The following is a 72,089-nucleotide window of genomic DNA, read 5'->3' as shown; positions in this document are numbered from 1 at the left end:
TAGGAGAACTCCATGAAGCCCTTCAACATATGCCTAGTATCAAAGCCCCGGGACCAGATGGTTTTCCAGCAGAGTTCTACAAAGAATTTTGGACTGTTTTGGCACCTGCATTTCACAAAATGGTATTACAAGTTAAGCAGAATGGCAGATTATCCCCACACATGAACTCTGCTAACATTATCTTGCTACAGAAACCAGGAAAAGACCCCATACTTCCATCCAGCTACCGCCCAATATCTCTAATAAATGCAGACCTCAAAATAATTTGTAAAGCCCTCGCCAAAAGAATGGAAAAAATAACTCCACTTATAATACATCCTGACTAGACAGGTTTTATAAAGGGTAGACACCCCTCCTGTAGAGAGAATTCCCCTTTGTAGTCAGACTTTTGCCTCAGAAAACAGTGGTGGGTAACTAATCTTTCCCTACTTCTGAAGGTCGTGGTACAATGTTATGTTAAGTGAATCCAAGAAGTCCTTCAGCTGCTGTGGGTGATGTAAGTAGTACCTGAAATGGACCTCCCCCCCTTGGGCTGGACCAGTTCTTTTTCTTTATCACTTTAATGATGATGCAGTCCCCAGGTTTTACTGTCTTCACCGGTTCACCTTGAACAGACTAAACAGAAGAGATCTCTCTACTTTGTAGCAGCTAATTTGTATTCTGCTAAGGTGTCTTCTCCTTTTTTTTTTCTTCATCTGTGTTTTGACTGTGGGAGTACAAATGGTCTTCCATACCTTTTCTCAAATGGAGTTCATCTTGTGCAAGTTGGAGGATGCATTTTTAGGATGGTAAACAGTAAACCCAATATTTCCCATTTCTTCCATGATTTTTTTCAGTCTTGACTTAATTATTCCATTGTGTCTCTCCACGAAACCTGCTGATTGTGGATGATATGTGGTTTCTAAGGTCTATTTTAATTTCTTTGCCATCAGTGAGATGACATTGTTTACAAAGTGTGTCAAATTATCACTGAAGATCTTTTCAGGAATTTCAAATCTAGAAATGATTTATTTTACCCGTGCTTTTGCTACTGAGAGTGCATCTGCTTGTGCACATGGAAATATTTCAGTCCATCCATCCATCCAGCCATCATCTGCCGCTTATCCGGGGGTCGGGTCGCGGGGGCAGCAGCTTGAGTAGAGAAAGCCAGACGTCTCTGCCCCCGGCCACTTCCTCCAGCTCTTCCGGGGGGACCCCGAGGCGTTCCCAGGCCAGCCGAGAGACATAGTCTCTCCAGCGTGTCCTGGGTCTTCCCCGGGGTCTCCTCCCAGTGGGACGTCCCCGGAACACCTCCCCAGGAAGGCGTCCAGGGGGCATCCTAACCAGATGCCCGAGCCACCTCATCTGACTCCTCTCAATGCGGAGGAGCAGCGGTTCTACTCCGAGCCCCTCCCGGATAAGCTTCTCACCCTATCTCTAAGGGAGAGCCCAGACACCCTGCGGAGGAAACCCATTTCGGCCGCTTGTATTCGCGATCTTGTTCTTTTGGTCACTACCCACAACTCGTGACCATAGGTGAGGATGGGAACGTAGATTGACCAGTAAATAGAGAGCTTCGCCTTCTGGCTCAGCTCCTTCTTCACAACGACGGGTCGGTGCAGAGCCCACAACACTGCAGACGCCGCACCGATCCGCCCGTATATCTCCCGCTCCATTCGTCCCTCACTGTGAACAAGACCCCGAGATACTTGAACTCCTCCACTTGGGGAAGGATCTCATTCCAGACCCGGAGAGAGCATTCCACCCTTTTCCGTCCCTATTTCAGTCCATTTGGTAAAAACCTCTGTTGTCCCTGAGCAGAATCGTTTTCCTTAACATTAATTTAGTTCAATGAAATCTACATAATAATGAAATAATGAAATCCAAACAAATATGTTGAAAAATATATACTGGCTTAGGGAATCATCTTCGTTTTGGTCTTAGATTGTCCTGTGGATTGTATTTTGCACATATTTGACCTGCTAGACAAAACTTTATTCATTTATTTATTCTAAAAAAATATTTCAATAATTAGTAAAACCATATGCTGTAAAAACCTTGTTCATTATTGCTTCCATCCCTCCTGTTGAGACACGACATGGTCCATGGCTCAATACTGCAGCATATTTAAACAAATTCTTTGGCAGTATGGTTTTCCTTCCGGTCATTCATACGAGTCTATTGTAGATGACAATTGAATAACATCTAATAATGCTAAAATATTTGTAGTTTATACATTTAGCTGTGGATGTCAACATACCTGTTTTTCCAATGCTGTGTTAACACATGTACAGTTGAGATGGCATACTGACTGTCAGTGTAAACGTTAACAACCTTTTTGTTATTTAGTTTACAAGCTTCAGTTAAAGCTACCAATTCGACTGCTTGAACAGAGTAATTTTTTGGTATTGGTTGTTTTAAGAAAACTTCAGTTTCTGTTACTACTGCAAATCCTGTAGCATTTGTGCCATCAGGGTTTTTTGCTTGACCTGTCGAATAAATATAGTTATTTCTGCATTTTCATAACGTATATCAGTTAAGTCTGGCCTGGGTAAAACACTGATGGTTATTTCTGACATGCAATCATGAGGCTTTCCATCTGTGGGGTAGGTAGCAGTGTGGATGGATTAAGTGTAGCACATCTCTCTACAACAGGGTGTGGCTGTGAAAGAAGAACAGTTATGTAGGAGAGATGTCTGGTAAAGATATTTTGTTAAGTAACCATATCACAGCCACTGCATGAGGTACCTTAAGTGTTAATGGGTGAAATAACACCATAATTGCTGATGCCTGCACTGCCAATGGCTTCTGGCCATTGATTCAAAAATACGATCTCGTCACTTTTTCCCCCTTTCAGTGGACACTGGCCCCTAATTACCGCAATTCAGCAGGGGGTCTTTCATTAGGAGTACTGGACTCCCCCGTGCACGGTTTCAGCTCCGACCCTGGACGGCGGAAAAAACGTCGAGATCTGGTTTGAGGACCCAATTGTTGAGAAAATTCTCTCAATGAGACTCAGAGTTGCTGGAGTCAGTTAATGCAAAGGTTTAATCTTGCAGCAAGCTCAAGAATGTGTGTGTGTATGGGTGTATGTGTGCGAACGTGTGTGTGAGTTTGTGTGTGTGAGAGTTTAAAGAACCTGTTATCCACAGGCAGGTCTTAACTAGTATGGCAAGGGTCCAGCCTGTCTCATCTTTTTTGGAAGTTCCAGCGCTCGGCCGTAACCCTTCTGTCTACATTCGGTTAATCATAGAAAAACGAGAACAAAACTTTTTAGCCCCTTAAATTCATAAAACAGACATGGTGCAGTTATTTCCATTCTAGAAAATAAGAGTAATCACCACCATTCCTATAAATTCTGGATCTGAATCTTTTTTAAATGTTCGATGAAGCCCTTTGCTGTTCTGTTTAGAGACTCAGCTGATCATAAACTAAGTTTTGCTCTTGAACCAAGCTTCTAAACTCTTCACCTTTTTCATTTCTCAGTTAGTATTCACTTTAAAACTGATTAAAAGAAAAAATAAATGAATGCCTATCAACAAATGTGGGATCTAAACTCTAGTGCTTCCTCTAAAATAATTTCCTTTCTCAATTCAGAAATGTGTGTGTGTAAGTCACAACACCCGTGACACCAAAACGGCTTTCTTTTCTCTCTTTTCTCTACACTCTGCACTGTGAGCACAAACCAAATCAGAAAGGCTTTTTTCTCTCTTTTCTACATTATGGACTGTGGGGACACAAAACCGCTCTCTCTTTTTTTTTTTGATTGTGTGCCAGGGCGTTGTCTCACGTATTAGATTATGCTTAAGATATGAATGGGTTTATCAGTCACATCAGAATCCATATATACTGATCCTCCCGTAATAAAATGGTCGGATCTTATCAAACACACTTTGTTTCTTGTGACAATCAAGTCAGCGAAACAGCGTATACACGTCAAGACACTGAATCAAGTTTGCCACAAGAACTCATAAGTTTGGCAGTATTGCTCTGCCGTCAGCAATCATACACCCATTTTATTTTTGTGAGACATGTACAGGCACCTGTTCATCTACTGTTCTATCACTATGAATTAGTTTATCTATTATCAAAAAGGATACTTCTACAACTACTATCAAAGTATGTCCGGACTTCTTATGTTGTCAGTTGCTATATATGAATAAGTGTGTAGCTACTGACAAGCATTAAGCATGTCACACAGCCCAAACATATAACATTTCAGGACACACCACACAGTTAACAACCACAGTGAAGCGTGTCAAAGCCCAAACATGTGACATTCAACAGGACACTTACACAACACATTCAAATCAAACAGTCAGACAACATACAAGAACATATACCCCAGCTGGCATTGCTCCCTGCCTATTTTCCTACAGCTCACTATGTGTGCGCACACCTTTATTCACAAACTCTTCAACTTATACTCTTTTACCGAAGCTGCTACAGCTCGATTGCTGCTACAGCTTAGATCCTATTTCGGTGAATTTGACATCTGCCTTACATGTAACAGATTAGCAGTTTAGCAGTTTTAATTTAGTTTGAGTGAAGGAATTCATTTTATAGCAAAATCATGAAGAACTCATGAAAGTAAGCTTATTCTTGGATTCCTGAAACTTTAGATTTGCTCTTTCTTTTACTGCAAAGTACAACGTTGTTTTTTTTTGTTTAAATCTTTCTAGACATGGTAAATATGAAGGACAAAGCAGTTTTAACATAGTTTGAGTGAAGGAATTCATTTTATAGATAAAATCCCAAGAGTCTGATGAGAAAAGAGAGTGAATGCGAAGTAGACTTTAAAACGGCTCTGGGAGTGAGCCGAGTGCGGGCTAACCGGGAGAATTGCTTGAAAGAAATGCGACACCGAATGAGCGGTCAGAACAAAGCCTCAATATGTTGTTCCCGTGGTGTTTGTGGCTGCCTTGTCTTTTGCACAGAGCAAAAGACAAGGCAGCCATCGAATAGGGCCCGATTGTTCCTACTTGGTCAGCCGAGGAGCAAGGAGGGGGAGCAAGCGTCTCAACCAAGCAAAGCTCACCATGGGGAAGGTGGCTATGCCAACTAGCCTGATGCCCTGCTCCCGCAGTGACGGATAATCGTACTCTGGTTTCTCTACATAACGTACAAGTATTTCGCCTTTTACTAAAGACTTCCATGGAGAGCAGCACTAATGAGTTGTTTCTATTTTTGGCAGGCTTTACCTTTGCGGGTGAAGGCCTTTCTGTCTGTGCAAAAGAAATCTTGTGACTGTGCAGAGTGACTTCTCTGAGTAGAGTCGCCTTACTTGTTGCGACTGTGCCGATGTTCGAAGCTGGAGTGCAAAGTTGTTGTTTGAATGGTGCTCGCTGGAGAGTGCGGGAGTGCAAAGTTATACCATTTAAAAGGGCTGAAGAGTGGATTCCCCCCGTGGCTGTGATCCAGATGGCAGTAGCAACAGCCCAAGAGGCTGCAGCTGGAGGCGGCAGGCCAAGGACGCAGCCACAAAGCCACACACACATTTCTGAATTGAGAAAGGAAATTATTTTAGAGGAAGCACTAGAGTTTAGATCCCACATTTGTTGATAGGCATTCATTTATTTCTTCACTTCTGATGAAGTTTCAACAATAAACAACAAACTTTGTATTATGAGAAAGAACCAGACCAGAAAATAAGCTCTATTTTACGAGTTATGCACGAATTCGGTTTCTCCTATAAAACCAATTCTTTAACTCAAACCAAGTTAAGACTGCTTTGTCCTTCATATTTATTCATGTCTAATCAAGTTTCAACGATAAACAACGTTGTACTTTGTAGAATGAGAAAGAACTTATTCAGCAATAAGCATCTCTCGACATATGACGAAGTACAGATTTTGCTATAAAATTAATTCCTTCTATCAGCCTGACTTAAAATTGTTTGTCCTCCTTATTTATCCACTTCAAATCAAGTTTCAACCATTAAAAAAATGTTGTAGTTTGAGAAAGAACAACTTAATCTTCAGCAATCAGTATAAAAAGAGGGTAAGAAAAGGTGCAAATGCCAACCATACATCACTAAAAGGTGGAGCGGAAGTATTCGACTGCAAGTAGGTGTGAATGTCCGACCATAATTTGTAAAAAGCGGGTAAGAAAAGGTTCGAATGCCCGACTATATATTAACAAAAGCGGGAGGAGAGGTCTTCGGATGAGAGTGGGTGAGAATTTCCAACCATAATCTATAAAATGCGGTGAAAAAAAAGGTGTGAATGCCCCATAGAACACTAAAAGGTGGAGCGGAAGTGTTCGGCTGCAAGAAGGTGTGAATGTCCGACTATATTTGGTGAAAAGCAGGTGAAGCAAGGTCTGAATGCCCAACCTTACATCATCAAAAGCGAGATCAGAGGTGTTTGGCTGCAAGAAGGCCATAGTTTGCCAAAAGCGGGTAAGGTGCAAATGACCGACTAAATATCAACAAAAGTGGGGGCGGAGGTCTTCGGATGCAAGTGGGTGTGAATATCCCACCATACAAGTATGGTGGAGAGGAAGCTGTGAATGGTTGACCATAGTAAAAAGCGGGTGAGAAAAGGTGCGAATGTCAAACCATACATGATCAAAACAGGGAGCGGAGGTGTTTGGCTGCGACAAGGTGTGAATGTCCACCCATAATTAATGAAAAGCGGGCAACAAGTAGGTTTGAATGCCCAACCATACATCATCAAAAGCAGGAGTGGATGTGTTTGGCTACAAGAAGGTTTGAATATCCGACCATAGTTTGTAAAAAGCGGGTAAGAAAAGGTTCGAATGCCCGAACATACACCATCAAAAGAGGGAGCGGAGGTGTTCCGTTGTAAGAAGGTGTGAATGTCCGACCATAGTTGGTAAAAAACGAGTAAGAAAAGGTTAAAATACCCGACTGTACACAATCAATAGCGGGAGCGGAGTTGTTCGGCTACTAAAAGGTGTGAAAGTCCGACCATGGTTTGTAAAAAGCGGGTAAGAAAAAGTGTGAATGCCCGACAATGTATGATCAAAAGAGGGAGCGGAGGTTTTCGGCTGCAAGAAGGTCTGAATGTGCACCCATAATTCCTGAAAAATGGGTAAAAAAAGGGTGCAAATGCCCAACCATACATCATCAAAAGCAGGAGTGGATGTGTTCGGCTACAAGAAGGTTTGAATGTCCATCAATAATTGCTTTAAAACATGAAAGAAAATTTTCGAATATCAAACCGCACATGATCATAAGCAGGAGAGGAGGTGTTCAGCTGCAAGAAGGTGTGAATGTCCACCCATAATTACTGAAAAATGGGTAACAAAAGGTGCGAATGCCCAACCTTACATCATCAAAAGCAGGAGTGGATGTGTTTGGCAACAAGAAGGTTTGAATGTCCGACCATAGTTTGTAAAAAGTGGGTAAGAAAAGGTTCGAATGCCCGAACATACACCATCAAAAGCGGAAGCGGAGGTGTTCAGCTGCAAGAAGGTGTGAACGTCCGACCAAAGTTTGTAAAAAGCAGTTAAGAAAAGGTTCGAATATCCAACCAAACATAATCAAAAGCGGGAGCAGAGCTGTTCAACTGAGAGTAGGTGTGAATGTCAGATCATAATTTGCAAAAAACTGATGAGAAAGGGTGAGAATCCCCGACTATACACCATCAAATGCGGGAGCGGAAGTGTTCGGCTGTGAGTAGGTGTGAATGTCCGACCATAATTACTCACAAACGGGTAAGAAAAGGAAATTTAGCCAGACCATACATGATCAAAACAGGGAGCAGGAGGTGGTTCAGCTGCAAGGTGTGAATGTCTGACTAAAGTTTGTAAAAAGCGGGAAAGACAAGGTGCGAATGCCCGACAATGTATGATCAAAAGAGGGAGCGGAGGTGTTCGGCTGCAAGGTCTGAATGTCCAACCATAATTTATAAAAAACCGGGGAAGAAAAGGCTCGAAAGCCCGACTATACACCATCAAAAGCGGGAGCAGAGGGGTTCAGGTGCAAGAAGGTCTGAATGTCCACCAATAATTACTGAAAAATAGGTAAGAAAAGGTGCGAATGCCCAATCATACATCATCAAAAACAGGAGTGGATGTATTCAGCTACAAGGAGGTTTGAATGTCCGACCATAGTTTGTAAAAGGCGGGTAAGAAAAGGTTTGAATGCCCCAACATACACCATCAAAAGAGGGAGCGGAGTTGTTCGGCTTCAAGAAGACGTGAACGTCCGACCATGGTTTGTAAAAAGCAGTTAAGAAAAGATTTGAATATCCAACCAAACATAATCAAAAGTGGGAGCAGAGCTGTTCGACTGCAAGTAGGTGTGAATGTCCAGCCATAATTACTCACAAACGGGTAAGAAAAGGTAGTATTGCCAGACCATACATGATAAAAAACAGGGAGCAGGAGGTGGTTCAGCTGCAAGGTGTGAATGTCTGACTAAAGTTTGTAAAAAGCGGGAAAGACAAGGTGCGAATGCCCGACAATGTATGATCAAAAGAGGGAGCGGAGGTTTTCGGCTGCAAGAAGGTCTGAATATCCAACCATAATTTGTAAAAACCGGGGAAGAAAAGGCTCGAAAGCCCGACTATACACCATCAAAAGCGGGAGCAGAGGTGTTCAGGTGCAAGAAGGTCTGAATGTCCACCAATAATTACTGAAAAATGGGTAAGAAAAGGTGCGAATGCCCAACCATACATCATCAAAAACAGGAGTGGATGTGTTCAGCTACAAGAAGGTTTGAATGTCCGAGCATAGTTTGTATAAAATCGGGTAAGAAAAGGTTCGAATGCCCGAACATACACCATCAAAAGAGGGGCCGGAGGTGTTCCGCTGTAAGAAGGTGTGAATGTCCGACCATAGTTGGTAAAAAGCGAGTAAGAAAAGGTTAAAATACCCGACTGTACACAATCAATAGCGGGAGCGGATGTGTTCGGCTACAAGAAGGTGTGAAAGTCCAACCATGGTTTGTAAAAAGCGGGTAAGAAAAGGTGCGAATGCCCGACAATGTATGATCAAAAGAGGGAGCGGAGGTTTTCGGCTACAAGAAGGTTTGAATGTCCGAGCATAGTTTGTAAAAAGCGGGTAAGAAAAGGTTCGAATGCCCGACTATACACCATCAAAAGCGGGAGCGGAGGTGTTCCGCTGTAAGACGGTGTGAATGTCCGACCATAGTTGGTAAAAAGCGGGTAAGAAAAGGTTAATATACCCGACTGTATACAATTAATAGCAGGAGAGGAGTTGTTCGGCTACAAGAAGGTGTGAAAGTCCGACCATGGTTTGTAAAAAGCGGGTAAGGAAAGGTTTGAATGCCCGAATATATACCATCAAAAGCGGAAGCGGAGGTTTTCGGCTGCAAGATGGTGTGAACGTCTGACCCAAGTTTGGAAAAAGCAGTTAGGTAAAGGTTCGAATATCCAACCAAACATAATCAAAAGCGAGAGCGGAGGTGTTCAGCTGCAAGGTGTGAATGTTCGACTAAAGTTTGTAAAAAGCTGGTAAGACAAGGTGCGAATGCCCGACAATGTATGATCAAAAGCGGGAGCGGAGGTGTTCAGCTGCAAGAAGGTTTAAATGTCCATCAATAATTGCTAGGAAACATGAAAGAAAATTTTCGAAAATCAAACCGCACATGATCATAAGTGGGAGAGGAGGTGTTCAGCTGCAAGAAGGTGTGAATGTCCACCCATAATTCCTGAAAAATGGGTAAAAAAAAGGTGCGAATGCCCAACCATACATCATCAAAAGCAGGAATGGATGTGTTTGGCTACAAGAAGGTGTGAACGTCCAACCAAAGTTTTTAAAAAACAGTTAAGAAAAGTTTCGAATATCCAACCAGACATAATCAAAAGTGGGAGCAGAGCTGTTCGACTACAAGTAGGTGTGAATGTCAGATCATAATTTGCAAAAAGCTGATGAGAAAGGGTAAGAATGCCCGACTATACACCATCAAATGCGGGAGCGGAGTTGTTCGGCTGTGAGGAGGTGTGAATCTCCGACCATAATTGCTGAAAAATGTGTTAGAAAAGGTAAGAATACCGGTCCATACATCATCAAAAGCGGGAGAGGTGGTGTTCGGCTGCAAGTAGGTGTGAATGTCCAGCCATAATTACTCACAAACGGGTAAGAAAAGGTAGTATTGCCAGACCATACATGATCAAAACAGGGAGCGGAGGTGGTTCAGCTGCAAGAAGGTGTGAATGTCTGACTAAAGTTCAAATATATTAACAAAAGCGGGAGGAGAGGTCTTCGGATGAGAGTGGTTGAGAATTTCCAACCATAATCTATAAAATGCGGTGAAAAAAAAGGTGTGATAGAACACTAAAAGTTGGAGCGGAAGGGTTCGGCTGCAAGAAGGTATGAATGTCCGACTATATTTGGTGAAAAGCAGGTGAAGCAAGGTCTGAATGCCCAACCTTACATCATCAAAAGCGAGATCAGAGGTGTTTGGCTGCAAGAAGGCCATAGTTTGCCAAAAGCGGGTAAGCTACGAATGACCGACTAAATATCAACAAAAGTGGGGGCGGAGGTCTTCGGAAGCAAGTGGGTGTGAATATCCCACCATTCAAGTATGGTGGAGAGGAAGCTGTGAATGGCCGACCATAGTTTGCAAAAAGCGGGTGAGAAAAGGTGCGAATGTCCAACCACACATGATCAAAATAGGGAGCGGAGGTGTTTGGCTGCGACAAGGTGTGAATGTCCACCCATAATTAATGAAAAGCGGGTAACAAGTAGGTTCAAATGCCCAACCATACATCATCAAAAGCAGGAGTGGATGTGTTCGGCTACAAGAAGGTTTGAATGTCCGAGCATAGTTTGTAAAAAGTGGGTAAGAAAAGGTTCGAATGCCCGAACATACACCATCAAAAGAGGGAGTGGAGGTGTTCCGCTTTAAGACGGTGTGAATGTCCGACCATAGTTGGTAAAAAGCGGGTAAGAAAATGTTAAAATACCCGACTGTACACAATCAATAGCGGGAGCGGAGTTGTTCGGCTACAAGAAGGTGTGAAAGTCCGACCATGGTTTGTAAAAAGTGGGTAACAAAAGGTTCAAATGCCCGAATATATACCATGAAAAGCGGAAGCGGAGGTGTTCCGCTTTAAGACGGTGTGAATGTCCGACCATAGTTGGTAAAAAGCGGGTAAGAAAAGGTTAAAATACCCGACTGTACACAATCAATAGCGGGAGCGGAGGTGTTCGGCCGCAAGATATTGTGAACGTCCGACCAAAGTTTGTAAAAAGCAGTTAAGAAAAGGTTCGAATATCCAACCAAACATAATCAAAAGCGGGAGCAGAGCTGTTCGACTGCAAGTAGGTGTGAATGTCCGATCATAATTTGCAAAAAGCTGATGAGAAAGGGTGAGAATGCCCGACTATACACCATCAAATGCGGGAGCGGAAGTGTTCGGCTGTGAGTAGGTGTGAATGTCCGACCATAATTGCTGAAAAATGTGTTAGAAAAGGTAAGAATGCTGGACCATACATCATCAAAAGCGGGAGAGGAGGTGTTCGGCTGCAAGAAGGTGTGAAAGTCCGACCATGGTTTGTAAAAAGCAGGTAAGAAAAGGTTCAAATGCCCGAATATACACCATCAAAAGTGGAAGCGGAGGTGTTCGGCTGCAAGGTGTGAACGTCCGACCAAAGTTTGTAAAAAGCAGTGAAAAGCGAGAAAAAGCTTTTCGTGAGTTCTGCATGTTGTTCTCCGCCACCCCACAGAAGAAGAAGATGATGATGATGATGATTTTAGTGATGATTATGATAACTGTTCTTCACATGTGTACAGCATAAAGAAACTAAGAATGACCTCTACGTTGAAAATGTCCAAAACAAGTGATGTAGACTGATGTACTGTTTCTGCCTACCACAGTGAACCAAAAGAAACTTTGCTTGCTTCGCATAAAATGATTGCATATGTTTTTGTTTTTTTGTATCTCATTCGATAAACAGGAGGGAAATGTTAGGGTTTTTAACATTTATCTCATTTATCTCACCTTACTGTGCCTTTAATTGTATTGCTATGCTTTAACTGCATTTCCTACGCTTTACTATATATATCCTATATGACATATACTGCATTAGTTCCAGTCATGTGGCGAGGAAATGAGGGTGCTTGTGAACAAAGAGAGATGCCTCAGGACGGAGTCTTCCAGAGGTCAACCGAGTTCACCCGAGTTTACACTACAAACCAACAATGGCTGATTCACACTAGTTTATTGATGTATCTCTTTGTATGATTGTCGTCAAGGTCTCACACTCTAATTGGCAGATGTGCCTCCATACGTAAATGCATACATAAACGACCGACGTTCTGACTTTTCTATGAAACCCTTTGTTTTTGTAAAGCTCTTCTCCCTTTCTTATCTCTGAATAAAACCAGGCTGCTGCAATGAGGGAGTCGGAGATTGTTGTTGGTTGCTTAGACACATACACCTGTGGCTGAAGTAGCGACGGTTCTCCCCTTTTGCAAAAGCTGAACTTTATATTGATTTCTTGTGTGGTTCTTTCTGTTTAAGGTGGGACTTCGTTAGTAGGAACGAAAAACCCCATCATTTTCTTTCATGTTTTCTAGCAATTATTGATTGACATTTAGACCTTCTTGCAGCTGAACACCTCTGCTCCTGCTTTTGATCATACATTGTCAGGCATTCGCACCTTGTGTTACCCGCTTTTTACAAACTTTAGTCAAACATTCACACCTTTTTGCAGCCGAACACCACCTCTCCCGCTTTTGATGATGTATGGTCCGGCATTGTTACCTTTTCTAACACATTTTTCAGCAATTATGGTCGGACATTCACACCTACTCAGAGCCGAAAAACTCCGCTCCCGCATTTGATGGTGTATAGTCGGGCATTCTCACCCTTTCTCATCAGCTTTTTGCAAATTATGATCTGACATTCACACCTACTTTTGATGATGTATGTTTGGGCATTCGCACCTTTTTTTATCCATTTTTCAGGAATTATGGGTGGACATTCACACCTTCTTGCAGCTGAACACCTCCTCTCCCGCTTATGATCATGTGCGGTTTGATATTCGAAAATTTTCTTTCATGTTTTAAAGCAATTATTGATGGACATTCAGACGTTCTAGCAGCTGAACCCCTCTGCTCCCGCTTTTGATGGTGTATAGTCGGGCTTTCGAGCCTTTTCTTCCCGGTTTTTACAAATTATGGTTGGACATTCAGACCTTCTTGCAGCCGAAAACCTCCGCTCCCTCTTTTGATCATACATTGTCGGGCATTCGCACCTTGTCTTACCCGCTTTTTACAAACTTTAGTCGGACATTCACACCTTGCAGCTGAACCACCTCCGCTCCCTGTTTTGATCATGTATGGTCTCGCAATACTACCTTTTCTTACCCGTTTGTGAGTAATTATGGCTGGACATTCACACCTACTTGCAGCCGAACACCACCTCTCCCGCTTTTGATGATGTATGGACCGGCATTCTTACCTTTTCTAACACATTTTTCAGCAATTATGGTCGGACATTCACACCTACTCACAGCCGAAACACTCCGCTCCCGCATTTGATGGTGTATAGTCGGGCATTCTCACCCTTTCTCATCAGCTTTTTGCAAATTATGATCGGACATTCACACCTACTTGCAGTCGAACAGCTCTGCTCCCGCTTTTGATTATGTTTGGTTGGATATTCGAACCTTTTCTTAACTGCTTTTTACAAACTTTGGTCGGACGTTCACGTCTTCTTGAAGCCGAACAACTCCGCTCCCGCTTTTGATTGTGTACAGTCGGTATTTTAACCTTTTCTTACCCGCTTTTTACCAACTATGGTCGGACATTCACACCTTCTTACAGCGGAACACCTCCGCTCCCTCTTTTGATGGTGTATGTTCGGGCATTCGAACCTTTTCTTACCCGCCTTTTACAAACTATGCTCGGACATTCAAACCTTCTTGTAGCCGAACACCTCCGCTCCCGCTTTTGATGGTGTATAGTCGGGCTTTCGAGCCTTTTCTTCCCTGGTTTTTACAAATTTTGGTTGGATATTCAGACCTTCTTGCAGCCGAAAACCTCCGCTCCCTCTTTTGATCATACGTTTGTCAGGCATTCGCACCTTGTCTTACCCGCTTTTTACAAACTTTAGTCAGAAATTCACACCTTGCAGCTGAACCACCTCCACTCCCTGTTTTGATCATGTATGGTCTGGCAATACTACCTTTTCTTACCTGTTTGTGAGTAATTATTGCTGGACATTCACACCTACTTGCAGCCGAACACCACTTCTCCCGCTTTTGATGATGAAAGGTCCGGCATTGTTACCTTTTCTAACACATTTTTCAGCAATTATGGTCGGACATTCACACCTACTCACAGCCGAACAACTCCGCTCCCGCATTTGATGGTGTATAGTCGGTTACTCTCACCCTTTCTCAACAACTTTTTGCAATTTATGATCTGACATTCACACCTACTTGCAGTCAAACAGCTCTACTCCCGCTTTTGATTATGTTTGGTTGGATATTCGAACCTTTTCTTAACTGCTTTTTACAAATTTTGGTCGGACGTTCACGTCTTCTTGAAGCCGAACACCTCCGCTTCCGCTTTTGATGGTGTATATTCGGGCAAACGAACCTTTTCTTACTCGCTTTTTACAAACCATGGTCGGACTTTCACACCTTCTTGTAGCCGAACAACTCCGCTACCGCTATTGATGATGTATGGTTGGGCTTTCGCACCTTTTCTAAACCATTTTTCAGTAATTATTGGTGGACATTCAGACCTTCTTGCAGCTGAACACCTCCGCTCCCGCTTTTGATGGTGTATATTCGGGCATACGAACCTTTTCTTACCCGCTTTTTACAAACCATTCTCGGACTTTCACACCTTCTTTTAGCTGAACAACTCCGCTCCCTCTTTTGTTTGTTTACAGTCGGGTATTTTAACCTTTTCTTACCCGCTTTTTACCAACTATGGTCGGACATTCACACCTTCTTACAGCAGAACACCTCCGCTCCCTCTTTTGATGGTGTATGTTCGGGCATTCGAATCTTTTCTTACCCGCCTTTTACAAACTATGCTCGGACATTCAAACCTTCTTGTAGCCGAACACATCCACTCCTGCTTTTGATGATGTATGGTTGGGCATTCACACCTTTTCTTACCCATTTTTCAGTAATTATGGTTTGACATTCACAAAAAGATGAGACAGGCTGGACCCGTGCCATACTAGTTAAGACCTGCCTGTGGATAACAGGTTCTTTAAACTCTCACACACACAAACTCACACACACGTTCGCACACATACACCCATACACACACACATTCTTGAGCTTGCTGTAAGATTAAACCTTTGCATTAACTGACTCCAGCAACTCTGAGTTTCATTGAGAGAATTTTCTCAACAATTGGGTCCTCAAACCAGATATCAACGTTTTTTCCGCCGTCCAGGGTCGGAGCTGAAACTGTGCACGGGGGAGTCCAGTACTCCTAATGAAAGACCCCCTGCTGAATTGCGGTAATTAGGGGCCAGTGTCCACTGAAAGGGGGAAAAAGTGAGGGATCGTACTTTTGAATCAATGGCCAGAAGCCATTGGCAGTGCAGGCATCAACAATTATGGTGTTATTTCACCCATTAACACTTAAGGCACCTCATGCAGTGGCTGTGATATGGTTACTTAACAAAATATCTTTACCAGACATCTCTCCTACATAACTGTTCTTCTTTCACAGCCACACCTTGTTGTCGAGAGATGTGCTACACTTAATCCATCCACACTGCTACCTACCCCACAGATGGAAAGCCTCATGATTGCATGTCAGAAATAACCATCAGTGTTTTACCCAGGCCAGACTTAACTGATATACATTATGAAAATGCAGAAATAACTATATTTATTCGACAGGTCAAGTAAAAAACCCTGATGGCACAAATGCTACAGGATATGCAGTAGTAACAGAAACTGAAGTTTTCTTAAAACAACCACTACCAAAAAATTACTCTGTTCAAGCAGTCGAATTGGTAGCTTTAACTGAAGCTTGTAAATTAAATAACAAAAAGGTTGTTAACGTTTACACTGACAGTCAGTATGCCTTCTCAACTGTACATGTGTTAACACAGCATTGGAAAAACAGGTATGTTGACATCCACAGCTAAATGTATAAACTACAAATATTTTAGCATTATTAGATGTTATTCAATTGTCATCTACAATAGACTCGTATGAATGACTGGAAGGAAAACCATACTGCCAAAGAATTTGTTTAAATATGCCATGGACCATGTCATGTCTCAACAGGAGGGATGGAAGCAATAATGAACAAGGTTTTGACAGCATATGGTTTTACTAATTATTGAAATATATTTTTTAGAATAAATAAATTAATAAAGTTTTGTCTAACAGGTCAAATATGTGCAAAATACAATCCACAGGGCCATCTAAGACCAAAACGAAGATAATTCCCTAAGCCAGTGTATCTTTTTCAACATATTTGTTTGGATTTCATTATTTCATTATTGTGTAGATTTCATTGAACTAAATTAATGTTAAGGGAAACGATTCTGCTCAGTGACAACAGAGGTTTTTACCAAATGGACTGAAATATTTCCATGTGCACAAGCAGATGCACTCTCAGTAGCAAAAGCTCGGGTAAAATAAATCATTTCTAGATTTGAAATTCCTGAAAAGATCTTCAGTGATAATTTGACACACTTTGTAAACAATGTCATCTCACTGATGGCAAAGAACTTAAAATAGACCTTAGAAACAACTGTGCATATCATCCACAATCAGCAGGTTTCGTGGAGAGACACAATGGAATAATTAAGTCAAGACTGAAAAAAATCATGGAAGAAATGGGAAATATTGGGTTTACTGTTTACCATCCTAAAAATGCATCCTCCAACTAGCACAAGATGAACTCCATTTGAGAAAAGGTATGGAAGACCATTTGTACTCCCACAGTCAAAACACATCAACTGTCATCAACTGACATGATGAAGAAAAAAAGAAAAAGAGAAGAAACCTTAGCAGAATACAAATATTAACAAGTAGAGAGATCTCTTTTGTTTAGTCTGTTCCAGGTGAACCGGTGAAGGAATCTCTGAAGACAGTAAAACCCGGGGACTGGATCATCATCAAAGTGATAAAGAAAAAGAACTGGTCCAGCGCAAGGGGGGAAGGTCCATTTCAGGTACTACTTACATCACCCACAGCAGCTGAAGGACTTCTTGGATTCACTTATCACATTGTACCACGACCTTCAGAAGTAGGGAAAGATTAGTTACCCACCACTGTTTTCTGAGGCAAAAGTCTGACTACAAAGGGGAATTCTCTCTACAGGAGGGGGTTCGTCTCAACCTCAGTGAAGAAAACAACGGCTAACATGAGAACATAGGGTGTGACTAAAATAAGACAGGGAAAATGGATGGACAAAGGCCGTGGCATCCATTCAGATTACCACGATTTTGTGGGTTAAGAGGAACCAGCTGTGTATTATTAATCATTACTCTTATCATAGTATTCCCAATTTTATGGTATGAAGCATGGATTAGCAGAAATAAAGATGATGCAGGACAGAGTACCACCACTGTCCCCTTGACATAGAAAGTGCCACACTAGTAATAACATTTATTTAAACTTGGAGATAAATGGAGAAAATAATCTCATATACAATAGCTGAGACAGAAAAAACAGAAAACTTTTGAAGACACGATTAAAACAACATTTAGAACATACAATAAGCTTAAAAGGAGTTCAAATCTGCAACTGCGAAGGCATAGAAGTCTAATTAAAAACAGGAGCAGTAGGACAGACTTTTGTGAAATCTGATTAAGCTCTGGGAATCAAATTTAGATAATGATCAGACTTGGCTTTCTTATTTCTGCTGTACATTTATTTCTAAGCTTCATAAAAGCAAGGCAATGACCTAGGTCCCTCATATGCCCAGCTAGCATCCAAGGTTTATTTATTTTTTAAGCAAAGAAGACAGTTCTGCCGAAAGCCAGGGACTAGACCTGTTCTAAGTTCTATACTTTTTAAAAGGGGCGTGTTTATCAACTATGGAATTAGAAGATTTACAAAAATGGTCAAGTGTTAGATCTTCATCTGGGATTTTAACAGTGTCATGAGTATAACTATTCAACAGATCAGTTTAAAAAAAAGCCTGCTCATGGAGATGTTTCAGGATCTGGATACCAAGCGTGGACCTAATGTTTTCATTTTTGCAATTCTAATACAGGCTATTGAGCAGTGATAACTAACACCAAGTTCAGATACTGCGGATTTTCTACCTTTGATTTGTTAAGATTGAGCCAATCAGGAACAACCTTGAAGGATCTCTTAAGTTTGGTTTTGTAGGATCAGTAATTACCTGAGAAAGGTTGATATTGGTACACACCTTTCTTAAATGATCAGAAGCAGAGTTCAACTTGTTTAAATTAAAATTGCCACACAGAGATTGGGTTTAGGCCACATGCACACAGAATGACATCAACAAATATAAGAAATATTAAACATTTACACATAGATTTTTGAGTACATGTAGAGGAATGATACTTTGAAATGTGCTCATTGCGGAGTTATGATCAGTTGAGTAATGAAGGTTGAACTATTCTGGGAAAGAGGTTCTATTCCCAGCATCATGATGGACACTCCTGATATAGAAGGTTTCGCTAACGCATTGGAATTGTTTTACTATTTTCATATGCATGTGCAATGAAGAATTGCTTGCTGCTGATAAATGCAAAGAAGAACAGCTTACACATAGATGCTCACATATAGGCTGCTGAATGCAATGAAGACCTGCTTATCCAGTAAAGTTCAATGTCAATGTGTAATATTCAATTAGGATTTGCAAAACAGTGAAGTTAAACAATGAATGGGTCCATAGTCGGTATGAGAAGACTACAGGAATATTTACCTGGGTGTACGTTCAAACAGAGATGAGAAAATTGCGATAGATAATTGTTTGTTTGTTTGTTAGTATGTATATGAATGTTATGTGTATAAACTGTGTTGAGTTGTAGTTACTCAGTAGTGTCTCAGTGAAACAACCGACGGGGGAAGCCTTGCGGTGACAACAAAAGCAGTGTTTTACTGATCAGTCAAGTTGCTCCAGTGTACTCCATACAAACTGGTTGGCTACTGAAGGGATAGAAAATGGGGAATACTTGTTTTAAAGCAAACAAGGAATTAGATGGGAAAAATACATGTTTTAACGGGACCCAGACAATATTAAATACTGGAGAAGAAGTGTAGTTTTGTAGGAAATTACAAAATTATTACAAAAAATTAGTGAAATCAATTGAAGAATGCCTTTCTGAAGAGCTGTTTACCACAGATGAGCAGCTTTGCGACCAAGCACATTGTAGATCGCTTTACTGCCAAAATGATCTAATTTAATGGATTGGTTTAGACATGCATAACAGCATTTTAAGAACAAAGAGAGAAACAAAGAGAAAACAAGGGACAACGCTTCATGGTGGAAGGTGATGTATAAATAACTGTGTATATGATGAAGGAGAGACCATTTGAGCAGCACAGCCATTTCGCAGCACAGGGACAGCAGTCCAAGTTAAAGGATCTCCCACGTGGTATCACCTGTCACACTGTGTCAATTGTAAGAAAAAAGAAGAAAAAATCACCAAACTCAAGGACAAAGAACGAAGAGAAGGGCTGACAAACCAGAAATATCAAGATCCAGAAGAGGAGGCTAACAATGCCACGAACACTTATGATGCTGGGAATTATGCCAGCAATGAACAGAGAAGAAGATTCAGTGTCATCCATCTGCAACACGTGCCTCTAATGAGGGGGTGAATATATGGTAAATGGACTTGTATAGCGCTTTTCTAGTCTAACTGACCACTCAAAGCGCTTCACTACATGCCGCATTCACCCCACTCACACACATTCATACAGCACGTCTTAAGATTCTTAACTATCTTTTTTCTAATACACACATTCATACCCCAGTGATACACTGGGAGGCAACGTGGGGTTCAGTGTCTTGCCCAAGGACGCTTCGACATGTAGCCTGGGGAAGCCTGGGGAAGCCAGAGTCGAACCACCGATCTTCCGATTGGTGGGCGACTGCTCTTCCTCCTGAGCTACAGATATAGAATCCTCAACGATTACAACGTCTCTGGGAACTGTGACAACAACAAGGTTTAAACCATTTTGATATATATTGTAACCTATTGGCTAAGGAATAGTGCTGAAAATTAGGTAAATCTAATCCACCACTGTCCTTGGTCTTCTGTAGGGTTTTTAAACTAATACGTGGTGGTTTGTTTTTCCACAGAAATTTGGAGATGCATGAATCTAGTTACTTAAACCAAGTAGCAGATGGTTTTATGGGGATCATTGAGAACAAATAGTTAACTTTTGGTAGTATCATCATTTTAATGGTTGTAACTCCCCATAAGTGATATAGGTAAGGACTTCCAACGAGAGAGATCGTCCTCTACTCTCTTTAATAATTGCACATAATTTAGCTTTGTTAGCTCTGAGAGCCTGGAGGAAATGTTTATGCCTAAATATTTAATATTTCCTGACTGTAAAGTGATCGCAGGTATATTCTGGAACCTACAGTTAATGGGCAGAACTGTGGTCTTAGACCAGTTGATAGAGTAGTCAGAAAGTGCTGAGAATTTATTTATGAGTGTGATCGTGTGAGTGAGAGACGTCTGTGAGTTCTGAAGGAAAAGTAATACATCATCAGCATAAACACTTATTTTATGCTCAATATTTTGGGGTTGGATGCCTTTAATATTTCTATCTTGTCTGATAGCAGCTGCTAAAGGTTTGATGAAAATAGCAAAAAGTGAGGGAGAAAGTGGCAACCCTGTCTTGTACCTCTCTGCAGACTGAAGCTTGGAGAAGTTTGATCATTTGTCCTGACACTTGCATTTGGGGAGCTATATAATATCCTTATCCGGTTGATGAAGTGTGACCCAAACCCGAATTTGTTTAATGCTGCGAATAAAAATTTCCAGTTCACTCCATCAAATGCTTTTTCTGCATCTAGAGAGTCGATTGTGGTTTCCAAGTTGTTGATGGTAGAATAGTCTATGAGATTAATGATCCGGTTTGTGAATGAACTGTTGTGCCTACTGCTCTTCAGCCTGTCAAATGAAACGTAGAATTTGAAACGTGACAAATGAATCAATACTGTTTCCTGTGCGAGGACCCGTCAGCCGAGGAGTTGAGTCATGAACGAATCAATACTGTTTCCTGTGCGAGGACCCGTCAGCCGAGGAGTTGAGTCATGAACGAATCAATACTGTTTCCTGTGCGAGGACCCGTCAGCCGAGGAGTTGAGTCGTGAACGAATCAATACTGTTTCCTGTCCTGCTGACTGAGCTTATGAAGCTGCCGCCTGCCATGTGGTGAGGAAGGGTACTGCATGAAAATTAACGAATCACTCACTGAGACAACTCGTTACTCCCGAGTCATATAAAAAAGTAGTTCATATCGAACGAATCGCTCACGAACGACACATCACTATCTATTTGACGAGTTATGCATGAATTCGGATTTTGCAATAAAATTAATTCCTTCTCTCAAACCAAGTTCAAACTGCTTTGTCCTTCATATTTATCTACTTCTAATCTAGTTTCAACAATAAACAACACTGTATTTTGTAGTATGAAAAAGAACCAGACCTAATTTTCAGCAATAAGCTTCTCTCGAGGAGATATGAAGGAATACAGATTTTGCTATAAAATGAAATCCTTCTATCAAACTGCTTTGTTCTTCATATTTATTCATGTCTAATCAAGTTTAAACAAGGTTGTACTTTGTAGAATGAGAAAGAACTGCCCAACCATACATCATCAAAAGCAGGAATGGATGTGTTTGGTGACAAGAAGGTTTGAATGCCCGACCATAGTTTGTAAAAAGCGGGTAAGAAAAGGTTCGAATGCCCGAACATACACCAACAAAAGAGGGAGCGGAGGTTTTCCGGTGTAAGACGGTGTGAATGTCCGACCATAGTTGGCAAAAAGCGGGTAAGAAAAGGTTAAAATACCCAACTGTACACAATCAATAGCGGTAGCAGAGTTGTTCGGCTACAAGAAGGTGTGAAAGTCCGACCATGGTTAGTAAAAAGCGGGTAAGAAAACGTTCGAATGCCCGAATATATACCATCAAAAGCGGAAGCGGAGGTGTTCGGCTGCAAGAAGGTGTGAACGTCCGACCAAAGTTTGTAAAAAGCAGTTAAGAAAAGGTTCAAATATCGAATATTGCCAGACCATACATGATCAAAACAGGGAGCGGAGGTGGTTCAGGTTATCCTCCTCCTGACACAGACACAGACACTGAGGTGTCCTCTGACTGAACGTTTGCTTGATAGTGACTAATGAGTCTATGATCAACCCGTTTATATATATATATATATATATATATTTACTTCTGATCAGAGCTTATCGGGAGAGATAGAATCACAATTCCCTCTTACTCTCTCTGTGATATCAGAGTGAATGACCATCATTTCATTACGCGTTGTGATATCACAGGTCGGAAGTGTAGTCTAACAACGGTTTTCACATAAGTAAAATTTACCGGAATGTTTTGATCCGTTTTAATCTCTATGTGGATGTTTTCAATATGCCTCTTTGCTACAGGTAGATAGTTGACTGGGTTAAAAGTATGCGTAATTATATCGCCAAACTTACCCTCTACTCTAACTGTTCACAAGAGCGGGGCATAAGCATCGCCGACTATCTGAGGAGCAACCACATCGCTGTAACAGTAAAGCTGGTAGAAACCTGCTTTTAAATCCATCGGGTAAGGGGCACTCCTTTTATCAAATACGATCCATTTACCAGGTTCCACACCTAGCATGTAGCTAAGTCGTGGATAAAAATGCGGGTGGTACTGGGCACCTGCCTGATACATGAGTCTATTTTCCACCGTGTTCACGACTAAATAAATATCAGAACCTATTTTTCTAAGGTGACCCTCAATCTCGCCTTTGAGCTGATTCAAATCCTTGCAATGTCCGCATCCTATGTTCTGGCGGTAGAACTTTTCCAGCCCCGCTTTCCTCCATTCAAAAAAAGCCTGGTCCCTGGGGGCATTATGCCATGTGTACAGATAAGAAATCTCCGTCAAGGCAACCTGCCACGAACCTTCCAAATCGATATGCTGGGCTAAATCCACACGGAAACTGGAACTGGTATTATTCTTAAAGACATTGAGACTAGCGTTGGAGGGCAGGGTGATATAAAACCCCTCATCCTCTACTGTTCCGTTCATGGCATAATGTAGTGGGCTAGGAGTAGTGATGGCTCCTTTATACCCCATGAAGGTCACTGGCTCTGACCCAGCTGTTGAATTTCTCAGGCCAGTTTTTCCAACGGACAAAAACCTGTTTTACACCCCTGATGCTGCGTCGTTTTAATATCTTCTCCACTTAATACATCTTGTCTTTATTCAGTTTAACTTTTTGAAGCTCCTCCACGTAAAAGGAACCTTCAATAGCTTCTCCATCAAAATCTTTGAGTTTGTACACAGGGGGAGATCGTGCAAGCTGCTCGGTCACTGTAAACACTTCATCTGTAAAACTTTGTTCATATTTCTTGTCAAACATGCCTCGCAGTTTAGATATTCTTACTCCTTTTACTCCTCTATCTCCTTTTTTGAACTTTGTCCTTGAGTCCTTGCAGCGTCGATCGCGTGCAGAGCCGTACAGGTTCTGAAAAACTTTAAAGGTGTTTTCTAGAGTCACCTCTACAGGCTTCATTTTGATGCTTGTGTGGTAACTGTGGTTGTAACTTTCCACGAGATCCTGCAGGACGTCGAGGTATCGACGTGTGTTATTAGCAGTAAAATATCTCCACATCCTGGTTTTTAACGTGCGGTTAAACCTCTCAATCACAGACGCCTTTACCTCGCTCGGCGTAGCAAAATGCACAACTCTGTGGTTCTCTAATAATGCCTTAAATTTTTTGTTAAAAAATTCTTTCCCCACATCGGTTTGAAGTTTTTTAGGGGTTTCGCTTTCTCTAAAAACAGATTCAAAAGCCTTTACCACCTCTGCGGCTGTTTTTCTCTTCATAGTGCGAACGTAAGCCTTTTTTGAAAACACGTCAATGACGGTTAATAGATAATTATACCCGTCATTGTACTCAGCCAAGGCCTGCATGTCGCAGAGATCTGCATGGAATTGTTTTAAGGGGCTGGTGACAAAAACTCTGTTTCTCGGAAAATGTATTCTTGCAGGTTTATGTAGAGTATATGCATCTTGCTCTGATAAGAAGTCTTGCACTTTTTCGCACGGGACTTTCTTACCCCTTTTGTCCTGTACAGCTTTACGCAACCTCTCTACTCCCCCAAAACTACCTGGGTGGATAGGATCGTAGAAAACCTTTTCATTAATCTCGTTTCAGCCATCTCACCTTATACAAACTCCGGCTTGTAATGACATATATTTCAACCTTTTATTTTTTCTCTAATGTGTGATAATACACACACACACACACACACACATACACATGATCACGAAAAGCAGGAATGCTAGTAATATAGGATTTAAGAAAAGTTAAATGTTATAACAACATTACATGATTACAATATTAGTCTAAACACATCCAGCTGATAGAAAGAAGGAATGTTACACCCTTCTTTTAACCCTCCCAGAACTTTGTCATGGTTTGAAGCTGCTGTAATTTCTTTACATCTTCTCCAATCAACTGCTCGTACATATCGTGTATAGAAGTGTTGATTTGTTTCACCAGAGTTAGTTCGTACAAGTGAGCTTCTGCCACAGCCCTGACTCTGGCATCATCTTCACAAATGTTACGCGCAGTTAGAAGATGTTGAATGGAAGCAATGAATCGTTGATTATAAAGTCTCCGCTTCAGAGTGTAGTAATGCTCATGAAAAAAGTCGTCCTCGAGGACATCCTTGCACTGATGTTGGCGTAAACTAGGGTGATCGACACTACACCCGTAGCATGATTCAATCATAAATTTATTGATGGTCTCATTCAAGAGGTGTATCACTGCAGTTTTCACAACTTTGATAAAACCTGAGGGGACTCATCCATCAAATTCATCCTCGCCCTATCCACTGGCATCCTTGTCCTCCTCTCCTCCGTCATCCTGAGTTTCTGCAGGGGGCCCCTGGCCTGGTGGAAGCTGAGAGTCCTCCATTTCGTTTGACTCAGCTTCCACCGTTGTTACGGCCACGGTGGATCCTATCGGGTAGTGCGTTAAGCAGCGGTCATCAGGCGCCGAATTTGAGAACTCGATCTCGAGAGAAGAGGAGGAGTTGGAGGAGAAGAAAGACTCAGACGAAGTCGCTGGTGAAGGAGGGTGATACGGCTCCAGGTAGTATCTGTCGCTGTCTGGTGATCCAAACTGGGGTGATGTGGATGTTGCAGAAGGGCTCCCTGTATGCATCAATAGCGACGGAGAAGCATTCTCCAGATCGCGGTCAGTGATCTCCTCGCACAATGTCTTCTGGACGCTAGTTCTCATCCTGTTCCTCGTGTTGATCGGTGTATGACCTGTGCTGGAGTGTGTCTTTATAAACCTGAAGGGGGTGTGGTTATTGAGGTTGAGGAGGAGGGTGCTCAGTGGAGGGAGGTCTACACAGCCAGGGTTTTCTTTACTGCTAGAATCTCACCCCAGTTCTGGCAACTGCGGAACAGCATGGAAACTCGATCCGCTATATCATTCATCTTCTCCACCCAGGCTGCATGAGGTATTGCTAACAGCGTCCTAAACACACCACAGTCAGAGTTATAACACTCAAGAACAAAAAGATCCCCCTCTTCATTCTCATTACATTTCCGGTGGCTTGCACGGAAGAACCAACGGCCTGTAACGCCTGTTTTCAATTGCCACACAGCAGTGAAAACCATCCTTGTTTTGGCCAGCTCAGCATCATCCAGAGGACTCTTCAGTCTCGGACTCTCCAGTCTCAGACGTTTGGCTGCAGACGCTGCTGGGATTTCTTCAGGTTCTTCTTTCACTGTTAACACCTCCTCAGCCGAGCCCTTACCTCCTTCTATATGACGTGGTATCGCTAGTTTCAACACTCCCCAGTCGTTGGAAGTTAGCATACCCACAGTGGTCAGAGGTCCCGGCTTCTCACCACCCTCTTCAAGCTGATACAGACAGAGGTCACCTGTTTCATACATGAACACATAGCCCCATCTTCCCCGCAGTCCATAAGGCTCCAGTGACCATTCTTCCTGTAGAGACACGGGCGGCGGTTGCTGCGTTCTGCACAGAAACAACATCCTTTTCTTGGGAGCATTTGGTATCAAGGGCTGATCTTCAAATATTGTTACCGGAGTCTCACAAATGAGAGACCGCAGAGCACACGTCCTCTCCAGTGCCTGCGTAGATTTCTCCTCTACACTCACTCTGCTTCTTGTCCTGGGCATCTTGAATCAGCTATCTTTCACCCCAAAGTAGTTTTCTACACACTAACTGTCTCAGGGTTTTTATCCTTTACTCGAAACCCCTCCCCTGTCCACACATTGGCCCTCAAACCTGGGGTCGAACAATACCCCCCACACATCTAATTATTTTCTCATCTTTACAGGGACCGGTCTTTGAAGCTGTTAAAATGCTGACCGCTTCTACAACTTAACCTTTTCTATTAACCCTTTCTCTTATTTAAACATTCAACTAATATATTTCTCACAACCTCCTGACCTTAGCTGTAGTCATTCTTAACCCTAGCCATAAACTCCCCCTTCCTTAGATGTCAAAGGCCTCCTCAACAGATGGCTGATCTATGTCAAACAAAGGTCACACGTCAAAATAGCTTGATCGATCGATAAGAGGTCAAAAGTCATATCCCCAGATGTCAGCAAACGGATGTCAAACAAAGGTGACCTGTCATATTAATTTGATTGATCGATAAGCGGTCAAGGGTCACCTGTCAAAAAGAGTTTGATCGAAGGGATCCTATTTTCTCTCTCAAGTATAAGCTTGCTTTCATGAATTCTGCACGATTTCGGATTTTGCTATAAAATGAATTCCTTCACTCAAACTAAGTTAAAACTGCTTTGTCCTTCCATATTTATCAATGTCGAGATAGATTTAAACAAAAAAAAAAAACATGTTGTACTTTGCAATATAAGAAAGAGCAACACTGAAGGATCAGGAATCCGAGAATAAGCTTTTCATGAGTTCTGTATGTTTTGGGATTTTGTTTTAAAAGGAATTCCTTCACTCAAACTATGTTAAAACGGCTTTGTCCTTCATATTTACCATGTCAAAAAATGTATCAAGCATAAACTTCCTCATATTACCCTGAATGAGAAAGAACCACACTTGTGATTAAGCCATACGCCCCTTTTGAGGAGTTCTGCATGATTTGGGATTTTGCTATTGAATAAATTCCTTCACTCAAACCGAGTGAAAACTGCTTTTACCTTCATATTTATCAATGTCTAGATAGACTTCAACAAAGAACAACATTGGACTTTGCAGTAGAAGAAAGAGCAACACTGAAGGATCAGGAATCCGAGAATAAGCTTCTTTTCATACGTTCTGCATGATTTCGGATTTTGCTATTAAATGAATTACTTCACTCAAACTATGTTAAAACTGCTTTGTCCTTCCATATTTATCAGTGTTGAGATAGATTTAAACAAAAAAAAAACACGTTGTACTTTGCAATATAAGAAAGAGCAACACTGAAGGATCAGGAATCCGAGAATAAGCTTTTCATGAGTTCTGCATGTTTTGGGATTTTGTTTTAAAATTAATTCCTTCTCTCAAACTATGTTAAAACTGCTTTGTCCTTCATAGTTATCCATGTCTAAAAATGTATCAAGCATAAACTTCCTCATATTACCCTGAATGAGAAAGAACCACACTTGTGATTAAGCCATACGTTACTTTTGAGGAGTTCTGCATGATTTGGGATTTTGCTATTGAATAAATTCCTTCACTCAAAACCGAGTGAAAACTGCTTTTACCTTGATATTTATCAATGTCTAGATCGACTTCAACAAAGAACAACAATGGACTTTGCAGTAGAAGAAAGAGCAAGACTGAAGGATCAGGAATCCGAGAATAAGCTTCTTTTCATATGTTCTGCATGATTTGGGATTTTATCTATAAAAAAAAATCCTTATTTTTTTTCTATAAAAAATAAATGCTTTGTCCTTCATATTTATCCATTTAACCAACTTTTTCATATTACCCTGTAAGAAAAAGCACCAAACTTTTGGTTTGAGCAATATGCTCCTTATGGAGAGTTCTACACGATTTCTGATTTTTCTATAAAATAAATTCCTTCACTCAAACCAAGTTAAAACTGCTTTGTCCTTCTTATTTGTCCTTCTTATGTATATATCTAAATATAGTTAACATTTTATCCATATTTTAATCTTAAATAAAGTAATGGAACTAGAGAAAGAGTGAAAATCATCGTAGAATATCTTGACAGAGGTGCAGTCATTAACTTCTTACTGCGTGTTATTTTACACTTTTTCTGTGCGTGTAATCGATGTGAAGACATGGATGCATGCAAAAGATTATGAAACTGATTTTTGAAGAATGTATTAAATAACCAACACAATGTTATTTTACTGCACATTGTTTTAATAGCAACATATCGTTTGTAAGAACTGCACATCGTTTTTTAAGAGCTGCTTATCGTTTGTAAGAGTTGTTTGAAACTGCTCCCACGTCAGGGGATATAAATCCTGACGGGGATAACTGCTTTGGCACGACAACGGCATTAGCCGGAGTGGTGGCATTAGCCAGCTGCACACGCTACCGCACAATCAATCAGTCACTTTTCCGCACAACACCGGCTTTTTCCGATCCTTCAGTTGTTGGTAACGCTTCTTGGCCCCAGTGTGCCACCTCTATATGAATAACAAATAGCCTTTTCTAGCGTCGGGGACCGCTTGATTTTGGATGGCCATTTGTAATCGACCATCCAATCACCATTTCTAATCGACTGTCTCACGACACCCGCCTCATAACACGTATCTGGACCGCATTTTCTTGATGCGCAAAGGCAGCTGTTTCTGGCTATTTACTTCAAGTGTCAGAATAAGTCAGAGGAGATATTAAGATATGTTGCCATCTAGCTTTTTTTGTTACACAGTAGCCTAATCGTTCAATAAAACGTATGACTATAAGAGAACAGTGGTGTTCGTGATGAGAGGTGGAGAGCAGAGAAAGAGATGTCAATTTACAAGACTTTTGTGATTATAAGCAGGCTATAGAGCCATTTGACGCATGCAAAAAGTGAGGTTTAATACGTTTCACTTGAGCGCCGTGAAAACAACGAGTTTATTTTAAGCAATTAGCACCACAAAGTAGATCCAGCGGGATATGCTGGATGTCAGTGAACATTTCCGAACAACGGTCCAGTTTGTTTAGAGAATAGAAGATGTCACAATGAGTAAAACATGATACTTTTGTGCAAAGTATCCAGGTCATGATATTAAGACTGTTAAAGAAGAACAGTACATGATTCAAATGTATGTTGTGTTTATTATGATCGAAATTGGTCTGTTTCTCCTATGTCACTGTAATTGACGTAAAAAGTTTGTAAAACAAAAACTTTATACCGATGGATCTGCAATGGAAGGTCACCGTGAAACAGTGTGCCCCCCAGCATCTGAGTCGCAGCAAAACGGTACAAGTCGCTGGATGTGTAGCTGTCAGCGTGCATCTCACGGACTGTGTCCTTACTTAAACATGAAAAATGTCATAAAGAGTATAAGCCAAGGGATGTGAATGATATGCACACATTGCAGCGTGGGCGCAGAATGCCCCCTCCAGATTCATAGTGACCCCGATCCGTACTAAAAGCGATGAGTAATGTCCCGTTACTTTGACTAATTTACATTGCAGTGTGCATTGAGAGCCCCGCCTATGTGTGCTACAACCATGGGTGGATCGGGGTGGCATAGGGTGGCAAACGAAAGCCTTGCCTACCCTAGTGCTATCCCAGTTGGTAGCAACGAATTAAGAAAAGTTATGGCCAATTTGACATTTCCGTGCATGAATCTCCAATGTCCAACTATAGGAATGCAGCACGCGATGACACCAGTGTCAATGACACCAGTGTCAATGACACCAGTGTCAATGACACCAGTGTCAATGACACCAGTGTCAATGACACCAGTGCCAATGACGCCAGTGCCGATTATACAGTGCGGCAAGAGACTGCTTTGTTTGGAAAACTGAATGGCGTGAAGCGAGAGAGTTGAGAGTTGTGACGAAAGGAGACGAAGAGGTAAAAACTGATTAACTATCTATCAATGAATTAAATTATAATGAAAGCAAAGTGTTTGTATAGTTGCGATTCTGATTTTGAGATGATAAAAATCATGTTGAAGGACGTTATTTCGCTACATAATGTTAGCTAGGTGACCTAGCCTAGGTCTGACGTTAGTCCTGTGTAAAATTGGCTACTAAAGCTAATATTCATTCAACGTCTGTCAAGGAAAACTTTCTTAAGTTACTTTGAATCATCTTACTGAAATAAAGAGGAAAGGTAGCATATGCAGTTTTTCTCACCAAAGAGAAAGGCAAGAGAAGTAGAAAATGAACAACTTGGAGGAGATGAAGTAGAAGGAGAGAGAGGCAACAGAAACGTGACAGATAGGACAAGGACAAGGCGACCAGGGACAGGAGGAGGTGGGAGAACACCACAGCAGTGAAGATATGGAGGGGGAGAGCATCATCAAGATGAGGAGGGAGAAAGTGAGACACAATATGTCATGCAGGGCTCAGACAGTGAAAGGGAAAGGAGAGTGCCCGAGCCATCACCAACGATCTCCAGTCAAGCTGGAACACATGGTATGGAAATTGTTGCTGCATAGTATTCTAAGTTACATATGAATAAGAAGAAAAACATTTTGCTATAAGGTGTATTTAAGAGACACTGCTTAGATTTCTTCAGATAAATATGAATATTCATGTTTGCTTAAATATAAATAATTAGGGGAACTTGTAAGTGTGAAAGTGTGATGAGATGGGAACAGAATTTTAATATTTTGTGTACAATGTATTTTAGATCTACTGCTCAGGTTAATTTCCAAAATTAAACAAATGAAGCTAAAAATACTTTGCCTGGCTAAAATGTTAGTGTGTGTTATCACATTCAGAAGGTTCTAACTAATCAATGACAGTTCTAAATTGATTATATTTTTACTAGTTGTATATTATAATTAGTTCAGATGTAATGCAGTTTAAACCTTTCCTCCCCTCCATCTTCTAGACGTATCCAAGTCTAGATATGAGGTGCCAGTGCAGCCAATGTGGGAGAGTTTCCCTAAGACCCTCCAGGGAGGAGCCAGGAGAAGCTGATGAAATGATGACCTCACCAGAATCTGCAGATTTCTGAATGGCAACTGAGACAATCTGATATCACTTTTAATAAAACCTAAAGTGTGAGGGGAAAAAGAGTTTAAAATGCGACAATGGTGTAAATCCTGCTGAACATGAAGCGGTATTGTTGTTTTTAAATGTCTCTTTTGTTTATACATTATAAAATTGTTCATAAACTAACTAAGTTTGTCTGTATGTGAGTTTTTAAATGGCGCCTGTACCCTTGTGTAGTGTGTACATACTATTTCTCATCAAACTGTGATTAAATTCAGTATATATATACATCTGCCATATGTTGCCACCCCTCAAAAAATTCCCGCCCCCTACTCGCCACCCCATAAATATTTTTCTAGATCCGCCCCTGGCTACAACTAATGATGAGTTCTAACACCAAAAGGAGGACTGTCTCTCCTCAGGGTACTAAAGAGGAACACTTTGCTGCATATGTGTCAATGACGGAAAGATAATTTCAATTCAAGAAAAAAATAAACAAAATGAAGAAACAAAAGACAATCAGAGCGTTTTTTTTCCCAGCAATATGTTCAGGGTAATGAAAGGAGGAGAGATGTTTTTGGGTCCTTTATTGAGTCAGCTTCTAGAAAATAAATTTGTTTGGCTGTACTATAGGGAATTCCTAATAGTACCATTAATGTAATTTAAAAGGTAAGTTTCAGTGACAGCATGCATACTTATTTTTATTCATAAAAATTCACACACAAACGTTTAAATAAAACATATTTTGAGTGAAGCAATAGGTTCTCGTGGGTGATTGATATTCCAGACAGTTTCCTAATGTATGGCTGGTGTTAATAGGGTAGGCCTTTGTTTAACAATGCTCATTGTTGTTTAGGCAAGGCAAGGCAAGTTTATTTGTATAGCACAATTCAACAACAAGGTGATTCAAAGTGCTTCACAGAGACATTAAAACAGAATAAATAAAAAGCATTATTTAAAATTTAAACAAAAGAAGGAAATAAAAACAATAGATAAAATCAGAAAAAATTATATATATGAAAGATAAAATCAATAGTTAAAACATGATTCCGTTTTGAAACTCAAGCTTATTCAAATGCAGCTGAAAATAGATGTGTCTTCAACCTGGACTTAAATACACTGAGTGTTTCAGCTGATCTGAGGCTTTCTGTGAGTTTGTTCCAGACATGTGGAGCATAGAAGCTGAATGCAGCTTCTCCATGTCTGGTTTTGACTCTGGGAACTGATAAGAAACCGGATCCAGATGACCTGAGGGGTCTGGAAGGTTCATAGTGGGTCAGGAGGTCACTGATGTATTTTGGTCCTTGACCATTCAGAGCTTTATAGACCGGCATCAGAACTTTAAAGTCTATCCTCTGATGGACAGGCAGCCAGTGTAAAGACTTCAGAGCTGGACTGATGTGCTCCACTTTTTTGGTCTTAGTGAGGACTCGAGCAGCTGAGTTCTGGATGAGCTGCAGTTGTCTAACGGATTTTTTAGGTAGACCTGTAAAGATGCTGTTACAATAATCAAGCCTACTAAAGATGAATGCATGGACTAGTTTTTCCAGGTCCTGCTGAGACATCAGATCTTTTAGCCTTGATATATTCTGAAGGTGATAGTAGGCTGACTTTGTTATTGCCTTAATGTGTTTGTCCAAATTTAGGTCTGAGTCCATCACTACACCCAGATTTCTGGCCTGGTTGGTAGTTTTTAGATTTATAGATTGAAGCTCTGTGGTGACTTTCAATCGTTTATCTTTGGCTCCAAAGACAATTACCTCAGTTTTGTTTTTGTTTAGCTTGAGGAAGTTGTGGCACATCCAGTCATTAATCTCCTCAATGCATTTTCCAAGGGCCTGTACAGGCCCTCTGTCTCCTGGTGACATTGTTATATACATCTGTGTGTCATCTGCATAGTTATGGTAGTTTATTTGGTTGTTTTTTATAATCTGTGCCAGTGGGAGCATGTAGATGTTTATCCATGATTTCAAACTATTGGCCCATAGGGTATTACAAAATTAACTACTTGAGATTCAGTTAATGCCCAAATTATTCTAAAATAACTATTTGTCATTTGTTGACAGCTTGGTCCCCCCAGTTCAAAGATCCTATCTGTGCCCCTGCATTGCAGCGTCATCAAACACATTCTTCAAAAGCTGCTGTATCAAGAAGTAAAGAAATATCAACTATCAAACCTTTCAAAACAATGTAACTGTAGAACATTTCCTTGTTCATATTTTAATCATATAGTATAGTGGTGTTTATTGTATTGCACAAAGTTGTCAATAAGTGATCAAAAAGAAAAAGCAAAATCACCTCAAAGCAGTACTTTTGTAACATAGTAGTGAGGATTATTCAACTAATGGGCCAATAGGTTTGACTATAGGAGCACTGTGGTGAGTTTAAATGAGACACAGAGGCAATAATGTGAACTCAAAGAACATAGTGAATTAAATAATAAATTGGACACAGTTGTGCAGCACGTATAGTATTATGAAAAGAAAATGACAAAAAATATATTACCTGAAATACCAATAATACTCAGCTAAGTGTTAGTTCCCAGTTTTAAATTGGTGTGGGTGCACCCTGTTAACCTGACTTCTAAACCATTGTAGAACACAGATTACTCAAATTCAATTTCAATTCAAGTCCAAACTCAACCACTATTCACATGAGGAGAATTTCCTACACAACCAGCTTGTCATACTGTCCCAAATGAAAATAATGTCCAAATGATACAGTCTGAAAATTCCTGGGGTGAAAGATTAAGAATGAGAAAATGTCAGTCAGTGGTCTTGCGCATAACCGGCTGTTTGTGAAAGTTTGGATGTTCCAGGCCTACCACACCACAGGGTGCAGTAGAACTCTTAAACTGGAAAGGACCGAATCCAAGTCTCTGTAAGTCCAGGTGGAAAGGCTATCCATCTAATTCACTGGAGCAATCCACCTCAGGAACAATCCAGCATAAAAACCTGACCTACCAACATATGAGATCAAAGGAATAATACTTTTTTTTCACATTGTTCTAGCAATAATCCACAATTTAGGTTTCTCAAGACACATTTGACATACGTTTAACATCAAATTATTCAAATTTGCAAGAATAAATTTTTTTTTACTAAAACAACAGTGCATTATTTTGGTGTTTCATCCATTCACTTTGTGTAAATTGCAAAAAAAATATTTTTCCAAAGACAATATGAAAACATTACATTTTACTCAAAATTTCAGTAAAGGTTTTGAATTAACAGTTAAACACTTCAGATAAACACAATTAGCCTGTGTTTATTCAATCTCAGTAATATGAAATTTCACTGTGAGTAAAGTAAATCTATATTGTTTTCAGGTAAATGTAGAACGAAATGAGCTTTTCAGGAAACCAACAGCAAATAAGAGCTAACAAGGCTAGCAAAGTAGCTCCAACAGTACTCTTTAAAGTCAGCAGAAAACTGAAACACCGGTTAATTTACTCACTTCAACTACCTTTCAGTTCAGAAACCAGCTGATAAATGGTGAAACTGTACTGCAAGTTTATATCTAGTACTTTTTCCATCTCGAACTACAGGGACTCATTCTGCACAGCGCGGCACTCTCCCTTTCATATCGGCATCTTACTACACCCAAAACACTGCGCAGACACGGAGAAAGATGGCGGGACTTACAACAGGCTGCATTCCAATTGGTTGAAACAATTGGAAACCCTAAGTAACCTGATTGTTCAGGCATACTATCCAAAATTCTCCATCTCTGTTTTCTTAAAGAGACACACTCATTTTATGTGGGTTACACCTTGATGTTAGGTTATAAAATGTGCTGCTACCAGCTGGCATCAGCGGCCGATACCACGGCAGGATGCCATTACAGCAAGGGCGGACTTGTGTATGCGCATACCACGGAATTACAGCGGAGACAGTAAAGTCCATAGCGTGTTTCTTTTTTTGCAGCGTTTAATTTTTTCCTCAATATTTTGTTTTGAAAAGTCACGAAATAGACTGACTTTTTTCATATTTATATTCTCTACAAATTGTCTTTGACAGTAACACATAATGTACACAGAATTTTTTTAATGGGCTGGGGTTTTACTTAATGTGAATTAATGTGAACATGTGTGCTCGTTCATTTTGCAGCCTATAGGATAAAAATAACTTGCCGGTCTCTGATAATGACTTTCCCAGCCATCAGGATGTGTTGCTTAAACAGACAAAAAACAGGAACATATATTTATTGTGAGGGAGGAATGGATGTTTCAAGAGAAAAATAAAGATTATGTACTCAACAATTCAATTATGTTCTCTTATGAGTGTACTCTGCAGGAGAAAGAGTGACATATGAATAGTAATGAGGGTATAATATTTACATCTTACACAAAATTTATGAACGCATATTTTCACATAAAGTCAGGAGGTAAAAACTCAGCCCATTATTACATTTCTGTGTACGTTACATTGCTTGTTACCGTCAAAGACATAATTTGTAATATAAACATGAAGAAAGCCCGTTTTTTATGCGACTTTTGGGAATCTTGGGAAAATAATTAAATGCTGCATAAAGAAACCTGACGTTAAAAGATGGCCTTTACACTCTCTGTAGTAATTCCGTGGTACGAGCACGTTTAGTCGGCACCGAGATTTCAGCGAGAGCATGCTTTTTTTCCTGTGTGGATGGTGCGGAGGTTGGGTGGAGCTGGAGGGGGACACCAATAGTCACTTTTCAATCTCAGCGCTACTGGGAAGTTGAGGACTCATTAAAATGTAAATATGTGCGATCTTTGTTCATTCGTAGAACTGTATTATGACTGTATGCCTTCTGAGGCAAGTGTTCCATTGTAACTATCATTAATTTGGAACGTTTGGGATAAAAAAAAAAATCCTTATTAAGTTTAATTTTTCCAAAAATTGCCACTCAATTCCTACAAGCAATGCAAAAATTTGGTCATGGAAAACTGCCCAGGTATATTCTAATTCATGCAAGGGGAAAAGTAGATCATCAACAGCCAACCCGAAGTGAAGATGATAAGGGTGATGAAGAGAAAGAGGGTGCCAGCCCAGGACCCTGAGGGCAGAACGTCCATTACTCCGAGACTCTCTGCTGGCACTCCATTGCTCACATTCAGCATGTATCCCAAAGCCCAGCCTACAGCTGCTCCTCCCGCCTGTAGACACACAAGCAGTCCAGTAAAATTACGACACAATGAGCAAACTCTCTGATTTCAGTGCAGCAGATATCATGTTGACAGTTTTTCAGTAGACTTAAAATTCTAGCAAATGAATAATCCAGATGTGTTTATTTCCCTCACTCCTTACCTTCTTCTGAAATTAGATAGATGGAAAGGAAACTTCATTGAAATGGTAGCCTTGAGTTAAGAGGACCTGAATGAAATTGGATAGGGAGCAGATATTCTTCATGTATTTCTCTGACTGATTTGTCTTTTCCATTATCTGGGGGTAGAAATACAGTGGGTCAGTATTTTTACTTTTCTTAATAAAATCTTAACCCTTTTGCACAGTCCTTGCAAAATACTCGGGAGCAAATAACATATCCAGGGAACACATGTAGACTGATATTTATATCAGGGGTGGCAGTGTTGTGTTGGAGATTACCTCAGAGATGGTCATGTTGCAGATGGTTCGAATTGCTTCCACTGTTAGATTGGGAGACGTGATGGAGATCTTGGTGAGGCGGGTAATGTAGTTGTGATTGAAGAAAAAAGCAGAGAATGCCTGTGGAGAAGAGACAGTGATAACTGAATGCTGTCTGAGCCTCTGTGATGTGTGGACAAGCACCTGAGCTTGATTGTATATTATCTGTAATTAATTGTATCTATCAGTATCAATCAATCTGTACATATAATTTGGATGAAGCTATCAGGTTTGAAAAATTAAGTCAGTGCAAAAGCGTCAGGACTCCTCAACACTCTTTTTTTTTTTCTTTTTTTTTTAAGTTGCTTCAGTAAAACTTTCACAGTTTATGCTCTCAGTCAATAGTTTCAGGTTTTCTTTAAGCATGATGTCCATTCAGTAAATTGCACTACTGTTTAGTTTAAAGTAGATGATAAAGCAAGGTATATTTGGGTGTGGGGCTACTATTTGACTGACAAGCTACTACTCAGTGGGTACCCACAGATTCCACAATAGTCAATTAAATCCTTCACATGGTTTATCTTGTTTCAACCCAAAAAGAAACTGCCATTGACTAAATCCAAGTCTTCAAAATGGTGGTCCACAAACTATCAGGTGTTGTCATAGTGGCTACATTCACTGTTTATGCACAGTCCATGCAAAAAAATGGCAACGGCAACATTGAATCTAAAAGTATCGCACTTTTTTTTTTTTTTAACAATTCCTTTACTATACTTTAGGTTGTTGCTGACTGTATCTAAAATACTTTCTCACCATGAAGTTTCCTGTCACACTTGGCTGGAAGACTCCATCAAAGGAACACTTTGAGTAGGAGCAGTTCCCAAAGGGGATGATCTTCTTTACATTGTTCAGACACATCTGATAATTCCCTGTTCCCACCACTGTTACATTCTCACGAGGGTCAAACTTGGCTGGTCTGTATTTCTTCGTACACAGAGAATCAAAGACATCTTTCCCCAGATTGATTGTTGTTATGAACCTTTGGGGATAGCAGGGGTAGTTCACTTCAGGCTTCACTCATTGAGTCTGAAAGTGGAAAAAAATATCAAAGTATGATAATAAAAAAAACCCTGATCTATAACTCTAGATTTCTGAGAGCCTTTACAAAAAAACTGCAGCTGCTTCTCTGTCCTGCCAGGATGCTGTGGAGAGGATGTTTATTATTCTTCAAAACAGAATATAATTTCCTCCTCATCTGTTGCTCCACCACAGCACTGAGAGGGTCTAGTCTTCTACCTACAACAGAACTGGCCTTTTTTTACCAGTTTGTCCAGGCGCCAACAGTTTTTGTCTGTAGTGCAACTCCCCCAGCAGACAACAGCATAGAACAGGGCACTCTCAATGATAATGTGATAAAACATGCATATCATATCACTACAGACATTGAATGATCTGAGCCGTCTCAGGAAGAAGAGACGGCTCTGGCCTCTCCTATACACTGCTTCTATGTTGGCAGACCACAGACCAGTTTATTATCCAGCACCACCCCCAGGTATTTGCAGGTCTGAACAGTTTCTATCTCCCCTCCATCAATGCAGACTAACTGGTATGGAGTTTTAGATCTCCTGAAGTCCACCACCAGCTCTTTGGTTTTGGTAGTGTTTATGAGCAAAAAGTTATTTTTGGTCCAGCCATAGAAGTACTCCACAAGGTCCCTATGCTCCTTCTCCTGTCCACCGCACACACATGCCACAACATCAGAATACTTCTGTATGTGGGAGGACTTTGAGTTGTACCTGAAGTCTGCTGTGTACAGGGTGAAAAGGAAAGGAGCCCCAATACTGCATTCTAGTGTTCCAGAAACACATCTCCCCATCCTGACATACTGTAGTCTGGCAGTCAAATAGTCTATAATCCACGATGCCAGGGAGGGGGCACACCCATACTTAGACGCTTGCTAGGCTGTATTGTGTTGAAGGCACTGGAGAAGTCAAAGAACATGATTCTCACATATGAACCAGTCACATCCAGATAAGCACATGCCCGATGCAGCATGTGCAGAATCGTGTCTTCCACTCCTATGTGTTTCTGGTAGGAGGAGAAGCAGACCGTGGTGGTTTTCAATCACACACTCCAATGCCACTTGTTTCAACTTCCGAAAATTTAATCCAGGAAAAAAGGCTTACAAACATGGACCGAAACGGCTCCATAATACGCACAAGAATCCAAAAGAAACGAAAGTTAACTAAAAGAAAGCAAATAAACAGCATGAAGTGGTCAAAATTGGTTTTACGCATGTCTATGTGCGTCTGGCACATGCGTCTTCGGGCTCTCCCACGTTGGTTTGTGGATGAAAGCTATATGTTCAGCTGTAATGTCATGTAAAAACAATCTCTACATGACATTTACTCCCAGGTGTGACCAGTTAGGTCCTTAAGATATCAACAGGCTGTATAAAGCTGTGTGTTTGTGCCAAATGCGCAAAGCCCATCCGTGCTTCCCATAATTGGAGTGAGTACTCATAAATCACGTGAATAACATGAATAAACGTTTTTACTGCATTTTGTTGTGTTTTATACGTTCTATGCTGTCATTTCTCTCTTCTCCTATTGGCAAGGCAAGGCAGAGTGCTCGCAACTGTGTCCTGTGCAGTAGCCGTGATCTGTAATTGCAATTATTACTTTTGCATATGATGACAGCGTGCACAAGACGCATGGGCTCTGTGGAGAGCTCCGCTCCAGCTGGCTGCTGACAGCTAACTGACACTGTATTTCTGTTTAATCAGTTTCAGTCTCGCCAGAGTTACATTAATATCTGTATTTTTATATTTGAAATTCAGGGGATTTTGATAATAGATTATTAAAGTTTGTTTGCGAGGCTGTGGCCTCTGCATGTGCAGAGTTTGTGCACCAAACTTTAGGGCGTATTCGCGCCTGCATATCATTAGTGCAAAATGTTTTGGGTAAAAAATAGGCTATTAAAAGGAACTGTCGGAATGGCGGTATGTTAAAAAAAAAAAAACATACCGCCATTCCGACCATAGAAGGAAAAAAGTGTCGGAATGATGGGACGTTTGATAAACAATTAAGCATGTAACCTGAAGGCTCATATTGAAGAGCCTCTGAAGAGGGACTGCTAGTTGACCAGCACAGTCCCTCAGAAGCCTTGGACAGACTCCATCTGGGCCTGCAGCCCTCCCTGACTGAAGTCTCCTGAACTCAGTTCCAACCTCCTCTATAGTTAGACACAGAGGTTTTAGCGGACGTGGATGTGCAGCTGGACTCAGGATGCCTGGTGGTGGAAACTGTCGCTGAGGTGGAGGTACAGCTGGACAGAAGAAGCAGTGTAGAGGAAGCAGCTGTTGGGGTGGAGGGAGCAGCAGCAGAGGTGGAAAAAGCCACTCTATCAAACCTGTTGAAATATTGGTTGAAAGTATTGGCTTTGTCCACATCACCTTCCACAGACTCAGAGTTTTTCAGTCTGTATCCAGTGATGGTCATCATGCCCCTCCACACCTCCTTGGTGTTATTGTTCTCCAGCTGTCTCTCTACCTTTTTCTTGTACTCCACCTTAGCTCGACGTAGTGTCTTTTTAAGCTCCTGTTGTACATTCCTCCGTCTTTCTCCATCCCCATTCTCTTTTTCTGGTTCAGGAGGTCTTTGATGTCACTAGTGATCCATGGTTTATTATTTGGATAGCACCTTACAGTCTTCACTAGAATCACAGTGTCCCTACAGAAGTTAACGTAGTCAGTGATGGTGCTGACCCTCCTGTCCAACTCAATGTCCATTTCTTCTTCCTCAAGCACTACAGCCCAGTCTGTGACATCAAAGCAGTCTCTCAATGCATCACTCGCCTCTGGTGACCACTTCCTGAAAGATCTGGTAGTAACAGGAAGTCTTTGTACACGAGGTCTGTATGTGGTTTGTAGATAGAACATGCTGTGATCAGATCTACCCAGTGGTAGAAGAGACACTGTCCTATAAGCCTCCTTCTCGTTAGCATAGAACAGATGTCCTTTCTCCACGTGTTGAACAATCCATATGCTGTACAAAGCCAGTCAGGCAGGAGGATAGAGAGACGTGCTTGAAATCCCCTGTGATTGCAATGAATGCCTCAGGATGCAGGGTCTGTATCCTAGCAATGTCGTCATGAATGACGTCACACGCCGTTGTCGGGGCTTCCCTCGGTGGAATGAAAACAACAATGACGACTGTCTATGGGCACGTAGAACGCATGAAAAGAAACTGACAGCAGTTAAATGTCTGGACAACATATCCTCTCCTTGATGGTCACATTGCGGGGTTTAACCCATCTCAAATTAAAAAACAGGATAATGCCCCCGCCTTTCCGCTTACTGCTCGTACTCCGGTCACGATCCGCTCGTATGGCTGTGAAGTCGGGTATGTTTACACACGAGTCTGGTGTGTTGTCACTCAGCCAGGACTCAGACAGACGGATCAAACTGCTGTCCTTAAGCTTGTTTTATAGTTGACGGTGCGTGACGTCAAAATGATGTCTTTCTGCCTGGCGCGCGTAGTTGTGCACCAGTCAAAATTTGTAACTTAGTGCGCGCGGAGAACGACAAACCGGATGGACTCATTTGAAAACAGATTCAGTGAGGAAGTGCGTCTGTACTGAAACAGTATAAGCAAGTAAAACAGCAAACTGAACCATTATTATTATTATTGCATTCTGAAAGGCAACGATAATTCCTAAGTGTGTCCATTGAAGCAGTCCTATAACAATATTCTAAGTACTATATCAAACCATAATGGTGATAACACACCTATTGAAATTTCAACTTCTGCAGGCTCATCAGCTATTATGTAAGTAGAGGTGAGAATGCTCAGGTATTTGGAGGTGAGATAGACATCATTGTGTAGGTAAGATAAGATATTAAAATGGGTGACTCAGTACAATGCAGGACAAAATTCACAATTCACTCTTCCAGGAGAATATACCTAGATTACGAATGTTCAAGAAGTTTCATCTGATGCCACCACTGCAAATAGGAATCCCTTCCAATATACTTGAATGTTTTTTTTCAAACATCATCTGCTTTTGCAGTAATATGAAATTGAACTATTTCAATGTAAATCAAAGTTCTGTTTCACTGCTCCTGTATAAACACTAAAAGCATTCCCCAGTTTGCATCATGAATTGATAGGTTAGGACAAGGTTCTTCAACCCTGGTCCTCGGGACCCACTGCCCTGCATGTTTTCGATGTTTCCCTCCTCCACCACACGTGACTGAAATTATCAGCTCGTCATCAAGCTCTGCAGTGGCCTGATAAGGAGCCATTCATTTGAATCAGGTGTGTTGGAGGAGGGAAACATCGAAAACATGCAGGGTGGTGGGTCATGAGGACCAGGGTTGAAGAATACTGGGTTAGGATATAACGTTGTCCTATTTTACAATTTCTTAAGCATAAATCTCATCAGCGTTGTTATGCATTTTAGTGTCTCATGTTATTGTAGTGGACTGGTGACCTGTCCAGGGTGTACCCCGCCTATTGCTCTGTGGCAGCTGGGATAGGCTACAGCCCCCCTGTGACCCTGAATTGGATTAAGCAGGTATAGAAAATAGATGGATGTTATTTTAGCATCCATTTCTAAGTTTAAACTCTTCCAATAATAATTGTAGGTCAGAAAGAATTGCCCAAATGGGGTTATAACAGTGTTAAAGTGCTTTAAGGTGGACTTCTTTTTTTCCTCAGAATGACACAGCATGTGAATATAGACAAAAGTTACAACGCACCTTGACAAAGTTTTCCAGTAAGTAGTTGACAGTGACCCAGCCAAATGCCCCCTCTGCCTGTCCACTCAGGATGAGACACTGGATATGTTGTTTGGTGACACAGTGGAAGTAAAAGTAAGTGTCCTTATCATAAGAATGTATGGGGAATAAATGGTCATGGTTCATGGAAATTACAAGTTTTAGTCACTTTTAGTAACATTTTCAAAGATGATTTTACTGATCATCAGGATTTAAATGAAATTCTTTCTATACCGTGAACATTATAATTTCAACTTAACTGCATTTGAGATGATGGTGAGGTTTAAGTGATGTATGTATAATACCATGATCTAAAGGGGAATTGCTGAATGAATATGGATGAATTAAGAGGTTGTTTTAAAACCTTATTAATCAGAGTGCTGCTGCTGTTTTCTTCAGACCAGATGATCAGTGTGATCAGCTCACCTTTGGCATGACACTTGAGTTACAATACCAGTTCCGTTTTGCTTGTCAGCTGGCCATTTGTAGATGTACATGGAGATGATCCAGCATCCAGGACAATGCCATACTGAAATAGACAACGTTTTCAGTGTTAGAAAAGTATAGAATTTATGTAAATATCTATTAAAAACACCATTAAAATCATGAACTATTGAGTTATCCCATTATTCTACATTGTTACTGTATGATTGACTTGATAAAGTGTGTGAGTGTGTTATTTTCTGTGAACATCTTATTTTATAAAAGTTGTAAACCCTGCTTGTTATCTAACTTATGTAGGCTTGTAGTTCTATAGGTAACTCTTCAGAGGTAACTGTGGTACAGGATGTAACCAATGAGATATGACTTGTTCTCAAGTTTGCCAGTTCCTCATTAATCTTTCCTTTATATGTCTAAAACACTAATGGAACAAAAATGGACAGATTCACTGACTTTGTTATACACATTCTGCAGTGTTGACTTTAATCTCCCCTTCGTTCACCATGTTGAAGTGACAGCATTGAAGCATCAACATTTTAGTATAAGATGTTTTATGCTTTCCTTTTAAAAAGTCTTTTAACGTCTCTGTTAGGTGGGCAAAAGGAAGACCAAAGGTGGTCAATTAGTTTTTATTTTGTGCTACTTGAGATTAAGCATATGACACTTAACATGTTTTCAGAAAGCGCCTCCATCTTTTTTGCCGGAAGGACCATCAGCAGAATACTGATGATTCCCAGAGTTAGCAGCACAACAGCTGGGATGGTTTGACTGCGCCAGAGACTCATAGTTGATGAGGTTCTGTGGTCAACAGCTTTGGGTTAAAGGCACAGGAACTTAATGCCCAGTGCGCCTTTTGTATTAGTCATTGATGTATCTCCCCGCTTCCTCTTTTTGCTCTGTAACGGAATAGTCAATGTTGCACTGACAAGTCGTATAGATCTTCATTTATTGTTGAGATACTTCAACCTGGATCTAAAATTAAGAAATGTAAAGTGACTGGTTGATTCTGACTCCCACTGAGTAATGATACCACCATGACAAATAACAGCCAGAGATGTTAATCTTTTTTTCTTATCCTGAACAAGGCTAAAGTCAATCAATCTGTGGCATTTGCTGCACACAGACTTTGGTACATAAAGTACTGACATCACCCAGACATCTGCACTAGGTCTGTTGATCATGTAGATTACATCCTGTAACACAATTACATCTGAATTAAATGGAACAAGCATACACAAGTTAATGACTGAACTGAAGGTTTATAACTTTTATAGAATAAAACTTTCTAAATATAAGCTTAACTAGAAATATTAAATTAAAATGCATATATGTACACACATACATACATATATATATAAAATACATATCCCCATTTGACTGGTGAAATTTCAGCAAAACACTGCAAAGTGTGACACTAGCCCCATGACTCTGGACATTCCTTGTGCTAAAATCTATGTACAGAAAGTAAAAAAGGCAGTTCTTTTTAACTCACTGCCTGACATAGACGTTATACTACAATATATACAAGTTGGAAGATGTGCATTTTTCTTGTATATATATGTCTTGTATATATATACAAGACATGAAAAATGCAATATTAGACATTCAAAAATACTTTCATTTTGCTCAACATGTTGTAAAAACTTTGAAAAGTTTGAAATATTGAAAATATTTTGAATGTGTCATAAAAGCACAAGAAGACACAAACTGAAAAAGAAAATAAAAGGAAATCAAAGCTTGACTGTCACTTTGACCAAGTGTGTGTGTACTGAACTGTAGATGACACAGCAGCTTGTAGTGGGGGTATTCTCTGTGGTTAGTAATGTTTGGGGGTGGGGGTGATTGCCTGAACAGAACTTGGGGGGATGACACAAATGGCAGAGAGGTTAAGAGGTCAGCAACATAATTCTGAAATGCACAGATAAATCAGAAGTGTCCAGACCCATTCCTCCAAACAGCCACCTGATGTTTCCTTTCCAAATACTTGCTCCTCCCCCCAAAAGCTTCTACACTGTAAGAAAAATCTCATCTCTGTATTTCAGCCTATATCAAGGATTTCACCTTTGCATAACTATATTTTTGTTTTGCAGCTTTCATTCATAGCTTTTGGTGTTTATTGTTGACTTGATCATTCCTCTCTGTACTCTCTAATTTGAGAAATGGAAAATTCAAATTTACACATTTATTTACATTGCAGGCTTGGAATGATCCTCAATTTTGCTAGCCTTTGCTGACAGTTGGCATAAAGTCAGATATTTAAAATCCTTGTAGAAAAAAAATCAGCTTTCAAAATTGTGATTATGATATTCACAGTTTAAGATACCTCTGATAGAATGTTTCAAAATGATTTGACCTTATCCAGCTTTCTGATACACTAGCTGGCCAAAAGAATCCCCAGCTACATATTTCGTTGGACCGCCTTTAGCTTTGATTACGGCACTCATTTGTTGTGGCATTGTTTCAATAAGCTTCTGCAATGTCACAATATTTATTTCCATCTAGTGTTGCACTAATTTTTCACCAAGACCTTGTATTGATGATGGGAGAGTCGGACCACTGCGCAAAGCCTTCTTCAGCACATCCCAAAGATTCTCAATGGGGTTCAGGTCTGGACTCTGTGGTGGTCAATCCATGTGTGAAAATGATGTCTCATGCTCCCTGAACCACTCTTTCACAATTTGAGCCCGATGAATCCAGGCATTGTCATCTTGGAATATGCCCATGCCATCAGGGAAGAAAAAATCCATTGATGGAATAATCTGGTAATTCAGTATATTCAGGTAGTCAGCTGACCTCATTCTTTGGGCTCATAACGTTCCTGAACGTAGACCTGACCTGCAGCAACCCCAGATCACAGCACTGTCCCCACAGGCTTGCACAGTAGGCACTAGGCATGATGGGTGCAGCACTTCATCCACCCTTACCCTAATGTGCCCATCACTCTGGAACAGGGTAAATCTGGAATCATCAGACCACACTTCTTCCATTGCTCCAGAGCCTCATCTTTATGCCCAATCAATTGAGTTCCCTTTGCATTGTGCGTATTGAAATGGTCTTACTTTCACTATTAAATAGCCCTGAGCTATACTGTTGTTTTTCTGCAATTTGATTTTACCAAAAGTTTAAGTGATCGCCGATCACGATCAGTTAGGATTTTTTTCTGTCCACATTTCTCTCTCGAAGATGATGGTGCCCCACAATCCTTCCAGTTTTTAATAATTTGGGGTTAAATAACTTGTTGCCAGCTGAAAGATAATTGCCCATGCAGTAATTGTGCAATCCTTACCTATTTGCTTAGTTAAATCCAGGTGGTGGCTTTTTTTTGGCCAGGCAGTGCATCTAAAAATTTCAACCAGTATGATTTTAAGCTAAAATGTCTCAAGAAATTTTGGATGGATTCTGTACGTTTTCATGTGGTCATTAACATGAAGACAATCATCATTCATAACAATGTCAATGTCACGAAGGGACAGTGTCAACAACAATGATTCTCAGCAGCAGTAAATGCAAACAAACATCTCCATTTTTAATAACTGTGAGTGCCTCTTTATCTAACACATTCAACAGATCCAGGCTCACCCCTGAACATGAGTTGACTCAATCGTGATCTATCCTCACAGGCATACAGCTTGGTCTGTGAATCTTTCATCAGATGTTGAAAATTGAAGGCAGTGGAAGTCACCAAAAAGGTTTCCACATTATACTAGAGCATTCAACTCATATTAAAAATGCACGCATTTATATCAAAAGCCAATATCAAGCAGTCAATATAGCAACACCACAATACATCAGTCATAAACATATAGCCTAAAAATGCAGACAATGTATTATATATATATATATATATATATATATAGACCGCTGGGATAGGCTCCATTCCCCCTGCGACCCAACCGACGGATTAAGCAGGTATAGAAAATGGATGGATGTATTCACATATATATACACATTACATTATGTATATATATATATATATTATAGTCAGAGTGTCATGGATTTGTGCTACTATTCCAACTGGCATGTCGCTGTGATTGACATGTAACAACATAATCTGTGACAGAAAACATAAAGCGAACACTTAAGGCCAAAAACACATTAAGAAATACTTAAAAACCTCAAATGGGAAGTAGGGTCATTCTATAATACTATAAACAATATAATTTATTTTTGTAACTGCAGGTGTTGTACCCTGCTGACTGTTGGAAAGAATCTAAGTTTAAGGCACTTCTGCATTGTCTTAATTTTGCACTATGTCACTCTTTTTCATATGGAATTAATCCGAAAAATGAAAAAGAAAGCTGGTGTCTTTGATTAGCTGTTGTTAAGACCAGACTCATCTATTCAATTCAATAAATCAATGATCTATCAATAGCTTAGCAGCTCTTCATGAAAAAACAAACTGAATGTCTCCCTGATTATTATTGGCAGGGCCTCCAGAGTAATTTTTATATATAATTTAAAAAATTGCTGTGATGCTACTTGAGGTTTTAATTAAAAATTAGTTGGTTTTCATCTAATTTCAATATTTATTATGTCAGAATATACAAAAGCTTCATTAGAGCATCCATCGAGTAAAACCAAAGTTTGGCTTAATGGGTGTATTTTGTGGAATTCCACATGTGGATTGGCCTGTATCTATATAAGTCAACCTGGTCACATGGACAGTAGAGTTGCACCACAGTTACAGCTTGACTTGGCCGCCACTGTCCTCATACTACTACAGACCACTATAAGAATCGAGTGATTGGTTAAAATATGTCCGAGACCATAACGTTGTAGACCTTGAAAAAAACAGTCATGAAATCTTTCCACTTCTAACTTTCTCTGTGGCAAATCATTGTACATGTAAGTATATCTCGATTTCATATGATTTTGATTAAATGAGCCTGTTTATGTGCATTCTAAAAAGACAGTTTGGGTCGAGCTAACGATCATTTATTTTATTCTGGAGTCACATATGTGCTCTTACTCTATTAGCTTGGTGAGAAAAATTCTGTGTATTGCTGAGTAGTCCTGTCAAGAGAAGGTCATTCTTACTGTATACGCAACATCTCGTCTTAAGCATCACTTTTTGCAGTGTACTTACAGCCAATAAGAACTTCCACAAGCTGCCCCTGCATGCTGAAGAGCCAGGGCACAAACAGAGTGTTCACACCTTGTTAAGTTTTACAACTTATGCATTTGTCGGTCCCAGGCCTCTATTGCCCCGCTGACTCTTTCCCTGCTTTGAAGTGACCTTCTCTGTCAGCTGAGGTGATGGAGGAATTTAGGGGTTTTGTCAGATGAATGTGAATGCAACACACCTAGAATGCATTTGGTCTGTCAGAAAACACACAATGTAAACTCTGGAGACATTGACTAATAGACAATTAAGAGTTAATTACACAATTTATTACTTACAACTACAATGCCAGTACTAAACTTTTGTGATGCACTTGTTTTTGTTTCAGTGGTAGTTTACATTAGAAATAACCAAAATTGCTACGCTATGGGCACACAGATAACAAGTCAGACATAGCAAAGGAACATAAAGAAGTCTAACTTGTGTAAATCGGTGGCTCCTCTGGAATCTTTTAAATCTGTGACACTATTTCATTTGGATCTAGACAAATATGGTCAAGACAACACATATATAGGTTATAGGGTTCAATTAGAAAATCTTGGTGGCAAGCTACGTGTGGGAACACATAATTTAGACTTGTTTGGCAAGCTTGCGTTGTTTTATGCACATACCTGCAACTTAAACTATATCAGCACTTTTTATTTATTCTGTTCTCATTTCAGAGCGAGTAATTCTTCTCAGAGATCTACATTTTCCTGAGCTTTGTTCATGAAGCAGTGAGCTCTGTGCAACGCAGTTTTTATGGTGGTTCTTTTTTTTGTTTGTTTTGATACAATCCATAAAATTGTTTTTGTGGACACTTTTTTTTTTTTTTACCAAGTATCAAATTATACAGATATGGTTTCAAAGCATTTTGTTAAGCTGTCACAAAAGCTGTTTACCAATAGATTGAAATGTAACAGGTACTAAGTTGGAGTATGTGATGGTGAAATTAGACACAGGACTGTCAAATAGAAATCTTTGGTTTATTTCCTGACTGACCCAACACTTTTTACATGTTTAGCAACTCAACTGCATAGTTATAGGATTTAACTTAAACCAGTGTCAACTCAGTACAAGCCATTATGACATAATTGTGACTTTTTCACATTAAAAAATCCACTTGTTAGATTTGGGCATGAACATCTAATTGATTAGAGTTTGGGAAACAGTAGGGCTTATCATGGTAATGCATTGCATGCACAATCATTCTTTTTACATTACATTACAACTGACTTATAATTTAGGAACATTGAGAGTATTGCTGTGGGAGGGGATGTGGACAGGTTTAGAATGCTATCTTTTGACATATGAAGTTGGTACTGATCCAACAACCTTCCAGATAAAGGAAAATCACTATCTCCTGAGCTACTTCTTAGCCCCAATATCACTGTTGATATAGTGTTACAGATAAGGATGATGATTTTATTTTGATTTCAGCAACTGCTTGTTATTAAACAGAGGATTTATGGCTCTAGAAGTAGGCTTACAACCAATGTGAGATATAATTCTGTTGGCATGTTGATAGAATTCAATGTTAGTTTCTCTCACTTCCCTGGAAAGGTTAAAAATACTGCTGGTATGAACAGGAGGGAAGAGGAGGGAAAAGATGACAAGTAAACACGTTAGTCTGACAAAAATCATGAAATCGATCTTCTCCAAACCATATCTACACCTTCACTAGAGTAGCCAGTGAATCCAATTAGGACAACTGAACCAATGCACTGACCAAAACCTCTTGTATTTCCGCTGCAAGGACAGCAAGAGTGAAGAGGGGTGTAATATTTGTATTTCTATTACACCCCCCCTTTACCCCTAATAATATTAAGGGTGTAAACATTTTTTGTGGCTAAATTGGGATTGCAACAATCTATGCAGTTTTATAGATTTTATTGCTATTAAAGGTTTTAATAGCTTCCCAATCTTAGTACAAAGTAATTATTAATATTAACAAACAAAACTACATACTGTAAGCATTCCATTAAACTATTGCCTTTGTTTGCCGCATTTACAGCATTTTATGTTATAGAAAAGTGCTAATACACACATATACATGTCGTTCATCCAAAGTGAAGTTTTCTTTTCTTTTTGCATTCCTAAAATGTGGTTGCAGGTGCAGCTCACGTATATTGCTTAACTTTTGTTTTGAAAGACTTATTTTTCCCCCTTTTACCTGTGCATGACAGACTGCTGTAAAGTGCATCAAGAAATGACTATTTAGGTAATTAAAGGAGCAGAAAGCAGGTGATATTTAAGAATGGGGGATTTAGTATGTGAGGATGGACTTCTTGAAACAGAAGGGATGAAGGGTGGGGGAGGAAATCCCAACTGTCAGTGGGTCTACATGATGAGATTAACTGAATTATAGCTATAGTTGGGTTATGCTCCGTATCTGAGCAAGGATAATTATCCTTGGATATATGGCAGTGAATAAATCGAATCACAGGCACAAAGCATGCATTACCGCAGTACGATAGGTTCATTTCAACTATCGCTAATAGAGTCACTTCCGGTTGACGTCTTCACCACCACCAACAACAAAATTAAGGCATTCGAGAAAGATGGCGAACGAAGAGCAAGATGAAGCTACGTTCCTCTACATTTGTGATGAGCTGGTTATGGCACAAACGCGATGCACAGCGGTGCATTCTCCATCGCGTTGTTTGTTTCTTTCTGATGGCTGCGACAACAACAGGAATATCGTCTCCTTCGGCTTCCGGGTGATGATCACGGGAAAAAATCTCGAGCATGCGCAGAACGCTCGATCCGATCCACTGTCGCCTACATGCTCGTTCAGTGTGCAGTTGGATTGAGTTATCCCGGGGTCTTAATTTGATTGCAAGTAACCCGATCCGATTCGATTTCTTGTCAGATCTTATTGTATCTTATTGTAATTTTGCCAATAGAGTGTTAGTATGTGAAAGTGTGAGACAATTGTGCACGAGGCTCCTCTTAACCCGTAACACAGTGCCATCCTTTTACATGCATGGCCAATTGTTATTTGTGTCGGCCATTCATCACCTTCACATACTGCTGTCAGGAATGGTATCCTGGTGAATTTGCCTTGTGTGAAAAAGTGAACCTATTAAGAAAAGCTCCAATCATGGAGATCAGAGGTGAACCCAACAAGTCAGGACCCTAATTTACCTTGTTCATTGGTGCTGGAAGAAACTGTGATATACTATTGCTTTGTTGGAGCTTTATTTCCTTTTTTCACACCTAATTCTTTTTTGGAAAGGTGTTGTATGGGTAGGACTTAAACTTGTTGCACCTGAAACAGTGTTGTACCCACCTTTTCAACATGAATCACTTTTCTTGTCAGGTCTGAATGTGGGATTAAATCTTTTGAGCATACCCACTTTGCTGAAGCTGGATGTGAAATAAAGGCTGCTATTGTCTGACAGCGGTTCTCCCCCAGGGCCCCCACAGCTCTCTCTGAGTCTCTAAGCCTCACCTCACTCAATCTCTCAACCCTGAACCGGCAATTAGATGGTCAAATCAAAACCCTGGCTTTCAGGACTAATTGTTTCTAACATGCCTCTGTAAAGTGCCATGTTGTTTCCCATTCAGGGCAGCTTCCCTTCCTCCTTGTGTGTCAGATAGGGGAGGGCATCGTTCCAGCCGGGAGATAAGCCATGGGCTTTTTTAAATGCCCTAAAGCAGACTTAATTTTCACCTTCCTTTCACGGTTCAGGTGCACTTGTGTATTGAGGCTGTCAAAATATGCAGTGGATGGATTGACCTGACAGATACAGTATCACAGGGCCTCTTTCATCTGCATCTTCCAGAATGTGTTAAAAAGTATGTGTATACATAAGTTGGTATTTCACCCCTGTCCTACAATTTTCTTTTTTTTGTTGGGAACTCATTTTATGACATCAAATGCATATATTTTCTTAACACAGTGAGGCTGTCTTTAATGATAAAGCAGCACGATACACTTGAATTTTACGTCTGAATGGCAACTGCAGGGAATTGTCTGGAAATTCTTCTGAAAATCTGTTGTGCTTATGTGTAGACTCGTACAACAGAGTGACAAATGTGAAATTCTGAAGAAAACAGTTCCTTATCATTCCTAATTAGTTATTAAATTTTTATTTTGTCAAAATGTAAGCCGGTGCTCAAGCATTAAATTAGCAAAACCAGATTTCCTCCCCATAGACAGCTGTAACCTGTGTTCCCACGCAGCAGGATAACTACTGACTGTTCAGATTTTGCGTGTTATAAATATTCCTGGCTTTCCCTACAGTATAGCAGAGGAGAGATCAACTAATCTAAGTTAAATATTATATAACTCCCTAGTTTTCTAATACAGTGCTCTCCACCAGAATAAAAATTCAGCCCTCAGTTTTTTTCCTCAGTTTCATTTCCTCAACATTTCCTAGCAATGTCTTAGATGTTCTTCGCCTACATGTTTTTCTTTGGTGTAAAATGCAATCACTGTCAGGAGTGAATAGCCGATATTTTCTGTTTGTGACTTGACCTCCTGTCTGCACCCAGCCAGCCTTCAGAACGGGGAACAGCTTCTGTTTTAATTGGGGTGTGACAAGAAATGCACTAAGGGGAGGGAGTTTGTTTCAGTCCATCACTGCCCCCACACATACACACATACATACACCCTGCTGTGGACCCCTGTGTCTGCTGCTCAGCCTGTCAGCCTGTGAGAGAGAGAAGGAGGGAGAGGGGACTAGAGTGCTGAAGTGAGGTATAGGCACACATTTTCTCAGGAATGCTGGGAGCTATCAGAAGTGACATGTAACCGTATCCTCTGTCAGATCTTAGACTTTATCTCAGCTCTGCTGTTGAATGCGCCTGGTGCTGATGTCTCCTGTCTGAAACTGAGAGCTTTGCTGGAAGCTGATCCTCTGCCTGCATCCCTGCAAGAACATTTTGATCAGGACATTTGGATGAATAAACATTTGTAAGAACCCCTGTGGTTTCACTATTAAGGGTATGCAGACAGTTAGGGGGTGCTTTAAAGACTTCCTGGGGGTCCCACTAGGAGAAGGAATGTTTCTAAACTAATGTTTATTTTTTATTGTCAGTTATCTTTCTAATTGACTGGGTGTTTAAGATTTTTTAGAAGTCTTTAAACCTAGTCTTTTAAATGTTAGATGAATAAAATCAAGAAACCCATAAGTTTGTAACTAACAGATATCAGAAAAAAATACAGTGATATAAAAGCAGGAACCCCTTCGATTCTCCACCACAATTAGGTATTTAAAAAAGCACTGACTGCAAACAAGAACACTAAAGGAGTATATGAGCCTTACAACTATTTTACTTTTTTTGTAGAACCTTGGCACACACCCGGACCTGAAATTACCCAGGACCAAAAACCAAAACTAATGACATTCCTGTCAGGGTCAGCTGTAGCCTATTTTGTGTTTAGTGATAATTAACAAAAAATAATGTACAGTAAACATGATTTTGAAATAATTGGGTACAGTTTATTCGACTGTCATGGAAAACATACCTGTTTAACATAGACAATCTTACCATACTTGTTTGTTATAATTGGCTTTGATCTTAGACATTATAAATTCATATTCTGTATTTTCCTAAATAACCTATGTTCCTAGCTGGTACTTTTCCACTCTGCTCATACTGCACAACAGATGACCTTAAATGGTCCAAGACCTTAGAAGGACATAAACAACTGGGTCAGACAAAACATCTCTATTAGGGCAGATAGGTCTGGTCCATTAGATCCACGCCTAAAACAGCACTCACACACACACACATTGTTTATCACATCCAAAGAACACAACAAGGACAGCAGCTGGCATGAGCATGTCACCCAAAACTGGCCAATTATACTCTGACAAGTGTGAAAACAACTTCTGTGAGATAAAGCTGAATATAAATATGACATGTTTCCGGATAACGGGGCTCGGCCTGACGGATTTCCTGCGGGAGCTCTGGCACTCCGAGTCCAGCGCTGCAATATACTCTACTTGTGACCACTAATAAATACTTTTTTAATAAACGATTTCTCCAGCTTGTTCTTGGGCTTCCAATGAAAAAACCGGGCTAACAATTGGTGCCGTGACCCGGATTGGCTGACTCTGAGACCGTGTCCGATCGAGGACTTCCGGAGCTGGTTGGAGGGGACTCTTCTTCAGACAATTCAAGGCGCCTAAAACACAAGGTGAGCAGAAAACCTCTTGTATCAAGATATGTGAAATTTCTGCACATTGGTCATTCTAAACTAAATTGTCTGAATTAGGATGTCCTCCGATCACTAAATCAAAAGCACAAAATTTGTGTCTGCAGGTTTACTAGGTGGTCACATGTAAAGTATAAACACATAGTCTCACATAGGGAGAGTCATATGTGTCCTAGTTTAGTACAATTTGGCCAAATAAAAGACATAAATTAAGATAACATAAATTCATCCTGTCTTCTAAATTGAATAGGAATTAGATGCCAATGGGCGGGGGTCTATTAGTCCGCTATCGCGGTGTGAGTAATCTCGGTATTACTGCATGACCGGATGTGAGTAATTTCTGCGCACAAGGGCGCTTGGACCTTTATCTGCAATCGGCGGTGGGTCTGTATTACTGCACTATAGGCGGCGTGAATAATTTCTGCGCACGAGGGCGCTTGGACCTTTATCTGCAATCGGCGGTGGGTCTGTATTACTTCACAATAGACTGTGTGGGTAATTTCTGCGCACAAGGGCGCTTGGACCTCTATCTGCAATCGGCGGTGGGTCTGTATTACTTCACGTTTGGTGGTTGGACTGTAAAATCCGCAATTGGCGGTGTGTCTGTTTTTGTTTTTTTCTCTCCGCAATCGGCGGTGGTTCTGCAGATGTTGTGCATAGACGATATACTAAGGGTTTATCTCTGCATAAGGACACAGGGCTAAGTTTTATTATTTTTCATGAAAATGTGGGGTGGTTTGCTACTTGGTACTGTGTTAGTGGAAGTGTATCGAGCAGTCGAGACTGATCGAGAATTCCTACACTGACACAGATCTCAAGTGGTTCTGTAAAAGGGGGGCATTGGAATAGAAAATAAAGGGGAATTTAGTTAGGGTGTTACAGAGATTGGTGAATTAAAATGAGTGAAGGGACTGGGAGAACCCCCAGCGATCAAGCGCACAGAGTAAAAGATTCTGTGTAGAAGCTTCTTGATCGGGTCCAACACTCGGGCATTGCGCCATTCACCCATTCTGATTAACACGTGTAAAACATTTAAACATGTCACAAATCATAGTTGAGAAGTGGAAAACAGGTAAACCCGGCTCATTGGGGTCGGTATTGTTTAACACCTTGACTAGATGGATAAAAAAGGTTCCAAGAGAAGATGAAAAAGGAGTGACTGAGAGATTTGTGAACTGGATGAGAGAAATGCAAGAGAGAGGAATGTTTGGGGGGGGTGAAAGTGCTCCACCGCTACTACGGGATTTCTCCATGTTTTCAAAACAAGCAACAGGCAGTAAGAATCAAGCAACAGCAAAACTAAAGGAGGCAGGTTTATTCCAGAAAGCAAGGGCAGATAAAGAAAAAAAAAAAAACATTTCTTGCAGACTGTCAGCATTTTTAGGAGAAGTTAAATTCTATATTCAGACGCAGTCCTCTGCACCACTAACACAGCATGTGCCAGACACAACGTCATCTTTTCCAGGGACACATCCTACTACACTAGAAGATAAGACACCTCTTCCCAACATCACGCATGCTCAATAACAGAAGCATGCCATTTAGCAAAAGAAAAAACTGACCATTTATACAGATTCAGCATAAACAGCTTAGGCTGTACATGTGGACATGTGTAATTGGAAAAGACAAGGTTAGTTATCCTTAGCTTTGTCATAAATGCTCTCACCCTAAGATTATCTCATCCCAACCCTGCTTCCTTCTTCCCCCATTCAGCCCTGAGAGTGAGGACAGATTCTGATTGATCATTGGCCTGTACTTAAAGAGTACCAGAGTTACATATAGTTATTTAGTCGAAAAATTTACAATGATAATGGAAGTTTTTACTAGAGCATTTATCATCAATTCAACAATTAATTTATTTTAAAATAAATTTGAATGGGAGAAGGGGCTGCACGGTGGTGTGGTGGTTAGCACCATAGCCTCACAGCAAGAGGGTTCCAGGTTTAATCCCCGCCTGGGGCCTTTCTGTGTGGAGTTTGCATTTTCTCCCCGTGTATGCGTGGGTTCTCTCCGGGTTCTCCAGCTTCCTCCCACCGTCCAAAAACAGGCATGTTAGGTTAATTGGTGACTCTAAATTGTCCTTAGGAGTGAGTGTGAGTGTGCATGGTTGTTTGTCTCGTTTGTCTCTATGTGTGGCCCTGTGATGGACTGGCGACCTGTCCAGGGTGTACCCCGCCTTTCGCTCGATGACTGCTGGGATAGGCTCCAGCCTCCCCCCCCCCCCCCCCCCCCCCGCTACCCGATTAACGGACTAACGGTATAGAAAATGGATGGATGGATGAATGGGAGAAATACCAAATTGAATGGACAATCTGAAATCCGCTTTTCAATGCACGTATCACAGTGAAGAGATAACAAAATAAAAAATAAAAAATCCAAAATAAATCCAGGAAGAACAGACTGTTTAAAACTAAACATTAGAACCAGTTTGTTGTTGAATTAAGATTTAACAGCTCTCTTAAAAAGTTAAGGTCAGACAAACAAACACAGCATTTAAATCTTTGATCCTTTAATTGAAAAACTGCCTGAACAAAAGATGTTCTACAAATTGAGACTTTATGATTTCCACCTGAAGCAGGTCTGAGACCGGACAGTCAGACCATATGACATATTAGAAAATATCAGGATTTAACAGCAAGGTCAGACAGATAGGTGTCAGACAGTTTCTTACCATCTTAAAGCATTAAAGGTTAGCCTTTATTGTGTTAGACATCACAGTAGCATGACTTAAAATTTAGCTGATCTAAATACTTCTCCTCTGCTTCTTTTAACCAATTCTGAGTTAATATTCATCATCAATATTTATATTTAATCTCATTAAACCATTTAACTATTTAACTGCAGCAGATCTATGAATCAATTGATCTGTTATCTTAACAGAGCAGCAAAGTGCTTTACAGAAAGGTTTAAAGTGACTTAGATTATTAGGAAATTAACAAAAACACGGCAATAAAAGGCACAACGAGAGTCAGATATCACCAATGAGTTTCTTAAAGAAGAAAACTCTAAAAGAAATTTAAAGACAGCTGCGCTGCAGTAAGTCTGACTCATAACAAGTCAAGTCAAGGTTTGTTTTCATGGCACATTTAAAAACAGCCACAGCAACCAGAGAGCTGTACAGCTGAACAATATATTAATACTATTAGCAAATTCTAACCCTGCAGATAAATATTAATTAATCTAACAATAAACATTGAATAAATTAGTGAAATGAAAACAAAAACAGTGTTTACAGTTAAAGACATGCCTCTATACCAAACATGTGTCACTGGAAAAGGAAAGGCTTTGTGACCTCAGCAGGCACCCCGGTTAAACACTTGAATCAATTACTCGAACTATATTATGCCATACTTGAACCAAAACAAGTTGCTATAGTCAAGTGCAGAGGACATCAAAAGGGAGATTGGAGAGTAGCGAGAGGCAACAATGCGGCAGATAAGGCAGCAAAAACAAAAGCAAGATATACTGCATTTAACCAGATGTCTCAGAAAACATTGGAGGTAAAATCACAACGAGAATTATGTTTAGAAAACATTAAAGAACTTCACGAAGCAGCGGCACCGTCTGAAAAGCAAGCATGGAACGGAAAAAATAAATAAAAAAGGATTCCACAAGACTCTGGAGGAATCATGAAGGCAAAATAGTAGCTCCAACTGGACTACTAAACTTGCTATGTCAAGAAGCACACAGTAGAGCACACTGTGCTAGCTCAAAAGTAACAGCGCTAATTTCACAACACTGGTGGCACCCCCACCTAAAAGACACAATAAAATATCTTGTGCAATCTTGTGAAATTTGCAAGCTGTTCAATCTCAAAGCAGGACTAGACAAGTTTCCCAGTACCTGATGCCCCTTGGAAGCAGATAGTAATTGATTGTACTGACATGGGAGCAGCAAACAGGACTGAAGGTAAACAATATCTTCTAGTGGGTGTGGATCCCTTTTTTAGATGGGTAGAAGCCACACCTACTAAAACCGAAAAAGGAAAAGAAGTCATTAAATGGCTTACAAGAGAAATTATTCCAAGATTTGGGGTACCAGAAGTGATAAGATCAGACAATGGTACTCACTCACTTTTCTAATGAAGAACTAAGAGAAGTAGAAAAAATGTTTGGAATTACACATAAGCTCGGTGCAGTCTCTCACCCAGCTTTACAAGGACTAGTGAAAAGAGCAAATAGAACCATCATAAAGGCCGAACAGAAGTCTGTGCAGACACACAGTTAACCTGGGCTGAAGCTCTACGTATTGTGTTAGCCTAAGATTTACTCCAAATGCCACCATGAATGTTGTCATGTTGTCCCACATGAGGTCATGCCAGGGAGGAAACACCCTGTCCATTTACAACTGCACCAACAGGCTCACCCCTTGTTGTACTACAGTATGGAAACTTGTGTGAATGTGAAACAACAGAATAACACGGTGATGAGGATATCTCAACAGGTTACATAAATACTCACCAAGGAAGAGGACCAGGAAAGTGAACAAACTTAACTGGTCCTCTCCTATATGGACAGGACGCAGAAGCTACAACACATTGTGTAAAGGTATGGTTGACTGAGAATAGACTGAGTAACTGGATCCACAAGGATCACTGTACTCAGGCTCAAGATCCTGCCGAAAGAACATTAACTGAGGTCCGGACTGACTTAGGAACCTCACCTACTGACAAAGACTAGACCACGGGGACTAAAACTCTATCAGAGACTGAACGGACCACTGACTATGAAACCAAAGGAAAACACTACTGTGGAGACTAGACTGTAGAACCACAGTAGCAGAAACAATAAAGGTTACAATAACTAATTTTCACACCTCTCCTGTGTGAAAGTCAGACATTAAAAGCTCAAGTGACAAAGAGCTACAACAATAATCTGGACACACCCTCTCTTCCCACCACGCCACACCAGGTGACTAAAAGATCTCTGAAAAATGGCAACAATCCACTTCAATTGCAATTTATTGAGAAACAATATGTACAATCCAATCTGTGCTCAGTCATGACATGTTGGTCAAAAGAAAAGGATATGAATGGGATGAATAAAATGTTCTGTGAGAACAGTTTTAATCATGTGTTCTGGTTCATTCGAGAAATTACACGGGAGATGACCCAAATTGTTTAATCTGGTGCAATCAATCAATGAATAAATCAATCAATCAAACTTTATTTTTATAACACTTTACATACAAGAAAATGTGGCACAAAGTGCTTCACAAGATAGAAGAAAATAAAACAAAGCAGTGAAACCCAAGGCCACATACAGACACACACACACACGCACATCTATACGTACACATACATCCACATACATCCACACATACTGGAAGAAAGAAGTAAAGATTAAGTAAAACATAATAAACTGAGGCAGAGCTGCTCAAAGTAAGGTAAAGCACAGAGCTTTGAACTGCACGATTAAAGGTCTAATTCATGTCAAGAAAAAAAAAAAAAGAAGGATCCTGAACAATTTAGCTAACATTCCAAAACTGCTACGAGCAAAGAAAAATATTACAAAATAATATCAAGAATCTGGGCCCTTAGGTCAAAGCATGCATGCAAGATAACAGTGATCAATAACCAACCAAAGATCTGATGTCTGACAACACAAGCACGATGCTGTGGCACTGCTAAGGAAAAAGTTAGCAGCACAAGGCCACAAGGCTCATCTAAAAAATAAATAAATGAGGAATTAAGACAAATAGAAAAATAGAATAAACCTTTGTCTTTGATTCTAATTTGTATGGAAATATGTTATTGTATCATGTGATGTTATAAGAAACTCTGATGTCACACTGTTGGTACCACATGAAGTGTTTCTAATTCAAATGAAAAAAAAATTAAAAATTAATGCTGATCCTGAACTGTCTGTGGATGGCTCAGCATCACGAAACACAGCCACTGGTAAGAATTAAATAGAATTTAGTATTAAGTAACAAGTGACAATTAAGCAGATCGTGCTGAAATTTTATCAAAAGCACTCTGAGTTGAATTAAGAGGACAGACAATATTTATCCCAAAAAGGTTAATCAGTTACTCATTGAGAAGAAATGGCTGCTTTCTTGATGCTGTACTGCTCCCAAAATGAAATCTAACCACAAACATTTCTGTCCTGCAGCAGCAACACAGGAGCAGAAACTGCAGTGGAAGAGTTCAGCAGAACTAACATACGGAGGAGACTAAGTCTCATCGGGGGGGTGGAGACACAACAATTAATCATAGTTTACTAACACTTCTCAAGTTTTTCCCAAAATTCTGTGAGTCTTTGTCTTCCTTTTGTCTTTTGTTCTATGTTGTCTCGTGTTTTGTCTTGGTGTTGCTGTGTTCTCTAAATGGTTTGAAGTTTTTTTCCACAGAAAAAGTTGATGGTACTGGATTTCTCATTAATGCTGTACAGCAGGTTGGTGAGTATTACGGTACTGTCCTAAAACATGGTTTCTATCAACTGGCCAGTTGTTTTGTTTTTCATTTAATTTATTTTTATTTTATTTTATTTTTTTTTTCGGTTTATTTATTTGTTTTTGTTTGGGGTTCATATGAAAACTTAATTGGTCGACCAATGAATACTGGGATTGAATCTGTTAAAAGGGAATTCCTGAATATAGAACATTGTGAAAATGAAATGTTGTGCTGCTCGGTTCTCTCCTGCTAACATTCATCCACAGCTTAAATTAACTGCATCGGCAGCAGAACCTCTACAGGACTCACAGCCAAGTGACTGACAAGACGTCAGTCTGAAATTCTGGGAGGCATGATCATCATGCCAAGATAATGGTTGAACAACCACACAACCTTCAACCACTGTCAACAAAATAATCTGAATGCTCTCCTGAATTGTCCCAAAGAAAAAGATTAGTTAGGGAAAACAGGTGGTAAAGACCCCTTTGTGGAAGTGAAGTGCTGGTAACCTCTCCTTCCTAGTTAGCTCAGACTGCTGAACTGAGGTTCAGCCAGAAGGACAACCAAACACCAAGCAGTGACAGGATTGGACCAGAAGAGACTGAGCTGCACTACACCACTCTGCACAATGTTATCATAAAATTTTCACTCAAAAGAAATTGTCAGTTTTTACACTACATCTATCATTACTCATCTGTTCTCAACAGGGTCATATCTTCATATTCACATCATGTTTAAATGTCTGTACTGTATTGTTTTGTGTGTTGTGTTTTGTGATGTTCCTATGTACTTTAATGATTTTAAGTAGACCAAGTACTAATCATAGCCAATCATAAATATGTCCATTGCCATTGGTGTGAATCGGCTGTTCGGAGCGGGACCTTAGGCACTGAAAGGTAATTAAGTGGTCGGTCGCCAAGGGGGAATGGGGCCATAGGAGAATTTTCCCAGATATCAGCCATCGGGTTTTTCGCTCCTATTCGCTGCGAACAGTGGACGATCCTGATGGTGATGTTAATTGCCTTAAGCACTTTTTGGGTTTCAATATTTTATGAATTGTTGTAGCTTAGTTAATTATTGTTATGTGTTGTAATGGTACTTATGGGTGAGCAGGGTCTTGCCACTGCTTAAACCACATATAGTTTTGGACCAAAATGAACTAAGATTCTACACAGAGATTGGGTTTGGGGCCACATACACACACTAATTTTAAGACATATTGAAACATTTATTGATTTATTCCTTGCATACACGTACAGGCGTGATACTTATAGCTTTTATGAAATGTGCTCATTGCAGAGTTATGATCAGTTGAGTAATGAAGGTTGAACTATTCTGGGAAAGAGGTTCTGTTCCCAGCATCATGATAAACACTCCTGATACAGAAAGGTTTAGCTAACGCATTACAATTGTTTTACACATGCATATGCAATGAAAACTTGCTTGCTGCTGATAATCGCAAAGAAGAACAGCTTACACATAACAGCTCACATAATGAACTTATATCAAAAGGGGGATAACAAGAATCTCCTGTCTGGTTGTGCTGGACCTCAAGGTAGTTGGCCACTTGCAGTTTGGGGACCTGCTAAGTTGGCTGCCGCTAACAGGTGTTACACAATACAGAATATAACGGTCCTACCTCATTTAGTTGACATGATTAAATCATGTCAAAAGGGGGAGTTGTTATAATTGGCTTTGATCTTAGACATTATAAATTCATATTCTGTATTTTCCTAAATAACCTATGTTCCTAGCTGGTACTTTTCCACTCTGCTCATACTGCACAACAGATGACCTTAAATGGTCCAAGACCTTAGAAGGACATAAACAACTGGGTCAGACAAAACATCTCTATTAGGGCAGATAGGTCTGGTACATTAGATCCACGCCTAAAACAGCACTCACACACACACACATTGTTTATCACATCCAAAGAACACAACAAGGACAGCAGCTGGCATGAGCATGTCACCCAAAACTGGCCAATTATACTCTGACAAGTGTGAAAACAACTTCTGTGAGATAAAGCTGAATATAAATATGACATGTTTCCGGATAACGGGGCTCGGCCTGACGGATTTCCTGCGGGAGCTCTGGCACTCCGAGTCCAGCGCTGCAATATACTCTACTTGTGACCACTAATAAATACTTTTTTAATAAACGATTTCTCCAGCTTGTTCTTGGGCTTCCAATGAAAAAACCGGGCTAACATTGTTATTCATGCTATAATTTCTATATTCCCAAAGTCTTATCCCAGAGTCATGTGTTGTCTGGTTAAGACTGGTTTAGTTTTGCAGCCTTGTATGTAAGAAAAGCATTGGATTGTATTTAATTTTGTATGGATCAAATGAACATAAAATAGAGGTGTCAGTAAGCGTGGTGTTGAGGATGGAACCAGATGTGGAACTTTAAAATAACTTGATTTATTAACAAAAGAAAAGCACAAGGCAAGAACAAAAGACACAGCTGAGCCAGATATCAAATATCTTAAACTGTGGAAAATAAATAAAACCAAAACAAGACTGATTAAATAACGATGCAAAACCTGACCTGACAAAACTGAAAATCCGTGACTTGATCATGAGAAGTAAAGTGAGGATTCAGCAATGAGTGAAGGAAAACCTGGAAACTAAATACTGTGGAGATGTGATTAGTGATGACATGCAGCTGTGGAACAGAAAGCAGGTGACTTGAGTGAACTAAGTGACAGGGGAAAAAACATGACAAAAAATTAACCTGGAAACATGACAAAAACCTGAAAACATGATAAAGAACCTGAAAACAAGAGAATCAAAACATAAAACTTGACAAGGGGGTTATCATGTGTGAACAGAATATCATGTGAGGGAATAACAAGAGAATCTAGCTAAAGTGTTGTCTGATTGGTCAAATTCCAGGAGGTTTTTCTGGAGGACAGGGAGAGTAATGATGGTGACTCGTGAATGTGTAATACTACAGTTGAATAGCACAGCAACAAATGGAAACAATTCAGTTGTCTTGAGTATAAATTTATTTGCACAAAATGTTTTTAGCCTGTTTAGTTTTACTGAGTGTAACCATGTTGTTTGTACAGTACTACAATCCATTCATATGTCTAATGCCAACACAACACAAACATTTGAAACAGTTTCACTTACTGCATGTGGTTCAAACGTGTCCCCTTTTAGTGTTTGAACAGCCTCAACTTTTAGCTTTAATCTCCCCACAAAGCCAGTGTAATACTGGCTCTTGATCAATTTGCCCTAACAACCAAAAACTGATTTCTTGAAGACATCCCCGAAGCAAAAACAAAGTACCATGCTCTGAAAAGTTGTTGCGTATCACTCGCTCCTTGTGATGTGATAACTTCTGCCGTTAAAATGCTTGCGGTCGATAACATGCTCGCTCTAACCCTGTGTGCACCCACTCCCTAAAAGGGAAGCCTGTTTTTCACTCACTGTGAAGTTTGAGTAAAAAGTTGTAGAAAAAAAGTCTGCAGCAGATCTATGAAACAATAAATATAATTTAATATGTTCTCTTAACAAAGCAGCAAAGTGCTTTATAGAAAGGTTTAAAGAGAGTTAGATTATTAGGATATTAACAAAAACACAGCAATAAAAAGTGTTACGGGAGTCAGATATCACCAATGGCTTTCTTAAATAAGAAAACTCTGAAAGAAATTTAAAGACAGCTGCGCTGCAGTTAGTCTGAGTCATAACAAGTCAAGTCAAGGTTTGTTTTTATGGCACATTTAATAACAGCTGAACAAGTGAAACAATACATCAATACGAAATAGCAGTTGCTAACTCTGCAGATAAATATTAATTGAATTAAATGGTATAACAGTGAATAGAATCAGTGAAATAAAAATAAAGACACTGTTTACAGTTAAAGAGATGCCACTCAACCAGATTAACAGACATTTTAAATAATTACAGGTCTGAGTTGCTCTGATTGGAAAAAGTAGATAAATCCATTTATAAGAAAAGTTTTTGTGACCTCAGCCAGCAGCCAAGCATGGAAAAAGAAAGGAGCCACAAGACAAGACTTGATCAATGAAAAAGGAAAATAAGTCATTAAATTACTTACAAAATCAATTATTCCAAGATTTGGGGTACCAAAAGTCATAAGATCAGACAATGGTATTCACTTCTCTAATGAAGAAGAGAAGTGGAAAAATGTTTGGAATTAGACATAAGCTTGGTGCAGTCTCTCACCCAGCTTCACAAGGACTAGTGGAAAGAGCAAATAGAACCATAAAAAAGGTCTAGTCTGTGCAGACAAACAGTTAACTTGGGTTGAAGCACTCCCTATTGTGTTATTCAACCTAAGATTTACTCTAAAAACCAACAAGAATCTTGTCATGAGGTCTTGACAGGAATAAAAATGCTCTGTCCATTTACAACTGCATCAACATACTCACACCCTGTCTTACTACAGTATGAAAACTTGAATATAGAATAAACATGAATATAGAATAGAATAGAAATAGAATATAAAAATACTTTATTCATCCCCCAGTGGGGGAAATTCAAATTAGTCGAGTAGCTCAAAAAATCATAAATATTTACAATGATTACATACTAGACAACAACAATAATAATAATGAATGACAAAATAAATACATTTGAGAAGAACATGTCAGCAGTCACTATTAAAAAGCCTTATGGCTGTGGGGACAAAGGACCTCCTGAACCTCTCAGTCCTGCAGTGCATTGAGATGAGCCTCGTACTGCAGCTGCTCCTCTGACAAGCTAGGATGCTGTGGAGAGAATGTTTAGTATTCTCCTCATCTGTTGCTCCACCACAGCACTGAGAGGGCCCAGCCTTCTACCTACAACAGAACTGGCCTTTTTTTTACCAGTTTGTCCAGGCGCCTACAGTTTTTGTCTGTAGTGCAACTCCTCCAGCAGACAACAGCATAGAACAGTGCACTCTCAATGATAGTGTGATAAAACATGCATATCATATCACTACAGACATTGAATGATCTGAGCCGTCTCAGGAAGACGAGACGGCTCTGGCCCCTCCTGTACACTGTTTCTATGTTGGCAGACCACTCCAGTTTATTATCCAGCACCACCCACAGGTATTTGCAGGTCTGAACAGTCTCTATCTCCCCTCCATCAATGCAGACTAACTGGTATGCAGTTTTAGATCTCCTGAAGTCCACCACCAGCTCTTTGGTTTTGGTAGTGTTCATGAGCAAAAAGTTATTTTTGGTCCAGCCATAGAAGTACTCCACAAGGTCCCTGTGCTCCTTCTCCTGTCCACCGCACACACATGCCACAACATCAGAATACTTCTGTATGTGGCAGGACTTTGAGTTGTACCTGAAGTCTGAAAAGAAAAGGAGCCAAAACAGTATCCTGGGGAGCCCCAGTACTGCATTCCAGTGTTCCAGAAACACATCTCCCCATCCTGACATACTGTAGTCTGGCAGTCAGATAGTCTATAATCCATGATGTCAGGGAGGGGGCCACACCCATTCCTAGAAGCTTATCTTTCAGTATGGGAGACTGTATGGTGTTGAAGGCACTGGAGAAGTCAAAGAACATGATTCTCACATATGAACCAGGCACATCCAGAACCAAGCATATGCCCGATACATATACATATATTATATACATATACACATGATGGAAGGAAGAAGTAAAGCTTAAGTAAAACAAAATAAACTGAAGGCAGAGCTGCTCTAAGTAAGGTAAAACACAGAACTTTGAACAACACAATTAAAGACCTAATTCATGTCAAAGGAAAAACAAGAAGGATCCTGAACAATCTAACTAACATTCCAAAACTGCTAAGAGCAAAGAAAATTATTACAAAACAATATTAAGAATATTGGCCCTTAGGTCAAAGCATGCATGCAAGGTAACCAAACCAAAGATCTGCTGACTATACAACACAAGCACAATGCTCTGGCACTGCTAAGGAAAAAGTTTGTGCCACAAGGGTAGCCTCAAAAAAACAAATAACTGATGAATTAAGATAAATAAAAATGAACAAAATAAACCTTTGTCTTTGAGTCTACTTTGTGTGGATAGATGTTATTGTATCACGTGATGTTATAAGAAACTCTGATGTCACGCTGTTGGTACCACATGAAGTGTTTCTAACTGTTTCAACTAGAGCAGAAATAACTTAAGGCTGATCCTGAACTGTCTGTGGATGGCTCAGCATCACAAAATACAGCCACTGGTAAGAATCAAAGAGAATTTAGTATTACGTAACAAGTGATTAAGTCGATTATGCTGAAATTTTATCTGAACTCTCTGAGCTGAATTAAGAAAGGACAGAAAATATTTATCCCAAACAGATAAATCAGTTACTCATTGAGAAGAAATGACTGCTTTCTTGATGCTGTGCAGCAACACAGGAGGAGAAACTGCAGTGGACGAGTTAGGCAATTAACATACAGATGAGACTAAGTCTCGTCAGGGGGGTGGAGATACAACAATTAATTATAGTTTACTGAAACTTTTCAAGTTTTCCCAAAATTCTGTGTGAGTCTTTGTCTTTTTTTGTCTTTTGTTCTATGTTGTCTTGTATTTTGTCTTTGTGTTGGTGTGTTCTCTAAATGGTTTGAAGTTTTTTTCCACAGAAAAAGTTGATGGTACTGGATTTCTCATTAATGCTGTACAGCAGGTTGGTGAGTATTACGGTACTGTCCTAAAACAAGGGTTATATTAACTGGCCAGTTGTTTTGTTTTTATTTTATTTATTATATTTTTTTTTTGGTTTGTTTATTTGTTTTTGTTTGGGGTTCATATGAAAACTTAACTGGTTGACCAATGAAAACAGGGACGGAACCTGTAAACTCTCCTGCTAACATTCATCCACAGGTTAAATTAACTGCATCAGTAGCAGAACCTCTACAGGACTCACAGCCAAATGACTGACAAGGCGTCCATCTGAAGTTCTGGAAGGCATGCCCATCATGCCAAGATGATGGTTGAACAACCACACAACAAAATATATCTGAATACTCTCCTGAATTGTATCAAAGAAAAACATTAGTTAGGGAAAAAGGGTGGTAAAGACCCCTTCGTGGAAGTGAAGTGTTCGTAACCTCTCCTTCCGAGTTAGCTCCAGATCAGACTGCTGAACTGAGGTTCAGCCAGAAGGAGAACCAAACACCAGGATTGAACAGGATTGGACCAGGATTGGACCACAAGAGACTGAACTGCAGTACACCACTCTGCACATGGTTATCATAAAATTTTCACTTGTCAGGTTTTACACTACTTGTATCATTACTCATCATCATTTCTTAACAATGGGGCCATAGGAGAATTTTCCCAGATATCAGCCATCGGGTTTTTCGCTCCTATGCACTGCGGACAGTGGATGATCCTGATGTTAATGTTAATTGCCTTAAGCAATATTTGAGTTTCAATATTTTTTCAATTTTTGTAGCTTAGTTAATTATTGTTAATTGTTGTTGTTATTGTGATGGTACTTATGGGTGAGCAGGTCCTCAACACTGCTCAAACCACATATAGGTTTGGGCCAAAATGAACTAAGATTCTACACAGAGCTTGGGTTTGGGGCCACATACATAATAATTTTAAGAAATATTAAAACAGTTATATATATATTACTTACATACACGTACAGGCGTGATACTTATAGCTTTTCAAGAACTGTGCTCATTGCAGAGTTATGATCAGTTGAGTGATGAAGGTTGAACTATTCTGGGAAAGAGGTTCTGTTCCCAGCATCATGATAAACACTCCTGATACAGAAAGGTTTAGCTAACGCATTACAATTTTTTTACTATTTACACATGCATATGCAATGAAAACTTGCTTGCTGCTGATAATCGCAAAGAAGAACAGCTTACACATAACAGCTCACATAATGAAGTCATATCAAAAGGGGGATAACAAGAATCTCCTATCTGGTTGTGCTGCACCTCAAGGTAGGTGGTGATTTGCAGTTTGGGGACCTGCTAAGTTGGCTGCCGCTAACAGGTGTTACACAATACAGAATATAACGGTCCTACCTCATTTAGTTGACATGATTAAATCATGTCAAAAGGGGGAGATGTTATAATTGGCTTTGTTCTTAGACATTATGTATTCATATTCTATATTTTACTAAATAACCCATGTTCCTAGCTGGTACTTTTCCACTCTAGTCATACAAACGCAATGTATGTCCTTGAACGGTCCAAGACTTTAGGATGACATAGCGAGACAAAACAACAGACAAAGCATCTCTATTGGGTTAGATAGGTCTCACACACACATTGTTTATCACATCCAAAGAACACAGGTAGGACAGTGGTTGGCCTGCTCATGCCACTAAAAACTGGCCAATTATACTCTGTCAAGTGTGAGTACAACCTCTGTGAGATAAAGCTGATTATAAATATGAAATGCCTCCAGATATCAGGGCTCGGCCTGACGGATTTCCTGCGAGAGCTCTGTCTCTCCGAGTCCAGCTCTGCAATGTACTTTACATGTGACCACTAATAAATACTAATATACTAATATATGAAATAATAATAATATTTAACTTCTCCAGCTTGTTCTTGGGCTTCCAATGAAAGAATCGGGCTAACACCAGTATGTGACAGTTATTCAAAAAATATATTCAATCAATTTAGTATAATTAAAAAACAATGCCTTGCTTTACAATGGTCTGTTGATGCCTGTTTGAGGTCTAAATGCCCATTAGTTCATGTACTGCTAATACTGCAAACGTTGTTGAACCCCACTGCTGTTTGCTTTCCACTCAACCAAACAAGATAAAATGCTGTTATCAAAACCCCCTCTGAAAGAAAGCACTCAGCCACCAGAAACTCCAAAAATAAGGAAGTGAAATCCTGCCTTCTGTCCAATAATGATGCCTGACTGGGGACAATTTATGAATGATATTGTGGAGCACCTCACACAATACATATTAAAACTGGTGTGTTAAAGTCCTTTCTTTGCTTGCAGACCCACTGATGTGTCCTGTAGCAACTTGCGTGGGGCTTGTTACTAGACTTTGTAGGTTAGCACAAAACAAGAGAAACACTTGTGCATGTATTGTGGTGAGGGGGTTAAGTGTTTAAGTGCTGTCTTGGAAGGTGTTCTGTTATGCTGCTCCCTTGAATACAGCCTGACTCCATCTCCTCCTCTAGCACAGGTAAGATACTTCTTCCAAATACTCTGGGCAAAAGGGGTTTTGATCAGATAAAAGTTTCAGACATTTCATTGAGAAGATGTTTTTATTTTTACTAAAGTTTTACCTAAAATTTTACTTCCATCTTATGTTGTTCTAATTCTATTTTTATCCAGAAGACCACTGAGACATAAAGCAAAATGATAAATAACATTTACTTGTCTTGATCCCCACATTACCAAGAGATGGCAGTTTTCCCTCCTCTCAGTTAAAGTAACCCGAGACACTGTTTGTCTAAGTCAATATGTGTGTATAACTTGTGACTTATGGTTTTCCATACATTTACTCGAGCAGTAGAGCAGGGCCACTGAAGCTTGCCCTTATTTCTTATTAAGGAGCCACTGAGGGAAACTAGGGGCCAATAAAGGGCTGGCACAAAGAGACCCAGTTCTGATTGACATTTTTGATTTGCATTTAGAAGACAAAAAAGCTAAACAAGAAAACTTCTACTAATACAATAGATAGAACGCATTGTAGGGGAATAAAAACAACTTTGTAAATCACATCTGCTATGGCAAAGATTAAGAAAAATTACTCACCAGATACTCCCTAAGAAGAGCTTGTTCAATTTTCCTCTTGTGAATGTCCCCTGAAGTTTTTTTCATTCTTGAGATTTTAAGTCAATTGCCTCTTTTCAGCTTATTGTATTGCTTTCGTTCAGACTGTTAACAAATAAGAGGGTGGAATATGTGGTAGAAAACAGAAGCCTTTATCATTCAAAATTTATATTGCAAACATATTTCTGGAGCCTGTGTGTATCAGTATACATCCAAACTGAAACTTGAAAAAGTTTTAAAAACTTCTACCCTGCACTAGTCATACTAGATCAATTTAATAATTGATACAGCCCTGCATTCATTTGTGTTTTCACAAGTAAACCTTAACGGTGAATACAAAAGAGATTTATGGGTCAATCATCCTGCCAAACACCTACCAGGGGTGAAAATAAATAAAGCATTTTATTGATATTCCAATCTCTTAAACACGTTCATCATTTTTAGCCTATTTCAAAATCTTCACATTCTAAAACACTGTATGATATTTAGAATGTTTGTTTCAGCAGAATAGATGATGGCTGGGTAAGGCTTCAGCAATAAATGAAAACCACTGGTGTTTAGGCTGATTTGAAACCTCTGTGTAGTTCCTCTGTATTTTATTTCAGAACTTTTTCAAATACTGGATACAAGTCTCAAATGACACAATATTGTCTCTAAAACTAATATCACAGCCATGTTAAGATGTTAATTAGCTAATTAGCTCATTTTTAACGGGATCCTTTTGTTTCTCTTCAGTCCACCTTTGTAGTTTCACACACTTTCATCAGTAAAAGACAGCAAATGAGTCAATGCAGCAATCCTCAAATACCAGGTCTGCTGTTGTGTCACTGGCTGTTGTTAGTGTTGCTGTTGCCATACGCCCAATTTGTAGGGCACCACTTGTCTTGCTGTTTGTCTGGTGGCTCTTGTGAGGTGGAGATGGGGGAGAGGTGAGCCAAGCATTGTGACAGAAAATAGAAAATTAAAAATTCCTTTGTGAAGTGCAGTCTTTGTTGATCAGGTGTGAACCGCAGAGATCAGTGCAAGAAGAGGTGGAGGGAGCAGACAGCTACTGCAGCCCTACATCTCGCCCCTCCTCTACAGCACACCAGCAGGAACAGGGGCCCAGGGTTCCTGCTGGTGTTCAGGGTTCCTACTGGCCTGGGCTGTTACCAGACCAGTCGGGACAGCCATGCTGCTGTAGGGGGAAGGGCTGCGTAAAGGAAGATGAATGGAAGACGGGGGATTGAATCAATGTCACTTGGACATATTTCATACGTTTAACATTTTGGGAACACTGATGAATCTATTTATCTTACTATAGTTCAGATACAGACTTGTTATTTTACAAAGCTGCTTATTGATTAATGTAATGGCATACTGTTTCACCATTCACCAATCAGCATAGCTTTTTAAACTGAAAAAACAAATATATTAATGTAGGATATATAGAGAACTAACAAGTATTTATTGTGGATCTTTCCAATTGTCAAAATGAAAGGTAAGAGCCTGCAAACTGTCTTCAGCAAGTTTCTCCACTGATATTCTGTGTAGTTTCTCTACACACTAACATAGCCAATGCTGCCACTAAGATGCTTCACTGTAGAAAGTGTATTATAGTCTTTATGATTATTACTTGGTCTTCGCTGGATGCATTTCTTCGAGATATACCCAGGGATTTATTTCCCTTTCTTTGTTTTATCTGAGCAGGAAATAATTTTTTGTATTGCCTTCATCTTTTTAAATG

At 40.0% G+C, this 72,089-nt stretch overlaps 1 non-coding gene and 1 pseudogene across 1 annotated transcript; one reads left to right on the top strand and one right to left on the bottom strand.

The window, feature by feature from the left end:
• Nucleotides 1–5,077: 5,077 nt before the first annotated feature.
• On the top strand, nt 5,078–5,191 carry LOC140310787 (U5 spliceosomal RNA). The gene has a single exon (XR_011916825.1). It is a non-coding gene; the product is annotated as a U5 spliceosomal RNA (small nuclear RNA).
• Nucleotides 5,192–35,834: 30,643 nt separating this feature from the next.
• LOC140309267 (ectonucleoside triphosphate diphosphohydrolase 2-like) lies at nt 35,835–70,411 on the bottom strand (annotated as a pseudogene).
• Between the last annotated feature and the right edge of the window lie 1,678 nt (nt 70,412–72,089).

Source organism: Leuresthes tenuis, unplaced genomic scaffold, assembly GCF_036924035.1.
Source record: "Leuresthes tenuis unplaced genomic scaffold, fLeuTen1.0.hap1 SCAF_6, whole genome shotgun sequence".
In the NCBI taxonomy this organism is placed as follows: Eukaryota; Metazoa; Chordata; class Actinopteri; order Atheriniformes; family Atherinopsidae; genus Leuresthes; species Leuresthes tenuis.
Note: the sequence above shows the minus strand (reverse complement) of the source record. Positions and strands in the feature narration are given on the sequence as shown.